The sequence below is a fragment of the Quercus lobata genome, chromosome 7, assembly GCF_001633185.2.
Source record: "Quercus lobata isolate SW786 chromosome 7, ValleyOak3.0 Primary Assembly, whole genome shotgun sequence".
NCBI classification, from domain to species: Eukaryota; Viridiplantae; Streptophyta; class Magnoliopsida; order Fagales; family Fagaceae; genus Quercus; species Quercus lobata.
The window spans coordinates 24626998-24677624 of NC_044910.1; the positions used below are offsets into that span (position 1 = coordinate 24626998).

The window sequence follows — 50627 nt, forward strand, 5'->3', positions numbered from 1 at the left end:
ATTATCTCTGTTTTACAGGCTGATTTTCATGGCCTAGCTGAATGAAATGCAAAGTCTTGTTTCTCAAATAAATAAATATATATATATATGCACTACAATTCTATATTTGTTTTTTAGCATCCTACAAAATCCAGTTGCAACTTGTGACATCTTTACCATTTATGAGTTAGAAGACAAGATACATTAGTAGATATGTTAATTAAGTAATCAAATTGTCAATTGAACACAAGACAAACCCTAACTCCTAATGCACTTACATAATTTGACAATTTTTTTCCAATCAACAGGTCAAATGTGTCATTATCCTGACTTTAATTAAAGAATATATTAATTTGTATATAATTTAAAAATGACAAAATTTAGCTACAAAATTGGTTGTAACTTAAGGCTACAACCTTACTTAATATCATTAAAATTACTGCATACTTTGAAAATCCAACCGTTAAATTGCATATTCTTTATGCTCTTAATACACATGTCAAATTTTGTAACAATCGAATATTATTTATTACATGATCTATGACCTTATATTTTATGAAATATTTTAAATTACAAAAAGTTGCAATTTAAACAATTTATTGATGACATGACTATTGATCTCTAATTTTTTCGAAATTCTGCAAACATGAAGGATATAAAAAGAAAATGTAATCTAACGATGCATTTATCAAAATTCACCCCCAATAAAAAAATATTAAATAAAATTGTAGCCTTAAAATTACGACCAATTTTGTAGTTAAATTTTGTCCATTTAAAAAAAAAAATATATATATATATATATATATAAATCAATTCGACATGCCTAGTGAGTTGGTGGCGGGTTCCGTTCTTTCTCACCCGAAGTTAGCCGGGTCAAGTCTCTTGGTTGGGAACAAACCAAACCCAAACTGAATCATGGACACCCCCAATGTTTAGTAACTTTTTTCCTATTGAGAAATATTTAATAACTTTTAAATTAGCATTATTTATCAAACAATATCTAATAATTATGAAAAATATAAGTGGAAAATTGGAAATGCTTGTCAATATTTTTTTTATGGCATGATAATTGGCACCTACTGACCTACATAATATTTTGTTTCTTGTATGGGTATAGGGTTCAATTTTCCTTTCTCTCATTGTTATAACCATCAAATTACAAAATAAAATAAAAAGAAGGTATGGCTACGAGTTCTTTCAATGCAAACTGCCTCTTGTTCCAAATGGGGGATCTGACTACTAAAGATGGATTAGTAAGCTGGGAATAAAGAGGTTGTTTTGGTGTTAATAAAAGTCACTTTTTAAGCTATAGGTTTATAAACCAAACTCGCTCTATAGCATTGGAGCATAGTGTAATTTTATCCTAGGAAAAAAAAAACCACATTAGATACAATATAAATGGGGGGAATGGGGAAACCAACGAGGAAAAAGCTCTCATTTGTTATATACACAATCAGAAATTTCCTACCCATGCACAAGCACAACACAATCTCTCTCTCTCTCTCTCTCTCTCTCTCTCTCTCTCTCTCTCTCTCTCTCAACACCAATCCCATTGAAAGCCCAAATTTACTATGGGATCATTTTAAATCCCAAAACTGTTACCATCAACTCGCTGAGTCTCTCTTGTGGACAAAGAAACATCAGTTTCAGCACCATTGGATTTTTTCAACTTTGCCACGAGAACCCACATGTTGGCAAGTTCGTTCTCCAGATAAGCTTCTCTTTGCTTTGATTCCTCAACCTTTCTTTGAAGCTCAGCCTCTCTTTGATCTTTTTCTAAAAGAACTGTTTCATATGAAAGCTCTCTCTCCCGGCTTATGGCTAGTTCTCTCTTTATATCTGAAACTGACCCACCTTGATCATTGCGCTTAATGTGACTATCTCTACGGCCATTTCTAACTGGAGTACTGCTTCTACGCTGCGTGGGCGAGTTCTTAGATGTGGCTAGCTCTGCAGCTAGTCTCTCATTATGGTTCATTAGCTTGGCAACCTCTTCTGATAATGCCTTGAGCTCAACAGCAGCTGCTGAGGCTAACCCTTTGGCATATGTACTCTCCTCCGCTAGTTTCTGGTTCCGGAGTTCGAGCTGTTCTTTTGATTCTGTTAGTTCTGACACTTTCTGCTTCAGTTCTTCAATCTCAGCTGCCTAATTAATGAATAAAAGCAAGGATTCAGTTGAAATTTTGATCTACTTGACAAATGAAACTACAAACAGCCATCAAATGATGATGAACTATTACTATATAATTTTTCATCAGTGATTATTTTTCATCAGTGAGAAGAAAATGGTATAAAAACAAAAAAACAAAAGAAGAGTCATTGCTAAATAGAAATTTCTAGCTCCAGAAACAAGCTAGTTTTGAGTAAATAAGCTTTTCAGCTTGCACCTTTTATGAGTTTCTCTGGATAAACTGTATCTAGTAAAAAAAAAATTTAATATTAACAGAAGGAAGATAAATATATAATCATTGGAGTTGCAGGTTGCAACTTCAAGGTAAAGCCACATTACATGAAAATATGACCAGGCACAATTTTTCATCCTTTCTTTCTTTTTCTTTTTTTTGGGTGGAGGTGCATTGGAAACCAGTTTGCTGCACATTGTTATTAAAAGGAGTTGTGGTAGGTTCAGTTACATATCACAGTAAAATAATTTTGTGGAAAGTGGAGTTAGAATAATATTTTAGTAGCTGGATATGGTAGAAAGTGGCCAGGTTTCTACATGGCTTTAAGAACTAAGGTAACACTACACAAGGGGAGGACAAAGAAACCTGTGCTTGTCGAAGCAACCCTTCAATTGGATCACTCAATATCGCATTCCCTTTGTCTGAGCCAAGTTCTCCATGGGAGCTCTTTGTTTCACTAAATTGCTGTGAATAACTTACTACAGGACTAAAAGTTCTCAACTCTAGTGCATTGGAGAGCTGCTGCTTTAAGGAGGCAACTGTTTCCTGCAATTCTTCGCATTCGCATATCTGAAAGAAGGTAACATGAAATCAGAACAGGACTTGAGCAATAACATGACTAATGAAACAAATAAAATTTCATGTATAATTTGGATCAAGTGGTTTTCGTACCTTTTGGTTGAGCTGCTCTTGAATTATACGATTATCTGCAGCTTTAACCTGAAAATAAAAATAACGATACAATGCTCTCATGATTTCAGAAAATGACATCATTGCATAAATCTCATCATTTCAGTTCATGACTTAATTTATTGGCAAGCACTCCAATTAGTTTTGCTAATAACCCTGAAACTAAAATATGGAAAAACAAAATGTCATAAAAATCAGAAATCAAGTGACCTATTTGCAAATGGGTACCAAACATGCTCCTAGGATATACTTTAACAAATGATAAAAATATTTTCTTGGATAAAGAACTACAAAATTTCATCACCTCAAGTTCAAAGGACTTCTCGTTCAATTGCATCATCAATTCAGTAACAGGCTGCAGCATAAAACAACATACAGCATAAGCTTGGACTTCTGACACAAGGAAAGCAGCCACAAGTAGAGGCATACTTACTTGTGATAATTCCAAATTATCCATTGTATTGTGTACAACATTAATGGAATCAGCAATTTGCTTTTCCAGCAAAGTTAATTGTTCATTCTTCGCATTGATTTCATCTTTCAACTTTCTCATCTCCAGCTACATTGAAAAGGAACTATAAGATTCAAGTTCTTAGGCACAATAACAGAAGTTGAAGAGAGATGCAAGGTAAAAAGATATTACATAAATCTGATCCTTCTGGGGGTTTCTTGCAGCCTCCTCAGACAACCGCTTCAAAGCACTTGAATGAAGTGCCACCTCTCCAGACAAAATTTTTTGCTGCTCCCTTAAAAGCTCAATCTGATCAATTGATTTTGTGCTAGTCTGACAAAATATAAAGAAAAATAAAAATTTTAAATTAAAAATATATATTAAGTACATGCAAGTTTATACCTGTGCAAAGTATCCTTGAAAAAATTGGCAACATCTTATAAAGCCCCTAAATTTAGAACGTACATGCTTCAAATCATAAACTGTGAGGAAAACACAAGCGCAAACACAGCCCAAAGCTATCCAAAAAGAGGCTAAAATGGTGTTTACAGGATCTTTATAGGAAAGAATAATCACAAACTCAGAGCAGCATGGAACTTAAGGCTTGACTAGGGACAACAAAAAATGTTGGAATGGAGATGGAGCATGAAACTTGATTGAGGGACTAACGACAAATCACAAACAATAATTACTGATCGTATATACAAGCAGGATTGAAGGATAAAAAAAAAAATCCATAATTTCCAATTTTGTACTACCTATTAATTTCAAAACGCAAGCATAGTCTCTTAATTGACTACAATATTTGACCACTGGCTGTGATGAATGCTTGGGCTAGAGGCCTAGAGCTGGCAACAACACTAGCATGCTCTTAAAGGAATATATAAAGAAATTAGAAGTTTCATAAAGGCAATAGATTGGCAATGCAGTTATGCAGAATGCGAGAGGCCTATAGCTGGAAACAACAAAGTATTTGATGAGGAACAGAAAAAAATGGAAAGAGAAGGCAGTTTTGCTAATTATCCAACAGTGAGTATGAAAAGAGAATTTTAGTAGCATTAAGTGTTCTGTTCATTTGACCATCAGAAATGTTTCAGCAACAAAGCCCTCTCTTTCGCCTGGTTTGCAAGTGACCATTTTTTTTTGGAGGGGGGGGTGTGTGTGGGGGTGGGTGAAAGCATCAACCCATATTTAATAATTTATAATAATGAAAGTGCCATGTTCATATTTTTCAAGCCAATATATTGTGGTGAACTATTTTAAAGATAAGACAAAATTGTGCACAGCATGGAGAAAGTTAAGAAGTGGCATATGTACAAAATATTTTACATGATGATAATCAATCAATTGCATACCAGAGGTGTCTCTTGTCCCAAGAAATTATCCTCATGAATTTCTCTGTCATCTCTGGCCTCAGATAACGGATCCGCTGATGGAGAGCTTTCTGTAAGTAGAGAATGGGAAAGTCTGGATTCTGTATGAAAATGATTACTTTCTGCTTGAGGTGTTGAAGGCGTACTCATAGACTTTATTCCACTTAATTTTTCACTTGAGCTTGTCAAAGCCCCCAAGCCACTATCTCGTTTCTGAAAAAAATAAATATGGTAAATTGCAGAAGCTCCAAATTTTGAAAATAAGAAATAAAGCAAGAAAAGGAGAGGGGGATGAGAAAGAAAAATCTTATACTATTTGAATATGACCAGACTAGAAGTTTCATCTGTATTTGATAGTATTAAATTACTGATTGTCCAAAATGCTTAAGTTATTAGAAGATGGTGGATTTGATCATTTAATTACATAATTTTAACACTCTCCCTCACGTGTGGACTCAAACTCCCTTTTAATAGGTGAGGCCCAACAAGTGGGATTTTAAATGGGAGGTAGAGTGGAGGAGACAAATATTGAACTTAGGATTTCTTGTTTGATACCAGGAAAGTACTGATGCAGCTACAGGGGTGCCGCACCAGCGTTCGACGTGGCCCAACGCAGGGTGCGGTGGGCGACGCCGCTGCCCATGCGTCGGTGCCACGTCGGTGCTTCTTTTTTTTTTTCGTTTCTGGATTTGCGCGGACTTGGCGCTGATTCGGGCCAATTCAGGTCGAATCGGTTCATATTGGCTGGCTGAAACTGACAGATTCAAGCCGTACTGGCCGATTCAAGCGCCGATTCAGTCCGATACCAGCCAATTCAGGTTGATACTGGTGTTGATTCAGGCCAAAATTCAAGTAAGAATTACTTTTTAAAAAAAAACCCTAAAACCATCACTGCATCCTGGCTCTCTGCTCTTTGCCTCCCTCCCTATATTCTAATTTCAATGTTTTAGTTTCAAACTTGTGAATTGTATTTAATTTATGAACATCATGTTTTAGTTATCATCTACTATTGCTCTTAAATTTGGTATATGTTTATATAATGTGAAAAAAGTATGCTTAGCAATATATAGAAAATATAAATAAAAATATTTTTAATAATTTTTAATCGCCGCACCCCGCCACACCTGCACCCGCACCCTACTTTTTCAAAAATAGCAGAGTCCCGCACCCATACCTGTACCCGCACCCAAATCCGGAAACGCACCTATGCTTCATAGTCTGATACTATGCTAAAAGCTTTTGGGAGAATCCGTACCCACACCCAAATCCGGAAACGCACCTATGCTTCATAGTCTGATACTATGCTAAAAGCTTTTGGGAGAATCCGTAATTCAATAGATAGCATGCACCTTAAAGCTTTGCATTAACATAGATGATTATTAAGCTTCCAGATAATAAGAACATCAAATGAAATAGAAAATAGATCATCAAAAACTGGCATAGAGTAAGTTTTATAGCATTTATTGATACAATGTCTTCAACTTATCATAGGAAAATATTTTGAAGCTCCGCTGTTTTGCTGGAATTAATGTAAACAATATTTCAAATGATACTTTCAAAGCGATACATAAATTTTCCTGAAATTTTTATGGTTCTTGCTGTCAAGGAGTTCAACAGAGGATTCAATGAGCTGCATTAATGGACGTGGAAAAACAACTTTCAACAACAAAACTTATTTAGAGAGAGAGAGAGGGGAGTAAATTCCACTTTATTCAGAATGATAAATCCAAGGGGACTTGAATACATAAGAGAAAAGGTAGAAAAACAATCACCACATCATTATTAACTGCGGTGTAAATCATAATCAATTTTTTTTATTAGAAGCAAATCATTATCAATTTAAAGCATGTATGTTAGTGTGTAATGTATGACTATATCAATAAAACAGTTTTTTTTCCTAATGAGTAATTACACACACCTAGTGGGTCTTGAACCCACAATCTAACCCTCAAACTTGTTCTTACAAAGAGAGAGGATGTCATTTGAGCTAATGATAATTAGTATCAATATAATCAATAATCTATTGAAGCAGACAATAAAGAGTTCAAGGAAAAATAAGATTAAATTCCAAAATATTCAAGAATTGTAGGGTCCGTTTGAGATCCACTTATTTTGCTAAAACCAAAAACTTTTTGCTGAAAGTACTGTAGATAAAGGTAAAAGTTAGCTGAAATAGTACAGTAGAACTCATAAATAATACCAAGAAGTGCAGTGGAACTCATGAATAGTAACAAAAATAAGCTAAATAGTAAAATAAGTTGGCAAAAATAATTTTTGCCAAACAAACACCTAGTTTAGTTTTGAGGTGGGGCCTTCTTGCCACCTTTCATAAGCTGATTTAGTTATTATTGAGTCTTAAGTATTACATTTCTATAGTTAGAAAGTTTTTGGTCCATTTATAATAAAGTTCTACTAAAATAGGGGTAATTTGGAGATTTCATATTTTCTGGATTGGGCTGTAATGGGCTATACCAAAGGCCCATGAGTTTTATTTTATATTTTAAGTCCTTTGTTATATTTGGTTTAGAAGTTCTTAAGTACTTTTCTTTGTTATTAGGCTTTTTAGGAATAAATATTCTGAAGTTCTAGTCCTTCTAGGAAATGATTTATCAATAGCCTATATAAAGGCCTTATTGTAGTCATTTATTGTGACCGTTGGTGGTTAGGTAGTTATTTAATTATTGGCTTGTCAATCTTGTATATTAGCTTAAGGGTATTATTATAATTATGATATATCCTTCTAATATAAATATATGCTACAGTGAAGGGACTAAAAATTTAAGCCCTAAACCAACTTTCTAATTTTTTATTTTTCTTCTCTTTCAATCTTCTCTCTCCTCATCTAACCTCTACTTTCCAAAGTTTACCACTCAACTGGTATCAGGGCAACCAATACCCTAGAAGTCTAAAAACATTTTAGGGCTCTTTTTTGGATGACAAAGGCATGCTAACATACGCACCAATACAGTCACCCAGGTCCAGCAATTACACGGATCGACTCATCTCTCTCTCTCTCTCTTATAATTATTGTGGTAATTTTTTCAAAAAATTTTGAAGCCTAGATGTGAGTTTTCTTTTTCTTTTTTCTTTTTTTGATAGGTAAGAAAAATTTGTATTAAAAAGAAGCAACTCCATCAAAGAAATAAAGGAAATATTTACAAGCAACAAAGGAAAACAAAGCAACTTATGTACAATAAAAATGTGAATCTAAAAACAATGGAATGGATTTCCAAGAAGTAAAACCCCACGCACAAGACCAATCAAACAAAGTGGTTGCAAACAACTCTAAAAGCTTATCCCCAGAAAGCACCGAATCTTCAAATATGCGATTATTTCTCTCCCTCCAAATAATCCACATCACACAATGTGGTACCAAATTCCAAACATTTGAAGAATGCTTCCCCAACCAATTCCTCCAACCGGCAAGCAAGTCAATAACCCTTTTAGGTAGAACCCAAGAAACATCAAAAGATCTAAGGGCAAAGCTCCATAACCGAAAAAACCTCACCACAGAATGTGAGTTTTTTTTTTTTTTCAAATATCAACCCCTATTTTTTGATCTGCAATTTTGGGGATCTTTTGCCTATAAAAACACTTACCTCTTAGTTGTTGGTTGCCTTAACGTGGGTTTTTGCTATGTGTTATGAATTTTGGGTTCTTGGCCTACCGCAGGAGTCTATTTTCTGACAAAACATTGCTGGTTTTCACTCTATGAATTAAGCATTGGCTGATTGGTGCATCTAGTAAGTATTCTGGCTTGGGTTTGTGCTTGTGTCGCAGCTTTTTGGATTTTTCTCTTCCATGGGATTGAGTCTAGCTGGTTTATCTTCTTGATTTGTTGGATTGTACTCTTGTTTGGTTGTATTTAATATGGCTCTAGATAAGTCTATTATGATGCTTGAGGAAAAACAATCCTTGCCTAAGGATGATGGCATGCCTAAATCAATCACCTCATTGAAGTTTTTCTACGTGAAAAATGAAAATTGAAATATTTAACAGATGATCCTCCTAATACAGGGGGATCCAACTTATGAGGATTGAACAAGTGAGGATTATGTTGTTATAAGATGATTATGGCATGGTATAGAACCCAATATTGCTATAACAATCAAAATTTTGTGAATCTTCAAAGAAAATCTGGGATTCTATTGCAAAATCTTTTCACATCAGTGTAATATTTCTCAAGTTTATAAGACATGAGTAGGGATCCGCTATCTCCAATGTTGTTTTTAGTCATGATGGAGGTCTTAAGTAGAATGTTGAAAAGAGTTGAAGGTGCTGGCTTGGTCAGGGGTTTCAAGGCTGATGGAAGACGGGGTGAAGGGGAATGTGTCTCGCATCTTCTATTTGCAGATGATACTATTCTGTTCTGTGATGCGAAAGTGGAGCAGATCCTTCATGTGCGGATGCTTCTCCTTTGTTTTCAGGCTGTGACAGGTTTGAAGGTTAATGTCCTGAAGAGTGAGATGGTTCCAATAGGAGAGGTTAATAATATTCATGCCTTGGCAGAGATTCTGGGTTGTCGGATTGGGTCCTTGCCTATGACCTATCTTGGTATGCCGTTGGGGGCTTCCCATAAGTCCCCTTCTATTTGGAATCCTATCTTGGAGAAGATTAATCGGAGGTTGGCCGGGTGGAAGAAGTTGTATTTGTCAAAAGGTGGAAGACTGACGCTGCTCAAGAGTACGCTTTCTAGCCTTCCTACTTACTATTTATCTCTTTTCACCATCCCATCGCATGTGGCTAATAAAATTGAGAAGATTCAAAGGGACTTCCTGTGGGGGGAGTCGAAGGTTCATTTCGTGGGGTGGGATAAGGTGTGTGCTCCTAAGGCAAATGGTGGTTTGGGTATTAGGAAATTAACTACTTTTAATAAAGCCTTACTAGGAAAGTGGTTATGGCGGTTTGGGGTTGAGGAGACTCGTCTTTGGAGGAGGGTTGTAGCTTTGAAGTTTGGGGAAGAGTGGGGGGGTTGGTCTTCCAAGCTGGGGAGCGGTGTTCATGGGTGTGGTTTATGGAGAAGTATCCGAAAAGGTTGGGAGGTTTTTAGCAAGTTTATCCGGTTTGAGGTAGGGGTGGGGCATAGAGTGAAGTTTTGGACAGATCAGTGGTGTGGGGACTCACCACTCCATCTATCATTCCCGGTAGTGTACGGGATTGCTACTAATAGAGAGGCTTCTGTGGCCTCGTCTCTCGAAAGATTGGGGACCTAGGCTTGGAGAAGCTGGAAGGTTCTTTTACTTAGGGATCCTAATGATTGGGAGATGGGAGATGTGGATGAATTTCTTCATACCTTGGGTTCTTATTTACCTCATTCTGAGCAAGGAGATCGCATGATTTGGAAATTGTCGAAGAAGGGGGATTTCGACATTCGCTCATTCTATGACAAGCTTCAAAGTCCCTTGCCTTTTACTTTTCCTTGGAAAGGTATTTGGAAGGTTAAGGCCCCTACGCACGTCTCTTTCTTTGTTTGGATTGCAACTTGGGAGAAGATTCTTACAGGGGACATTTTGCGGTGTAGAGGCTTTGATCTTGTTGACTGGTGTATTATGTGTCGTTGCAATGGGGAGACGGTGAATAATTTGCTTTTCCATTGTGAAAAAGCTTATAAGTTGTGGAGCTTGATTTTCAGATCTTTTGGGATTTCATGGGTCTTGCCAAGATTGGTTGCAGAAACGCTCTTCAGTTGGTGGAACTGGTTTGGAAAGCACTCTTCTAGCAATTGGAATTTAGCTTCGTTGTGCCTAATGTGGTGTATTTGGAGGGAGCGGAATTGGCAAACTTTTGAGGACAGGGACAAATCCGATGACCAGTTGCTCACTTATTTTAGTGGTTCTCTCTTTGATTGGTCTAGGGCTTGGGGACTCACCTCTAGTGATTCTCTCCTTTTGTTCCTTTGCTCTCTCCTTTGTAATTAGTTCTTTGTTGTTTTCTGTTTGTTTTCTTGTTCTCTTTTCTTTCTTCTGTTTGTTTCTTTCTCTGTATTTTCTATTCTACCTCTGTTTTCATGAGGTAGCCTATTGAATATACTTCTTTCTTACTTATCAAAAAAAAAAAAAGCAGTTTGGAAAACCATAGTCTGAGTGCTACAGTAGTCTTAAGAATTTATGGAATCAATTACTACAGTATTGACCCTTTACTACTAATTTTATAATTACAATGGAGGGACAATTTGAACCTTGGACATCTTCGTTGAATACACCCAGGAGTGTCAACCTTGTAGCAACCCTTTACTACTAATTTGGAGATACATAAACAACATTAGGAGGAATTTGTGATTGCTGTGTTACCATTTGGTTTAGACCCTAACCTTCATGATTTCAAAGGTCTTATTCTTGCTAGTGAAACCCTACCTTCAGCTGCCAATGTTTATTCTCGTTTATTACACTCATCCTTAGGCCAAGGCTCTATTGACACAACTTTAGAGTCTTCTACTTTAGTTTCTAGTGGTGGGGTCATGGTGGTAGTCATGGTGGCTTTCATGGAGGTATGGAGGCTGTAGTTCCCATGGTGGTTCTCATGGTAATGGTTGTAATGGTAGACAACGTGACAGGAAGTATTATCATTGTAGTGGTACCAATTGTACTGAATCTTATTGTTGGGTCAAATATGGCAAGCTAGATTACATGCATCAGGTGATGTATCGTACGACATTATCACATTCTATTTCTGTTCCAGCTGGACATATGACTCCTAATATTAGTTCTCGCTCACTTCACAACTTAGCAGGCTCATTCAGAAATTAAGTAATGCTCTCCCTTCTTCCTCCACTGTTACATTAACCAAATCAGGTAATGTTACCAATACAGCCCAATCTTCTAACAAACACTGTGAACAGTACCATGAAAAGTACCCAAGAAATAAAAGAAAAGAAGAAAGAAAGAAGAGAAAGGGAGGAAAAAGAACCCTAAGGCCAACGAGTCTCACTACTCAAAACACTCATTAATTTTATTAATCGACTCTAACATGTTTGAGTACAATAAGACATTTATCTAGACCCTACTCTTAACTTCTCCAGTTCTCCTTATAGAACTAGGGCTTTTACTTTGACTCGAAACTAAAACCCACATAAAAACTCATAGACTTTTTTTTTTTTTTTTTGGAGAAACTAAAAACTCATAAACTAAATAATATTTATTAATAAAAGAAAACCCATGGCTCATAGCTATGGCCCATGCCCAACAATTGTAGAATTACAAAATGCTCAACTCTAAAAAAAAGGTCATACCCAATGCACAAAGGTGCCACTTTTGCAAGGTATGGAAGAGCCCATGGTAGGCAGCCTTAACACCCCCCACCCCCTTTCAAAATAAAAACTTAGGCTTCCAAGGAGAATTTATTTCTCTAACCATGCCGTGGGTGCGCCACCAAGCATAGAAAACTCAACACTATGTTAAGTGTGATTATTTCTCTCTCTCACACCATTAACATGAGCCAAAGCAGGCCTGCATTTCAAATTACACTACTCATTTTCCTTCAAAATAATCATTTCCAACAAAAATACACATTAATCACTTTCTGAAGCATCACCCATTAGACCCCAAAAAATGTAAAAAGAAAAGACTAAATGTCCATTTGTTAAGTCCATATCAAACCACACTTTTTCAAAGTATGGCTTTTTTTAAATTACTTTTTTTAGGAACATTTTTTTCAAATAACACCATTTTCAAAAGGCTGAAAAATAAGTTGTACCAAACAAGCACAAAGGCTCACTCGCTATAGAACAATGAAGTAACAAGTGATCAATAGACTCACCATTACACTTGCAAATGTGACACCAATCCACGAAGCTGGTATTTCTTGTAATTAGGTTATCCCTAGTTGGAATCCTCCCCAAATCAATTGTCCAAATGAAGAAAGCAACTTTCTTGGGGACTTCACTACCCTAAATTAAATCTCCAAGGAAATTGTATACAACAAAAGGAATTTAGATTCTAATGATACTTTTGTAAAACCTGATTGTACTAACAAATGCCTTAATGACCAATACTGATGACACCTCCATAATAAAAATATTAGATATCATATCTTAAAATTAAGAGATATCATGGTAGGTTTGACGTCCGGTCTTTCTACCATAAGATTCAGGTTGCTCAGAGTTCTTTGTTCCCTTGGAAGGGTATTTGGAAATCTAAGGTTCCTAAGTGAGTGGCTTTCTTTTTGTGGATGGCTGCTCATGATAGGATTCTTATTTTGGATAATCTCATGCTTAGGGGACATTTTTTGGCAAATCAGTGTTGTTTGTGTCGTTGTGATGGGGAATCGGTGGACCACTTCCTTCTACATTGTCCTGTTACATATACATTATGAATTTATATGCTTCAGGTCTTCGGCATGTTTTGGGTCATGCCAGACTCAGTGGTAGGTTTACTTTTGTGCTAGCATCTATAGCTTGGGAATCATACTTCAAATGTTTGGAATTTGATCCCGGGTTTTTTGATGTAGATTTTATGGTTGGAACGGAACCGCCGCTCTTTTGAGGACACTAAGAAGATGTTGGAAGAGTTATTTGTGCTCTGCCAGCGTAGTCTTTTTGATTGGTCTCGATGCTAGGGTTTTACTAATTGTTCCTCTTTACCTGAGTTTATGCTTTCACTTAGAATTATTTCCTCTTTTTTTCTTTTTTTTCTGTTTCCTGTTGTTCATCATCATGAACAACCTATATTTTTCCTACTTTTTTCATTAATAATACTTCTTCTGATTACCTATCAAAAAAAATTTAAATTAAGATGCTTTCTACAGATTTTGAGTTACATAATTACAATTATTCTCGCAGAGGGAAGAATGAAAAGAGTGAATGATGAAAAACTCTCACTTCTAATATACATTAGTGGTATAAGAAAGGGGTGAAATTTGGATCAATTCCAAAGTTACTATATCAATCCTCCTCACTTATTTGATTAACAAACATAACTCTAAGCTTATAAGCATTTTTTTTGGTATGAAAAAACTGACATGAACCAACCTTGAAAAAAGAAGAAGAAAAATAAACATAGATCCATACAGTACATACCCGTAGCTTTAACCAGTTTAGAAGTCCATGCTTCCGGGTCTTTTTCTCCTCCTTAAGTGTATCATCAGTGGTTTCAGAATTTCCCTCAACAGAAACATACAAGTCAATGTTTTCATCATCTAAAATCAAGTCCCGCCTTTTGTGTGGTAGATATGCAAGCTGTGCAATTTATATAAGTAACCACCATCAGAACAAATAGAGTTGGGTTTTTTTTTTTTTTTTACTATCAGATCAAATAGAATTGAAAATACAAAATAAATGAACAAGATAGAAAGAATGGAAACTATCAAGCTGAATGCTAAATTGTGAGATGTATTAAGGTTATCAAAGACAGAGGCCTGATACCTATCAAAAAAAGAAGAAAAAATAGGGGGGTTAAAAACGTTTGGGAGAAGTCAGTCATACCTCCTCTTCCCCAAAAGAATGTCTTCTTCTAGGACCAGGTCGATGAGGAAATCTTGATGATTGTGACGATTTTGTGGAGACCAAAATTAATTTTGTCAACCGTTGAATTCTGCTCAATAAAGCAGCTTTTGCTTCTTCTTCTTGTTCCAATCTTGATTGCAGCTTGACTTGACCATCTTCTAGCTTTATACACCACATCACACCAAAAAGAAATGGTTCAAGTCATTTAAAATTTCCTGTTTAGTGATGGTAAATTTGCCAGTAGAACTAAACAAAACTGTCCAGTATCGTATTTTCATTTATTCTTGTTCAGGTACATGAATGATGGTGCTTTCTTTAATCATAGAACGTCTACAAAGCTAGACAAATAATGCACGAATGCACGCATCCATGCACACACATAGACTAACTTCAATTAACATTAAACTACAGATAATGGAGTCAGTAATGTATGCAAGTCAAAACTAGCAGTGAGATCAAACATCAAAGTAAAAGATTCAAGTATATAAGCGACAACCAAAAGGCTCAAGCCCTAGAATTACCCCCCAAATAAACTCCATGATACAACTCTACCTTTTGTTTTAAGAGAAAAAGGTCATCTTGTCCAGTATCTTTCAGTTGAGGAACTGTAACAATCCCCCTCTTCAAATGCTCCAACTCTTCCTTTAAAGAACGAATCTCATTTTGGTATTTTTTGATAAGCGATTTCTCATCAATAATCTGCAGGTTAAGAAATTAGGTCTTATACTTGCCAAAGAAGAGACACTGAAAAACACATGAATTTAAAAAACAAACCTTATTTTGTGCTGCTTGGATTTCAATGTGTTTCGCACGGTGTGCAAACTTCAATGTATTATGTGTCTCTTCTGAACTGCTTGACGAAGGAGTGACAGTACATATAAGCTGCAATTCCAGACAACAAATATTAAAACACTAATTTGCAAGTAGTATTTGTATATTGAGGGAACAAGCAGCCAAATTTCTATATTAAACATATACCCAGATGTATGGTATGTCTATATATATATATATGAGAAGCCTTACAGATACACGTCCATGACCACTTAGTGAAGACTGAAGAAGTCTAGTCAATTTAGAGTCTCTGTATGGTATATGAGTAGCCCTTCCATCTGTTAACTTGGATATAACCTATGACAACCACAAATCATCATATTTCCAGATAAGGATACACTACATAATTAGGAGGGAAAGTACACTAAGGACCAATAAAAAAAACTACAAAATTGAAAAAAAAAAAAAAAAAAGTAAAAATAGATATTACAGCAAGAAAAGATATTTCAGACATTATCAGATAAGAACTTACTAAAATAATTTGGTAAGAAAAACAGAAACACGCCAAGAATCAAATAAGAAAAGAGAGATTGCATCTTTTGTGTCAATGTGTGTAAATGAGAAAGAGAGGACAAGGGATCAGTTCCATTCTCTATCTATCTGTTTAAACAGCATTTGACCCAGGTAAAACTCACCAATCAAGATTGTTGTCTGGGTTTGTGGGAGCAAATAAAAAGAGAAATAGACTTGTTTTGTGCAATGGGTTTGCAATCCAAAGCATAAAAATTTGGCATCCAAGATGTATTGCTAAGCTCTTCCTTAAGTGATTCCAATATAAGACTGGAACTGAAGACCTATTTCTTGGTTAATTGTAAAACAAAACAACTTTTAAACGTCTGATGGAATTAGCTCAATAGAATCTTTGACTAACATTTATACAGTTTATAAAGGACAACAGAAGCTAAAAAATATTATAATTTTTCCTTATTAATTTCAATACTATTGCAAAATTTAAAAAGTAGGCTGATTGTAAACAATTTTGCAATTTCACACAGCAGAGTAATTGACATTCTCAAGCGAATCTTTCCTCTTAAAAATAGTAATGTTCTAAGCATTGATAAATTTTTGTGTGGATAAGTAAAAGTAATTATATTAGAGAAACATTATACAATGATACAAAGAGAGCAATTCAAGTATACAGGCTATATACCAAAAAGTTTCCCTAAAAGATGAAGAGTACAATGAATCCATAAAGTCCCACAAGCTATATTTTAAGAATTAATCAAATAAGTCTCATATTTCAGAAATTAGTTACGATCAAAAAATCTTACCAAAAATAGTTTATTTTTTCAAGACTATGTTTATGTAAATTCAATTGCAAACTTTCATTATAGTTCATATAGAAGATAATCAAAGAAAAAATATTCAAACCAATATTTATGATAATGATAACAAAATTATAAGCAAATGCATAGCATTCTGAATTCCAATAATGCTTGACCAACACAATGTTTGAAGCCTCACAGTTCCAAGAGTTAGGAGGCTCTTATTAATATAGGATCCTTCTTTTCGTCTCACACCAGTGGTTTCAGCTTTTGAGCTCTCTGAACCTGCCAGATCGATGAGGTTCTGCAGATATAAGTAAATACAAAGAAGTTACTTACATTTGCAATACAACACTAAAAAACCATTTTTTAGAGTAAAATGTTGAACTAAAGGAGGTTGAATATATTCCTACTGAAACATGAATATGAAATAAGTAGTTTAAGTAATGTTGAATAATTACCAGTTGTGACAGGTTTACAGCTTCCCCTTCATGATTTGCACCACATGGGCTGCTCTCTACTGTCTGTTTACAAGTAGTAAAAGATTTTTTTTATAAGTAGAATGAATTGTATTAAATAAAAATAAAGATTCTACAACAAAACAGGATAGCAGTTCAAGTATACAGGCAAAATACTCAACTGCTCCTATGGAGGATTCAGCAATACAATGAATCAAAATATACAAACATTTGGAGGACAACACTCACTTAGTGACATCCAAGTGGATATTAAGAAATATTAAGTTAGAGAGTATAAAAACCAAAACTGAATATGTAAACAAGTGAATGATAACTGGAAAATGAGTTGGTTTGTATGCAATAAAAAATAAAATAAAATGGATGCCATGTCTGATGTATAAGAGTATCTCATGCTTCAAATGAGGGAGGTCCATCTCTTATGATAATTGTAAAAACAAAATTTTAAAAAAAAAACCAAAAGTCATATGAGCACCTCCTCACTAGAAGGGTTAAACAAATAGCATGCACTAATGAAAAAGTCAGAAGAAAAATCTCAACCACGAAACATATATTAGTGGCATTGCTATTAAAAGTAAGTATGAAAAGGAGTTCTGAACTATGAATTAGGTGTAGAATCCAAAAGGAGAATAACAAAAACAATCTAATGATACAATGCTACCAGTATATATATATATATATATATATATATCTTAGATAAAAGACCGATGGAATAGGAATTTAGAATTATTCAGCTGATCAAGCCAAAAACTGTACAGGTACCTCAAGAAATCTAAGGAAACAAGAAGATGATTTGGTGTGCTTTCTTTATTTTTTTTTACATTCTTCCAGATGAAGCCTACATTTTTTTTATAAGTAATAAAATTATGTAAATCAGGAAAACAAATCACCCAAGTATACATGAAGTATACCAGGGTAAACAATTAGTTACAAAAATTACATAAATCTAATAAATCAACAATAGAGAAAAAAAAAAAAGAAAAAAAAAAAAGGAAAGGTTCCACGTCTGACATCCAATCCAATAATGTTCTAAAAAAGAACTTGAGATCAGGCATAGAACTTTTCATGTCTTCAAAACTCCTGCTATTCCTTTCCCTCCAAATGCACCACATCAAACAATGGGGGATAACCATCCAAATATGACCATTCCGATGATGACCAAACTGACCTTCCCAGCACTGACCTTCCCAGCAAGCTAAAAGCTCAAAAACAGATTTTGGCATCACCCAATAAACTCCAAACAAGCCCAAAAATATGAACCATAAGTCTGAAGCAATAGAGCAATGTGGCAAAAGGTGATCAACAGATTCACCATTGCATTTGCACATATAACACCAATATGTAATCCTTATCTTTCTCTTCCTTAAGTTGTCAATTGTCAAAATTTTACCCAAAGCTGTAGTCCATACAAAGAAGGCTACTCTCGGAGGGGCTTTTGATCTCCATATGATTTTCCAAGGGAAAGAATGAACACTAGTGATTGCAGTGGCACCCAGAAGTTGGTAATAAGTACTAACTAGGCTTGTCCAACAAAACCGCAGACCCGACCCACCTGGCCAAACTAACCGAATCCGAACCGGTAGCCGCCTGACCTGACTACCTGGTGGCCGGCGGCGGGTCCCTACCATCCCAAACTAATTCCAACAGGTCGAGTGGCAGGTCTTCCCTTCCAAAACCCAATCCACCTGACCCAACCATGTATATAACCCAGTTCTTAGTTTATAATCTCCACTCCATTTCAGACCCTCACCGGCTCACTCACCCTCAATTTCTCCATCCACTCGCTCTCTTTCAGTCTCGCCTCAAAGTCTCAGTCTCTAGATCTCTCTCACGATCTTGATCTCTCAACAGCCAACACCATCGCCAGCCAACACCATCGTCGATCTGAATCTTTAGATCTTCAAACCTCCACCATCGTCGATCTACAATTCTCCTTCATTGCACCATTGCCGATATGCAAGTACCACTCTCAGGTTTGATTATCAGTCATTTTCACTCTTCATTTCTTCGTTGTAGTCTCATGCAAGTTCAAATTTGCTATTATTTCTCTCTATTTCTGTCTGGGTTCTTCGGATTTGTGGGTTATTGGTATTTGGGTTTGTAGATTTGTTCTTCAGATTTGTGAAATTTGTACCAAGTTTTGTCTTTGCTTTCTATCTTTCAGTCGAGTCGGGTCCAACAACTGTCCACCCAAGCCCAATCCGACTCAACCCGTAGTTTTTCGCGGTCGGCGGCGAGTCCGCCGTCCTTCCACCCAACAGGGTCGGGTCGGTTCCAGGTTGAGCTCAAACCCGAACCAACACGACCCATCCCGTGGACACCCCTAGTACCAACCTTGAAGCCCTTTCTCTTGTATGGTTCCCAGATGAAGCTTACTTAGGAATCTTGAGGCTTTGGAGTTGAAGTTCTACCTATATTATATAACTATGTTCTTTTAATAAATTTTCATCCATTTAAATTTTTTTAAAACATTAAATAATAAACACCATTAGGGGAAACCTGGTGATGTAATTTTGATATAAACTGATAATCATAGGATCAAATGAGGAACTTAAAGGGGCAACAAATCAGTAAAGGAAGCAAAGAGGTTAACTTAGAGGTGATCAAAGATCTCAATCATAACTTGGATAAGAACAATTGAATTTAAACTTTCATATAAAAATGGTATGAATATTGTCTTAAGAGTTAAGTTTTTTTTTTCCTTTTTGGGTTAGTATTAAGAGTTTAGTTACCTAAAGAGAGAGCATTACAACTACAAGTCCCCCCATTTTCCATTTTTGGAGGTATATATGGATGAAGAAAGTGTTCCAGGACCAAATCTCAATAACTAAGAAATAAAAAATAATTAAAAAGCTGATTTTTTACCCAGATAGCAAGGTCAAGGCCTTTCAACTAAGACTAAACACACCAGAGTTCAACTACATCAAACAATAGATAGCTGCATCATATAAAGGCCAGTAAATTGGTAGACCATATGCATGATAGACAATTTTACATTTATAATTATAATCATTCCTCTATTACTGTTCTCCATGCAAGAGTGTGAGTGAGGGTGTGTGTGGGTGTTTATGTTGTGTTTGAGTGTGTGAGTGTGTGAGTGTGTGTGCATATTTGAAAAGTTTGTTTGTGTTTTCTGCGTCAAGAAAATGTGAAAAGTCAATCTAATATAAAAGCCAAGAAAAAGGTAAGAATGACCTATAAGAAACAGTACTGAAATATTGAAATGCAACAGTCAACTAAAGGACATTATGCTTCCACTAAGATAGTGAAAATATATATATATTGATAGGTACTAAGATAATGAAAAAATACCAGAGTGAATATTGTATGACTCCTGCTGCTGAGTAAATTAAAATTTGTGGAACCCACATGTCTGTGCTCTGCCATTAACAATTTAAATCATATCAAAAATCATGAAAAGAATTTCAAATTGTAACAAAAAAGGGATACAGAGTGGCCGAGTGGGACAACACTCAAAATTGACAAGACAGGCAATCTAAAAATTTCAGTTTTGCAAACAACTGTAACATAATCATAATATATAATACTATTTTTGTCTTTTTCCAATGGAAGCATTCTAAAGCATATGAGTTCACATGTGACAATAAAATATTCATTCATTTTTTTGCTACTGTAAAATATTCTTTTATAACATATCATAAATAAATTAGGGTCCAATTAACAGGTTGCCCTAGGGCATTTGTTAATGGACCATTTTAGGAAAGTTTTTATACCACTTTCATGATAAATATAAGAAGCTATCAAAAAAATCAATTGCTTTTTATTTTCCCATAAAAAGTTACTAAAAATTTTTTCTAAACCAAATCTCTCCAAGCATCCATTAACTTTTCCCAATAAATTATATAGCTCTACTTATCAAAATATATATTATCCAACTCATCCAACTCTAGTTTTAAAGACCCTATTTTCTTTTGACTTTATTGTATTATTAAAAGATAATAATAAATAAAATTAAAAAAAAAAACCATCACATCACATTTGTACCTTCTCCAGCTGCTATAAGGGAAAGTGCATGAGCAGGTGATAATACAACTTCTTCTTTTATTCCTTCAACAAAGGTACCCTACAACCAACAAACAAATAATAATAACACCAGCTCTTAACATTTAGGACACAAAGTTTTAGACAAAATAGCTAGCCATATAAAGAATCCTAAACAATGATTTTGAATTTCACCAGGGCTCCAGCATACAAAAGAGTTAGAAAGAAGAGCATGAGTTGTATCTTTGATTGTGCAATGAAATTGCCAAACAAAATTAATACTGTAGTGGCAGCGAGGTGAGTTGATATAAGAGAATCAAAGAAGAATTGTTTCTTATGCAGATAAAAATTAAAAAATTAAAAAAATAAAATTTAAAAGATTAATAAATAATAATAAAAACTGAATACTAATAGAGGTTAATAAATTTCTAGATGAAAAATCTGTCTACTTTGAGTTGATTGCCCAAGTAATTATTTTAGAACCCTAGAAATCTATAACTTTCCTGTTGACCAGAGGCAACCTTAAGCTCCAATTAGAAATTACACTTAGCATGAATTCCGTTTCAAAACATTCAATTCCATAATACTCACATGACTAATTTATTGTAGAACTGACAAAATAAGCATATGTACAGGTGACCTAATACATATTAGCAACTTCTCAAGAAGAAAATGACCATGTAGCACCCAATTGATCCTAACACCCTAAGCTGAGGTCATCTTAAATAACAGAATTACCATGACCTATTAAAATGTATAATACATCCTTAGCCAAAAACCTTGTTGGTTCCTGACTTCCTGCTGCAACCAACTTATCCCCAGTGTCACACTTGACTTTGTACAACTATTGGATTTTGTCAATCACTAAGTGACATAGGACACGCGTCTGCATCACTAAGAATAACAAACCCATTTTACCAACAAAAAAAAAAACAAACCCGACCTCAAGAGTAAGAGAAGCATCTCAACTAAGCTTTCTATATCTTGTAACGAAATTCTTGCAAATGTAATGTTCCTTTCAACTAAAATAGCAAAATTTACTCTATAGACATCCTATTGAGATTAAAACTGTTAAATTACCGATTGTCCTAAAAACTTAAGCTATTGGAATATGGTAAATTTAATCATTTAACCACATATTCCTAACACTCCCTCTCATGTGTAAGCCGAAACTACCTTTTAATAGGTGAGGCCCAACATGTGGGAATTTAAATGAGAGGTAGAGTAGTGGAGACAAGGATCGAACTCAAAATCTCATGCTCTGATACCATGTTAAATTACCGATTATCCCAAAAACTTAAGCTATCGGGATACGGTAAATTTAATCATTTAACCACATATTTCTAACAAAAACATTTGGCTGTTCTTGAAAGCAGACATGTAAGGAATGGTAAGATTGAGTTATCTCTTAAAATGTAATACTTTAACACGTTGAACCAACACCCAATTGAGGCTGTGTTATGGCAGCAAATTGGCAGGGCTGCATCCATTAGTTTTGAAGAGGTAAAGGGTTCAATGTTTGCCAACAAGGATGGAGAAAAACTTAGGTCTAATTTAGAATATTTAAGCCCTTGATCAGCTGCCATTTTAGCAGGATATTTTGCCAAGATAGCTATTTTCAGCTTATTCAAAGTATCTCATATAGTAGACAAATCATCTAGCTATGCTCTACTAGTTCAAAATCTTCTTTTCTCCTTTGTAGTCTTGAGAAAAAGCCTCAGAATTGAACTCTAATTCTGTGCTAGTCACCACTATCTTGGATGAGAAATTTTGTCAAAGCAATTGGTGAAAGAAGATTTTAGCAAAGAACTTGTAGTAGGATTGGTTTTGGCACAAAATTGACATTGGACAAATTAGGGAATTTGTTTACGTGTGCTTGTGGAGGATTTAGGGTTAAGAATATTTGTGGATCTATGGTTTAGAAACTATTGAAGAAAGGGTTATGAGATTGTGAAAGGAATTCAAAGGTGGTTTGATCAGTTTTTGATTGCCATTTGGTACTTGTATGTGGGGTTTTAGCATTTTGATAGGTAAAATAAATGGCTTAATATGGAGTTGTAAGGAAAGAGAGAATTTTGTGGTGTCTAAGGGCTGTAGGAAATACCCATGAACAGTACCACTAGAAAGAGAGGAAGAAAAGAAAGGAGAAAGGAAGAACAGAACACATAAAGGACAAAGGCCAACTACTTCAATGCTCAAAATACTCAAATATTTTCATTAATCAACTCCATCTCCTCTTTGAATACATTGGGCCCAATTATATATAAGGACACTTTCTTGTACTAGTACTATTAGGATTCTTAGCCTAACTAGAAAATTAAGAACCGAATGAAAGACTTAATTGGACTCAAAGAAAATAAAGCCTAAGATACTTAGGATCTCCTAGAATATTCTAGACTCAACTAAACAACCAAAGTACCCTTAATTCATAAGAATTTTAGATATTTAAAAATTTTCCCTTGAATATAAAATCGACCATAACTTATTAAATAAAAATCCAAATAACCCTATGACACATAATAATACCTTTAAACCACACAACTTGCACTTCAATTGGACTTCATGCGTGAGCCCCACAAAATAAGTCTTGAATAAATGAATTTATGAAATAGTAACAAATTAATCTTCCATTGCTGTACAACCAGTTTGTCTTTGTTAATATTTTTACTAAACTTACACTCCATATTCTCTATTTTAGTCTTACTTCACCTATAGCCTTTACATTCTAAAGCATGCATCCAAATTTTCAACTTGGTGTTGACTTGATGTCTAGTTTCATCCACTAAAACTATATTGTCTACAAAAAACATACACCAAGTGAATTCATCTTCAACCAATCTAGTAAACTCACCCATAACCAGTGCAAAGAGATATGGACTTTGTTGATTGAAACCAATTGTGATAGGAAACTCACTTTTGATGCTTCCACTCATTCACGCCCTACTTACATCTCCAGCATAAATATCCTAAATCACCTCAATATACTTTAGATTGAACTCCTTTCTTTTTTATAACTCATCATATAACCTTTCTAGGTATTCATTGTACTCTTTCTCTCGGTTAATAAAATCACATGGAGATTTTATGGGCTTCTCTATATTTACCCATGAGAAATTTATGTTAGAAAAGAGCTTTCATGGTAGGCTGCACTAGCATAAACTAAATTGATTCTTCGGTATTGTTGATTACCATCTTCAGTCACTCCCTCCCAAAGTAAATGACTCATAAGCTTAATTCAACAGCTTTTTGTATATTTTTGAATGTCTCCTTAGTTCTTGTATTTATGAATTAAAGTTATTTCCCCCCATTCACTAGGCATTTTGTTAATAGTGAAGATCTTATAGAAAAGATTTGTCAACCACCCTACACCCACTTCACCCAAGTACTTCCAATATCCAATGGGAATTTCATCATGTCCCACAATTTTTCCCATTTTCCTCCTCAAAGCACTGTTTACCTCTGTCATCCTAATTCTTCAAACTAACCTGCAGTTTCTATACTCTGTTGGATTGCTCAATTTGCTCCAAATTCTTGTATGGCTTTCATTAAAAACTTTATCAAAACAAATCTTCCATCTCTCTTGATCTCCTCTTCCTTTACTTACACTCTTTGATCTTCATCTTTAATACACCTGATTAAATTCAAGTCTCTCATTTTCCTTTCCCTTAGATAAATGGATGCAAAACAGTTCAGCGGTTTAACACCAAAAGAGAAACAAAGAAAGGATGGCTATGATCTTCATCTTTAATACACTTGATTAAATTCAAGTCTCTCGTTTTCCTTTTCCTTAGATAAATGGATGCAAAACAGTTCAGCGGTTTAACACCAAAAGAGAAACAAAGAAAGGATGGCTATGACAAGGGACAACCATACAAGTGTTTATCTATGTACACCTACCACAAGACCCCGGCAAGTGTTAAGGCGTCCATGTTGCAACATAAAAGAGTAACATATTTTGGTAAACAATCTTTTGTCCATACTACTTTATAGCAGTACCTAAAGCTATAGATGAAAAATACCATGTGGTTTCCATCTCTATTTTACAATGACAGATGAATTTTATCAAGCATTGTTTTGCTACATTAGTTAAGCAATAGAAGCAATCAAAAAATGACAATAACCACTTTTACTTGGTGAGTGTTATCAACAAAGGAGACAACATCAAGAAAATGGATTAGAATATGACTAACAAGTACCTGAGCATCTTCTCTAATTCTTAAATTCTGCCCTGCTGGGTTCAACAAGTCGTTAACAACCTGAAATAAAAGAAACCTTAAAGGATAGTGAAGTCACTGGAAAAATAAAAACAGAATCCAAGCTAAAGTATATCAAATATATGCATCTTAAAAAAGTATAATTCAGGCTAGGTTTTATGAATAACAAGGACCATTTAATCTAGAAAAAAAAAAAAAAGAATGTCAAGACGCTCACCTCGTTATAGATCTCCAAGTACGACACCCGAAGAAGAAACTCTCGGTTTGGAGTCTAGGGTATATATACATGTCAGAATCTTTAGTTTCTGTAATAATAAAATGTATAGGTGGAAGTTACAGAGAGGCTATATCCCCTTCATAGTACCTCTTGGATAATGCCAAAAGCATCCTTCACAGCCAGTGGTATAATTCCAGGGGACCTCTGATCACCCTGCAAGTGGTATGTATACCATATTAGCATACAAATAAAATTTGTAAATCGAAACTCATTGCTTCATTTTTCCTTATTAATATATTCTACCACAATACAGCGAATACATGTTAATGCGCAACATACACAAATTAGAAGGTTTTAACAAAAGGATGGGCAACTTGATCAAGAAAAGCATGTTGTTCGCAATTTCTAAATGCATATGCAACATGGACATGCAGAAGTATGGTGTTTGGAATGTATTTGAATTTTTTTTTTTTTTTTTTTTTTTTGGGATATGGATAAGTAAGAAAGATGTATATAGAAAAGGCTACCTTATGCAAAATGACCACAAAGCAGTCCAAAAAATTACAAGGAAGAGAAGAAAAAATAAATAAATAAAAAGAGAACAAAGAACAAAGAACTTAATTACAAACAAGGAGAGAACTCAGGAACAAGGGGAGGGAATCACTAACAAACCTTTGTATATGGCTAAAATAGAAATTCTTAGCAAATGGTATTAAAAATTTATAATGGCTTAAATCATGAGGCATGAAATTAGCTAACATTCTTTAGATACGCACATAGAGGTACTAAACACACTTAAATCCAAGGCCTGAAAGCAAAATGAGTTCATTATCTAGGAGAATATGATATCACGGATTTTTCTTTCCTCCAATGTCAACTTTATTTACATACATACTGGAACTTATATCCTTCCAGAGACACATGACCAAAATTATTGACATTTTTAAATGGGAAACTAAAAAATAATCTTATTTTAGGTGAAAGGTGAGGTTGTGGGTTTAAGACCCACTCCGTATGTGTTTAACTTGCCAATCAAAAATAAATAAATAGCCATATAACTTGACTACTTGAGAGCAAGAATTATTACTCCAGAAGTCAAATTCAATACTTTAGGCTGGCCTTGATTAGGTATAATTAATGGAAAAATAAAACTTGAATGAAGGTGCCCCAACCTCAATGAATGCTAGAATCTCATATTGTATCTACTTATCTTTTCAGACAATTTTTTTTTTTTTTTGGATAAGTAATAAGTTTTATTAATATCATAAAAGGGACACCCTATTGCAAAGGGAGTGTACAGGGGGTCAACAAAAATTACAAGAATCAAGAAAGGAAGAGAATGATTGGTTTCGTAAAGTAGCCAACCAATCTAATAAAGTTCTAAAGAAAAAAAGCTTGAGGTCTGGTATGGATCTCTCTTTATTTTCAAAACACCTGCTATTCATTTCCCTCCAAAGACACCACATTAAGCAATGGGGAACAATTAACCATATATGACCATTTCTATGACGACCAAGTCTATCTTGCCAGCAAGCTAGGAGCCCCAAAACAGACTGCGGCATAATCCAGCTTACTCCAAATAAACCCAAAACCATAGACCAGAAATCCATAGCAACCGAACAGTGAAGAAATAAATGGTCAACCGATTCACCATTACTCTTACACATATAACACCAATCCAATATCTAAACCATCCTTTTACGTAAATTGTCAATCATCAAGCATTTACCTAAAGCAGCAGTCCAAACAAAGAATGCCACTCGAAGGGATCTTCTGCTTCCAAATACTTTTCCATGGAAAATAACAATCATTAGAGCCCACTAGAAGACAATAATAATTATTAACCATGAACCCCTTATTTCTATCTGGTTTCCAACACATCTTATCCTCACCAAACCCCTTTACTGTAGCGCCATATATGGTATCCATGAAGCTCGACACAGCCTCTAATTCCCGAGCATGAACACCCCTAAAGAAACTTACATCCCAGAAAATGACTCCATTAGTGGACTTCATAGGCTCCACCACACTTGCTTCCTTATCTCGGCAAAATCTAAACAATTCAGGATAGGTGACTGCAAGAGATGTCTCCCCACACCATCGGTCTTTCCAAGACTTCACCCTTGACCCATCACCAATATCATACAGAATATAACGTGAAAAACTGGAAGAAATTAACCTATCCAGTTCATGCTATGCATATGGTTATGTTTGGAAGCATCAAGATGATAGCCAACACGTCAATGTGGGGTTGCCAATGTGGAAGAGATCAAGAAAAGGTAATGAACATAAGGAATTACTTTTCTTTTCTTCTTTTTTTTCCAAAAGAAAATTCGAATTTTGTTGTTTAGCCAACTGTGTGTATGGGTGTCTTTGGTAGTATCAAGGTAATAGCCATAAGTAATTTCTTGTCAGCAATATCATATGATACATAAGAAGAATTAGAAATGTAGGTAATGCTAGAAATGCCTTGCACATAGAATGATAGAATAGCAATTTCAAAGGTGAAACTCCACAATGCATCTTGAAATTATAAAGTTATCACAAGATATTTTGGATTTTCTACACAAACACCATTCTATATGAACATTAATAAATCACAGAGCATTTCAACATGACAAGCTAAAGCTACTAAGGAGTCAACTTTCACTCTTGTGTTATATAGAGAAGGTCATGAATCAGTTCTACAATAAGAATAACAGTGCACCAAGTCAACATTGTCTAACCTACCAGCATATCATTGAATAGCACTTGCAATTATCAACACTTTAAGAAATACAAATTTTCAAATGCATTTCAGATATCAAATGTGTAAGGAAGGAGGGGCACAAATATATCATCTCACATGCATGGTGTGGGTCTTCCCACTGCTTGTCACCCCATAAGCAAAAATTGTACCTGCGATAAAAAAGAGAGCATAGTAAACAATTAAACTGTAGTGTATGCTACACAACAGCAACAATGTAGATAACAATAAAAATGCCAACCAGAAAAGTACTGATCCATTAGCTTTTAATGCAACTCCTAATAATTTTGATTGGAGTGCTCAACTTGTCACCCTACCTAAACAGACCCCCTAACACCCACGTTAAAACCTTGGCAGGTAGTAGTAGTCCAGCGTTGACAAGGCAAAGCCTTGGGTTCCTAAGCAACAACACAACAGGTACCCAGAAGCAAACAATGTGTTGTTCAACTACATAGGTCCTCAAGCACTGCAGTTTGGATTAGCATGGCTCATTTAAAAAAAAAAAAAAAATAGATGCAAGACAAGACTAATTTAAAAGGAAACTGCATAGATCAAGAATCAACAATTATTGGATAAAGTCAGTCTCTAATTTGAATAATTTTCCAAAGACTAGTGGATCCCTCAATGCAACAAAAACTTAAATGGTCAAAGAAACTCAATATCCCTGCTTTTACCCTTGTATCAAACTATTAGCTTCTAATATTCTACTTCTGACATGTAGAAAACACAGCTACATTCACCAAGGAGCATTAGACAAGCACCAACAAACATCTTGAAATTAGCATGGTCCATAAGCCTTCCTCAGTAAATTAAAACCAATAGGCACATGTGCTTCAAAAAAAAAAAAACCAATAGGCGCACAATAAAGCTTCATAGGGAAGCAGGAATCCCTGAGAATTTTCAAGTCCTCATAGATTATAAATCTTCAAAGGACCAATGAACGACTAAGACAAAAGCCCTTGCATGGCTTCACCAAGAATAAATCATAAATGCATTAAATCACATTAGTTTGCATAATTTCTCATGGATCTCAGCATGCAAGAGTTGAACTGCCTCATTGCCATAGGACAAATAGGGGAATTTGTCTACATTTGGTTGTGGTGATATAGGGTTTTGACCTTGAGAAAGCTTATGATAAACTCGAATGGTCTTTTATTCGGGATGTTCTCCATGCAGCAAACTTCCCCTTAGAGATGATTCAGTTGATTATGAGCTGTGTCTCATCATCCACAGCTTCCATCTTAGTCAATGGTGGAGCCCTTGATCCTTTTCTTCCCTCAAGAGGAATCCGTCAAGGTGATCCTCTGTCTTCTTATCTTTTCATCCTTTGCATGGAAGTTTTAGGCAGAATTATTGAGGAAAAATGCTCTCAAAAGACTTGGACCCCTCTCAAAGCCTCTTCTAGTGGTCCAACCTTTTCTCACTTGTTTTTTGCTGATGATTTGCTTCTTTTTGCAAGAGCTAATGAGGAAAATTGTGGTAGTGTGAGAGAGGCTATTGAGGAATTTTGTTCGCTGTCTGGGCAGAGAGTTAATTTTTCTAAATCCAAAGTTTTCTTCTCCCCCAATGTTAACCAGGAGCAGAGAGGTCGTCTTAGCAATATCCTTGGGTTTCGCTCCACTTCTAATCTTGGCAGTTATTTGGGGTTTCCCCTCAGACATGCGGGATCTTCGAACCAAGATCTGAATTTTGTTTTGAGCCGTGTTGAGCAGAAGCTAGCTGGGTGGAAGTCTAACCTTTTGTCCTTTGCTGGTCGCCAAGTTCTTATCCAAGCTTCCATTAGCTCGATCCCTTCTTATATTATGCAATCTATTCTTCTCCCTTCTAGAATTCTTGACAAATTGGATAAATATAGCCGGAATTTCCTTTGGGGCTCCTCGGACTCAAAGAGGAAAATGCACTGGGTGGGGTGGGATAAAGTCACTAAATCTAAAGCTGAAGGTGGCCTTGGTCTTCAAACGGCAAAGGGTAGAAATATGGCCTATCTCTCCAAGTTAAACTGGAGATTTCATGAGGAGAGTGATGCTCTCTGGTCCCAAGTCCTAAGAAAGAAATATTTATCTCGTAGAAGACTCTCCTCTAGTAATGTGAACTCCCTTCCTAGCTCTTCTACCTAGAAGGCTCTTTATAAAGGCAGCGATATTTTCAAGGAAGGTACTAGATGGAGTTTGGGTCGAGACAGTAACATTAGCTTCTGGTTTGACAGGTGGACCTCTGAAGGTCCGATAAGGGGTCTTATCCATGGTCCTCTCACTAGGGAAGAGGAGGAACTGAGAGTTGGAGATATAGCTTCGGAATTTGGATGGAATTGGTGCAAAATTTCTATGGAGCTGCCTGCAAAGACTTATATGGAAATCAAGGCCATGCCTCATTCTCGTGTTTCAGAAGAGAAGGATAAACTCATATGGGCTGCTACCTCTAATGGGGAATTTAATCTTGCCAGTGCTTATAAGATTGCTTCAAATCAGGTGGATTTTGTCCCTGCTTTTAATGGTTGTTGGATTTGGAAATTAAACATTCTGCCTAAAATCCAGACTTTCATCTGGATGTGCTTACACAGAAGTATTGCAACTTGGGAATGTCTTGCCAAAAGGGGTATTCCGATTAACTCTTCCTGCCCCCTCTGCCACCAATCTTCAGAATCAATCCTTTATCTTCTTCGGGATTGCCCTGCAATTTCTACTGTTTGGCATAATCTAAATCCTCTTGGCCTTGCTTCTACCTTCTTCTCTCAAGACTTACAAACTTGGCTTGAATCCAACTGCAGAACCGGGTCTAAGGTCTGCTCCTTCTCTATTCCGTGGCATATTCTTTTTTCTTTTGGTATTTGGTCTATTTGGAATCACCGAAACAAGGTTATCTTCCAAAACCGTACTCCCTCTTCTTCCCTGCATCAGGAAGTCATCCAAAGCGCTATGGAATTTTTCTTTTGTGCCCAAGGTAACAGCCTTCATAAGCCGAAGTTGACCAAGTTGATTAGATGGGAAAGACCCTATAGGGGTTGGTATAAGTTGAACACGGACGGTTCTGCAGTTGGGAATCCTGGGGTTGCTGGGGGAGGCGGGGTGCTTAGGGATGATGCAGGTGTGTGGGTTAAAGGCTTTGCCAGACAAATTGGTCTTACTACCAGCTTTTTAGCAGAACTTTGGGCTCTTAGGGATGGCCTTGTCATGTGTTCAGAGCTGCATATTAATGCTCTAGAAATAGACTTGGATGCCAAAGTCATCGCTGATCTGATGAATGACTCAGGGTCTTCCTCTGCTTCCAACTCCGCTATAGTGGCTGATTGCAGGCTTTTGATCTCCCGTTTTCCTCAAGTCAAAGTGAAGCACTGCTATCGAGAATCAAACTCAGTTGCAGATGCTCTTGCCCGTCAAGGATCCAAGCTTGCCTCTGATTTTTTGTATTTCTCTTCCCCTCCCCCCTGGTTGTTTAACTGTTATGTTTCAGACCTCTATGGTCTCTTTCATTCCAGGCTTTGTCCTGGCCCAGTTGTATCTGCTCCTCTTTTTTAGTTTAATGCATTCTCCAGTTTACCAAAAAAAAAAAAAAAAAAAGATATAGGGTTTTGATAGGAAATAAGGACTCATTCTTTTATTTTGATAAGTAAGAATGTTATATATACGAATGGCTACTCTATGCATGAAGAACATACAACAAACCCAGAAAATACAAGAAGGAAAAAAAAAAAAAAAAAAAAAAAAAAAAAACCAATCCACAGATTAATTACAAAGAGAAAGAGAGCTAATGAAATAAGGGAGAGAATCACTAGTCGTGAGTCCCCAAGCCCGAGACCAATCAAAAAGAGTCCCACTAAAAGAAGCAAGCATCTGATCACCGGAACTATCCAAATCCTCAAAAGTCCGCCGATTCCGTTCCTTCCAAATACACCAAAAGATGCACAACAGAACTAAATTCCATATCTGAGACGAGTGCTTCCCCAACTAATTCCACCAGCCAAAAAGCAAATCTGGGATCGAACTAGGTACAACCCAAGACAGGCCAAAAGTTATAAAGACAAAGCTCCATAACCGATAAGCCATCTCACAATGAAGAAGTAAATGATCTACCGTCTCTCCACAATGTCGACACATAATGCACCAGTCCACAAAAACCAATCTCCTCAATCTTAGATTATCACCCGTTAGGATCTTATTCCAAGCTACACACCAAACAAAAAAGGAAACTCGCCTAGGGGCCTTTACTTTCCATATAGCTTTCCAAGGAAAGACAATTGAAGGAGAATTCCTTAATTTGTTATAATATGACCGAATATCAAAATCCTCATTAAGCTTCAACTTCCATCTCATCCGATCTCCCACATCCATTGGAGGAGTATTAGCTCCCAAAATACAAAGAAAATGCAGCCCTTCATCCATCTCCCAATCATTAAATTCTCGAATAAAACGAACATCCCAAATTCTTCTATCCTTCTCCCCCTGCCTTGACAAAGAAGCTTCAACAGATACCTCCTTATCAATGGCAATACCATACAACCTTGGGAAAGCCAAGTGAAAAGGTTGACCCCCACACCACCCATCCTGCCAAAACCTCACTCTATTCCCCAACCCAACAACAAATTGACAATTTTTGCTAAAATCCTCCCATCCCATGCGAATACCTCTCCACAAACCACACCCATGAACTCCCCTACCCAGTTTTGAGGTCCAGCCCCCCCATTCTTCCCCATATTTTGAATCTACCACCCTCCTCCATAACCGATCCTCTTCCTTCCCAAACCGCCACAACCATTTCCCCAATAAGGCCTTATTAAAAGTAGTAATTTTCCTTATCCCCAAACCACCATTGGCTATAGGCACACAAACTTTATCCCATCCTACCAAATGAGTTTTGCTATCACCCCAAAGAAAATCCCTTTGCAACTTTTCAATTCTATTAGCCACATGAGTAGGAATTGTGAATAACGATAGAAAATAGGTAGGAAGACTAGATAGTGTACTCTTGAGTAACATCAATCGACCCCCCTTAGACAAATACAACTTCTTCCACCTGGCTAATCTCCGCTCAAATTTTTCCAAAATAGGATTCCAAATTGAAGGGAATTATGTGAAGCCTCCAAAGGCATGCCAAGATAAGACATAGGCAACTTTCCAACTTTGCAGCCCAAAATTTCAGCCAGGGCATGCACATCATCAACCTCCCCTATTGGAACCATTTCACTCTTATAATAGGACTCCTAGTTTGCCTAGTAAACTAAAAACCTAATAAGGTAACTACTAATAAAAGACTAGCTTGGATTCAAAGAAAATAAAACCTAAGATACTTAGGATCTCTTAAGAAATTCTAGACTTGACTCAACTAACAAAACACCCTTTAATTCGAAGAGGTTTCAGAAATTACAGATTTTCCCTTAAACACAAATTGAACATAACTTGTTGAATAAAAACCCAATTCAACCTTAGGACACATATATGTAGACCTTTAAAACCACACGACTTTAACTTCAATTAGACTTCCCATGTGGAACCATAAAATAAATCTTGAATGGGTGAATTGCAAAGTAACAATAAATCAATCTTTCATGGTTGCAGCATCCTCCCCCAATTGCAAAAACCTCAGCCTTGAGTTTTGAAGTGTTGAAGCATAAAAGCCTTTGAAATTGAACCTTGTACCAATTCTTCAATCACCTTGGAAACATTAAGGATAACAAATTTTTCTTTTCCACCATATCATAAAATTTGTTTGGAATGATAAAAAAAATACTTGGAAGGCTTTTCAAATAATAATCCTTCTTGAATTGATCCATAGCAGTACTATCAATATCTTCCTTGGTCTTAACTTTTCCATGATTAGCCTTATACTCACCTTGCTAACGAGTGCAATGTTTTCCAACAAAGGTGGGAAAAAACTTGGGTCTAATTAGGAATATCTAAGTTCTTGATCAGCTGCCATTCTATCATGATATTTTTCCAAAATAACAACTGCCAGCTTATCCAAAGTGTCATGCATGGTAGACAAATCTTTTAGCTTTGCTTCTAGGAACACACCCTTACAAAGCTAAAGTCAATTGTTGCAAATTTTTCTAAGCTTAAAACTTTGAACTGAGTTCCTTAGTGGCGACCACCATCTTGAATGAGAAATTCAGTTGGTGGAGTAAATTCATTAAAGAACTTGTAGTAGGATTTTGGCTCTGATACCAAATTGACGTAGGACAAATTGAGGATTTGTCTATGTGTGTTTGTGGTGGGTTAAGGTTTAGGAGGATTTGTAGATTTAGGGTGTAGATTTGTAGAAGATAATGTTAAGGGAGGTTTAGGTATCAGGCAGATGAGGCAGTTTAACCAAGCTCTATTGGGTAAGCGGCTATGCCATTTTACTACAAAGAAGGACACTTTATGGAGGAAGGTTGTGGGAAGCAAATATGGTTATGATTGGGGTGGGTGGTGTTCAAAGGAGGTTAGAGGAGGGTATGGTGTTTGTTTATGGAAGTATATCTGAGCAGGTTGGAATTGGTTTACCAAGTTATTTATTTTTAAGTCAGAAAAGGAACCCATGTTTGCTTTTTGCTTGATAGGTGGTGCAGTACTGGGGTTCTAAAGGATCTCTTCCCTGCTATGTTTAGCATGGCACATGACAAGGGGAATATGATGGCTAATTATTTTTGTTGGCATGATGGTTCCATGTTTTGGGATGTCCACCTTATACAACCTTTGCATGATTGGGAGTTGGAGGAGATGATCATGTTTCTGGACCTTCTCTATTCCACTAAGATCAAAAGAGATGTTGAAGACCAGTTGTGTTGGTAGCCAAATAAGAGCGGTCTGTTTGATGTAAAATCTTTTTACAGTGCTTTATCTTGGAAGAGAATTTGGAGAGTTAAGGTTCCTCTTTTAAGTTTTTTTTACTTCGTCCACTGCATTGGGTAAGATCCTCACGATTGATTATCTTCATAGCTGGAGGGTATATGTATTTGACTGGTGTTATATGTGCAAGAAAGCTGGTGAGATGGCTGATCATTTATTTCTCCATCGTGAGTATGTTAATGAGCTTTGGTCCCTGGTTCAGTTTATTTCAAGTGCAGTGGGTTATGCCTCGAAGTATCGTTGATGTGTTGGCTTGTTGGAAGGGGAGCTTTGGTCATCACGGTACTGGTGCTGTTTTGAGTGCAGTTCCTTTGTATTTATGTGGATGCTTTGAATGGATAAATCAATCTTCCAGGGCCACATCACACATCCTCCTCTTTAACAATAAATCTTACGAAAAACTTAAAATTGCCTCATCCTATTTTGACACACCATCTCTAGGGATGGAAATTATCATGACCAATACAACAGACAAGGATCTTCAATTTTTCATCTATAATTCATATCACAACTTAGAACCATTTGTTTCAACGGTTTGAAACCGTACTTTTTCAAAGATTTTCAAAACCCCATTTTCTCTAGGTACAACCTTTTAAAACAATCCATTTTCAAAAGCTAAGAAATAAGTTGTACCAAACAAGCATTAATAATATTGAGAATGGAGAAGCAACGAAATAAATACAAAAATATGTTTGATTGTTCATTTCATCTAGTTGGAAAAGAACCATGAATGAAAATAATTGAAATATGGCTGTTGTGTGAGTTGCTTATCAAAGGTACCTCAAAATAATCAAAACTACATTTTAAACCGCATCTAGATCAGGCTGATAGCTCATAATGGATCCATATATTGATAAATCATACTTCAAAAGGTATTTCAGTATTTCACAAAGCTAACCCCACATAGTTGTTATATCTTTTGGGTTCTAGACTTCTAGTATTAGTTCAAAACTGTATTTGTGAAGGCCAGTCTGTACAATTGTAAAAAGGCCATGCTCACTCCACGACACTACTGAGAAAACAATAGCAACAATAATGATGATAACATTTAGGATAAAATATTAGAACATTTGTGACAAGCTGAAAATAATGAAAAATTTGTTACAAGGGATTTAAACAATTTACCATTGATGCCTTCCATAGCACCACTAATAACATGCTGTGCAGCAACATCATAGACATGACGAGTTGTGGTTGTAGGGCCAAAGACTCGATCTAGAAGCATGAAATAAAAATAAATAAATAAAACCCACGAACTGAGACACAGAATACTATATCAAGGATTAACTTGAATAAGAACTATATAATTATAATTGACCAAAAATAATATTTAAAAAAATACGGATAGGAAAAGAGAGAGAACATGTTGTACTAAATTATTAAAATACGGATAGGAAAATAAGTATAAAATTATGTTTTTGACTGACTACAAATGATTGTTTTTTTCCAACATATAAACTTGAAACAAAGTCAGCCCAAAAAAGCTGTAGTTCTTCAAACTCAAACTGTTGAATCATTATGTAGGAGGTAATATTACAAAGCAAAGTTTAAAATGCTATAGCTGATTAATCCAAAACTAAACAATCCTAGAATTTTCACACGTACACATTTTATTTTGCTGTTCACCACTATGATCAGAGAAAAAATAAGAAATAGAAAAATTGGAAATGTATTTCACAATTTCATGACATAAGGAAGTTTAAAACGTTTACTTATTCCCACATGCAGCATTGCATTTCTTTGGTATTTTCTTTTGCCTATATAATTTCATCCGCATTGGATGTTTCTGAAGTTAAATATGAGGCAATAAAATTATCAAGGACCATTTAAGTTTTTTCAAATGTCTACACATTAAAACCTAAGAGAATGGAATTTAGGTTATCAATTTCACCCACCGTACAAAATCTATAAATAGCAAAAAAATGTGATACTTTACCATATGCATAAGCTATTGTTGGGTTATGCTCACTCCGCACAATAGTTTCACCATCTGCATACCATGCAATTTCCTCTCCTTGACGGATTTCCCTTTGACTAGTCCATACACAGACCAAAATCAACTTAAAGCACTCATCAATGAAAATTACCAATAAAATATAGTTTGGAAAAGTGAAATGCACCTTAGTGGACGAAACCGAACTGTAACTGTGACATTTTCTTTGGATCTCTCTCCCTCCACAGGTAAGCTCTCTGAGTAGAAGTACTGAGGCTTACTTCGAGCGGATGAAGATGCAGGAGAGCTCTGACCATCAATAGATGTATCCAGATACTGTTTCGAAGATGACGTAGTTGAAGATGAAGGAGTAGCAGCTTTGGAGCTGCTCAAACCCAATTTTTTCAATTTTGATTTTTGTTTTGACGCCATTGCCACTTTAGGTCAATCTTTAACGGAACTCCCAAAAAAAGAAAATTTGAATTCAATCAGGAACAGGCCCAAATTTCAGTTCTTCCAAATATTATCATTTTTGAAGTTTGAGTTCATCATGTATTATATATATAGAGCATCATCTACTTCATTGTTTGTTTACCAAGAAAATGTAGGATAAAAATAGTATAGAATTTATCCATACCTTTTTTATTCTTAGAGTATAAGTTTTCATTGTTTAGAATCCAATAAGAGAAAATACTACATATATATATGTATAACTCAGAGTTGACCTTTTCCAATTTTTTATAAAGTTGTGACCATTAGAAATTTGAAAACACAAAACTTAAAATTCTGCTTTTTTTTTCCTCAATTTTCTCAGCACCCAAACAGAAAGTAAAGGCAAAATAATTCTGGAATCAAGCAGGAAAACAACAAGAGTCAGAAGGAGAAAAGGTGTCTGAATCAGAAGAAAAAAAAAACAAACAAATTCAAACTATAATACCTTCTTTTAAGATGTGTTAAATTACGACCAAAATTGCATTCAACAGAGCTTGATACAAGTAATTCCATAGTTAAGCTTGTAAACAGAGAGTTTGAAACATGCAAGCATCAATAAACAAGAATCCAGAATCCACTTTCCCTTTTATTTTCTTTCTTTTTCCTCCTACATTTTCTCGGGAACCAAACAGAGAGAGAGAGAAAAAAAATGAAGATTACCTTGAATAAATGGAGCGAGCATTACGTAATGGTGTAGAGAGAGTGAGGTTTTTATATACAGTATAGAAAAATAGAATACAGAGATCTTCTTCGAGCTTGGAGAGACAGATCTAAAGAGTCAGCAGCAAAGCGAGTGTGCTAATTAGGAGGAGGAGGAGGCAAATTTTTAATTGTTTTTAACTGAGTTCGCTTTTCTTGCTTGCCTTGGAAGCGATGCGCTGCCCTCAATCAAAGGGCAAAGGCTAAACGCATTTTCAATCCTACCTTTATTAGAAAGCGCATACATACATTATGTACAGAAAAACTGAGAAAAGTGCATTAGTGCAGTGCATACATAAACAATTACTACAAGATGCTGCCGCCCTCAGTGGTTGGGAATGTGTAAACTTTCCCACAACGCTTGCTTTTACTTTTACTTCTACTTTTTTCTGTTTTTTTGGAGGTAAATACCAAATACCAAATACCCAACTCTTTTTTTACAACAAATTTTATAATTATTGTAGCAGCCGTCATCAATAGTTTTGTAATTCAATTGGACACTTTCTTGCAAAAGAGTCATTTTGTAGTCATCTTTAGTGTCTGTTTACGTACGACTTATTCCAGTGCAAATATATTTTAGCATATTATTAATAAAAAGTAATAATAAGAAAATAAATATGTTCAAGTGAAATGAGTATTTAAATCTGTTTGAGGACCATTTATTTTGCTGAAATTGAAAATATTTTGTTGAAAGTATATAGGAAAAAATAAATAAAAGTTGACTTTTGAAGCAATATGACCCACTTTAGGAAGGAAAAAAAAACTAAAAAGTATAATAAGCTAACTTTTTCTCAAATGACAAAATTTAACTACAAAATTAATTATAGTCTAAAACTACAACCTTATTCAATAAAATAAGCATTAGTGCATATTTTGAAAATTTAACCGTTAAATTACATATTCTTTACACGCTTAATACACATGTCAAATTTTGTATCAATCAGATATTATTTACTATATGATCTATAAGTTTATTATTTATACATAATTTTAAATTACAAAAACTTACAATTTAAACAATTTATTAATAACATAGCTATTGATTTTTAATTTTATAAAAATTTTGTAAATATGGAGAATATAAAAATAAGATGCAATCTAATGGTAAATTTGTCAAAATTTACTTCCAATAAAAATATATTAAATAAAGTTGTAACCTAAAGTTATAACTTATTTTGTAACTAAATTTTATTATTTCTCAACGCAATCTTAGAATTCAAATCCAGTAGCCAACTATGGATATATCATACAGGCCCAAGTAGTGGTGGGTAAAAATTTTCAAAAACAATAAATTTAACTATTTAAATAATGGGTAAAATTTTTCAAAGATGAGAAAATAATAGTAAAATTTACTGGGAAAAAAATAAAATGATGGCAATTGTAACGGGCAAGCAAACTGCAGAGTCGTGATACCGAGCGGACAAAGTCACAGGAGTTGCGTGTGATGAGGTAGGAGACACGAACAAGAGGAGCAAGGCTAATAGGAGTGTGCTACGTGTCCACAAAAGGATAGAATAGTTTTTTAGCGAAAATTCATGGTCAGATTTTAGAAAAAGCAAAAGGGAGAGAGACAGCGATGGAAAAAAAATAAAATAAAAAATATCCTACGAAGAAGGTCAGAAATTTACTTTAACATCTAGCTGTTGATTTTGGACCCGGTAAAGAAGTTGATAACGGATGATGCGTACGGGTTTTGACGGTTGTCACGCTCTGTCTTTATTCTTTTATGTATTCGTGGGATCAATCATCATGAATATAGTAATGCACTCCCGTTTACACGTTTGAGATGATGATGGATCTACTTTTTTTTTCTTTTTCTTTTTTTCCCTTTCAAAAAAAAAAAAGAGAATATAGTAGATCCATCATCATCTCAAACGTGTAAACGGGAGTGCATTACTATTTTGAAGTGAGTGGGGGATCGGGTATTCTTTATTTTAATTGACTACTTTTATTTTAAAAATATAATATATATATATATATAAGAAATATAATTACTCATGGTTTTTAATATTGAACCGGTCCATCAAATGGGATTAATCCAATGTTTTTAATTTTGACCAAATCAGTCGGTTCAACCAGAGACCGGCACCAATCTAAATTGGTAAAATCACTCAAAAATGATCAAAAACAAGTTAAAAACCTAGTTGAACCGAAAATCGTGGCATAAATCGGTTCTTTGACTATACCGGTTTTTAAAATATATATTAATTATAAACCAACTATCGATTTGATTTTTTTTTTTAAATACAAAATATAAATTATATTCTAACTTAATCTAAATGTATATATATGTAAAACTTCATCTTAGAGATTTAATCCCGACTCTTGCTCTCCAATCCCATAAGAACTTTGTATTTGTGAAGTAATAATCACTCTAAGGGTGCATGGTGATACTATCAATTTGATTTTTAAAACCCACAAATTGTGAAAAACAAAGTCATGTTGAGAATCACTTGTACCACCATTAAACTAACCAATTTTCTAAATCAAAAATAAGTTTATCAATTCCATTATACAATTACTAGTGTGTAACCATGTGCATATGCACATATATAATTAAAAATAATCACAATTATACAGTTCAAATTATACATTTTTTTTAGAAGATGTTGAAATTATATATGATATTAGCTTACACATTTTTTAAACCATAAATTTCTAAAATATATAATGGCTTCTCATTATTTATTTATATATTGGATTTAGACTCTTCGGTTTTTACACTTAATAATTTACTTGCCACAAAATTTTAAAAAAATTTATAGACATGTGACACAAAATTGGACTCTAATTAAAATCCAATTGAATTTCGACTATTTGATTTTTACTCTCAATAATCCAAATCTAATTCAATTTGGATTCTAATTTAATTTTCTCTGAACTTTAATTAACTTTTATATATATTTATATATATATATATATATATATATATATATATATCAAAGCCAAACAAAGACAATTTGGCTCGCCTTAGAAACCCAAAGTCATTGCCTCACCAACGAGTGAACGACTAAATCCCATCTTCCATCGATTAGAGTCACCATTTAACCCTTGCAAAACAACTTCACATTCACACCTTATTTATGCAAAAGATGGAAAAAAGACTTGCAAATTCACTCAGAAGACAATCTAAAACACGATTATGAAGAAGACAGAAAGAAAATTGTGGGATAGAAACGGCTTTATTCATCCAAATGAGATAAAATTATGTTCATTAAAATTACTCTATTAAACTTGCCTATCTATTTTCTTTCTTTTTTCCTATTCTAACTAATGCGGCTAAACATATTGAAAAGTTACATAGAGAGTTTTTGTTGAGTAGATTAGGTGAGAAGTCCAAATTCCATTCGATCAATTGGACCAAGATTTGTGCACCTCTTCAAAATGAGGGGTTGACCATTAAAATCTGAGGTGATTTAATCAAGCTCCATTGGTGAAGTCATTGTGGAGGTTTGGTACAAATGCTCTATTTGTTTCAATGGAAAATATTTTGTAAATATAATTTTTGCGGTTTTCTATGTTTGTTAGCATCAAAACAAATGCCAAAAGAAAATTATATTTGGTCAACGAAAAATCCTATTAAAAATATAACTTTTTTTAAAAGATTATTTTCTCACAAAAAAATTCTAGAAATAACTCTATATCATGTCACGTAAAATAAATGAAATTATATAGAAACTATTGAAAACAACAATATCTTATTTTTAAGGACGCTATCAAATATAGGAAAATGATATTGTTTTTAAAAAAATACTACCAAATATAGGAAAATAATATAATTTTTTGGACAAAATTTAGTTATAAAATTGGTTGTAGCATAAATTTACAAACTAACTCAATAAAATAAATATTACTATATATTTTGAAAATCTAATCGTTGAATTGTATGTTCTTTATGCTCATAATACACATGTTAAATTTTATGTCAATCAAATATTATTTACTATATGATCTATAAGTTTATATTTTATGTATAATTTTAAACTAAAAAAATTTGCAATTTAAACAATTTATTGATAACATAGCTATTGATCTTTAATTTTTTAGAAATTTTGCAAGCATGGAGTATATAAGAAGAAGATGTAAACGAACGGTGGATTTGTCAAAATTCACTTCCAATAAAAACATATTGAGTAATGTTGTAGCCTTAGGCTACAACCAAGTTTGTAGCTAAACTTTGTCCTAATTTTTTTCAAAAAATATTACCAAACATAAAATAATGAGATAGTTTTCCAAAAATTATTTTTTGAAAATGACTCATTTGAAAAACATTAATTTCAAAACAAAAAAAGAGTTATAGATGCGATGGAGAAGGGTAATAATGGTGAAGTATGGGAGTGCATGAAGGCATGAAGCAATTAGGGCACCAATTTTTTGCACGGCCTATATGGCACTAGTTTATAAAAATTTATAAGGCTAGAGTGGGCATCTATTTCATGGTATCTTTAGTATAACCAAAGTTAAATTTTGGGTCTGACGACTATATATTGGAAGAGATTGTTAAACTATTGATTGTCCCAAAAGCTTAAACTTTTAGGAAATTGTGAATTTAATCACTTAACTATAATTCTAACACTCCCCCTCACTTGTGGGCGTAAACTTCCTCTTAATAAGTTAGGGCCCAACAAGTGGGAATTCAATATTTTAAATGGGAGGTAGAGTAAAGATAGAAATTGAATTTAGGATCTCCTGCTCTCATAATACTAAGCTTTTGGAATAATCGGTAATTTAACATAATATCAGAGTATGAAATCCTGAGTTCGATCCTCATCTCCTCCACTCTACCTCCCATTTAAATTCCCATGTGTTGGGCCTCACCAATTAAAGGTAGTTTCGACCCACATGTGAGAGGGAATGTTAGAAGTATGAGGTTAAATGATTAAATTTACCATATCCTAATAGTTTAAGTTTTTAGGAGAATTAGTAATTTAACAGAGGTATACTTGAAATTGTTTTGCATTACTTAAGGAAGCTTTTAGTAGTGGATCTTATTAAGTTTTGTAATGGCATTCGTCATTGGGATATGAATTTGTCAATATCTATTCAAGACTTGGAGTCTTTGTTTGCCTTTATGGATTTACTTTAAACAAACCTAATGAGAGGGAGTGGGGATGATATTCTTTTTTTGAAAGCCAGGTAAGGTAAGGCTTTGAGGTTAGATGTTATTATCGTTCTTCTAATATGCCATGACTTTTCCTTGAAAATGTATTTGGAGGACTAAGGTGTCAACTAGAGTCATTTCTTTTCTTGGACCACGACGGCTTTAGGGAAAATCCTAACAATTGATAATTTACAGAAGAGGCATACTACCATGATAGATTGGTGTTAAATGGGCAAATGTAGTGGGGAGATTGAAGATTGTTTAGTTCTTTATTGTCCTAAAGCTAGAGAGTTGTAGCCTATGGTATTCAACTTAATTGATGTCCTAAAGCTAGAGAGTTGTAGCCTATGGTATTCAGCTTAATTGAAGTTCAATAAGTTATGTCGAAGAGTGTTATGGATATGTTAGCTTGTTGGTAAGATTGGTTTGGTATATAAAAATTTGGAAAGTTATGCCTCATTTTTTTATATGGTTTATTTGGTGGGAACTAAATGCTTGAAGTTTTGAGTGATGTCATGAATGGACTATTCTCGATTTAAAGTTGCTATTTTTCAAATCTTTGTTTGATTGTATGTCAACATTGGGTTCATTTTACTTTTCTTCCCTATTAGATTTGATTGATCTTTTTACTTTAAGAGTTTGATTTTGATGAACCCATATAATACCGCATGTGAATTTAGATCCATTTTTCTCTTATTAAACTGGGTTATTTATCCAAAAATAAATAAATGGAATGGAATGGGACCAAAATAATTTGTTTAGATGTCCTATAAGAAAAGAAAATGAAAAAACAAAATGTAAGTAGCCTTGTTTGGGAGTACTATGAAAATAAATAAAAATGAATTATTTTATAATAATATTACCATTATATCCCCTTTTAAAAGAAAAAATAAAGAGTAAAAACACTAATAAGTAATAACAACAATAATTTTATTATTATCGTTTTTGTGTTTATATGTTGAATAAAAAAGCAAGAACAAAGTATTAAAAACAAACTAACCATGATGAAGGTTTCAATTTATGGATCATTTAGGGTAAGAGAGACGACAAGATTCAATTAAGAAATTTATAAGCAAAAAAATATTGAGATATCATTAAGGAAAGTAAGAAGCAAGTAATAGCATCCCAAGATATAGCTCATGAATGCCACCATGTCAGCCAACATAAACATGGGCTCGAAAATATGCCACTAATTCAATGTTATGGCGAAAAAATGAGTTGTCACCTTGAAATAAGTGCACATATCAACTTTGACCCTTATGGGACAGAGCGTGTTAAGCGAGGCAAAGCGATTTTGTCATCTCTATGTACAAAATATGGTATCTTCTACAAATATTGTTTATCCGAGCTGATAGTAGATGATATGGACCTTATGTAAGTTATATTTTATCACAACAACAATAATAATAATTAAACTAAAATATTGATAATTAATTGAATTAAACAGGTTTAGGAAAAAACAAGTACAAAGCATTTTTTTTTCTTCATTTATCATTTTTTTACATCTATTTATTTTTTTCAATTTAGTTACCAAACTGGTTTAAGAAATTCAAAGTAATTTTTTTTTTACTTTACTTTAAAAAGTTTCAAATATTAAATGTCCTTTCAATTAAAGTTATTCATTAAAAAAAACTATACTATTTAGATCTTTATTTCCTACAACAATCTAAAACGGAATGTCTCAAGATTTTAGATTTGACTTTACTGCCACAGAAGTTCCATGCTGCGAGAGGTCACAAAATACTCTCTCTCTCGAGTTCTTTATGGGTTTCTAGGTAACCTTTCCAGCATATTGCTCTGTCTACTCTACTCCCACCGAAGGAGAAAGCTGTCCACCAACCACTCATTGAGTCATTGTAACGAAAGGATTCCTTTTGTCTTGGATACTTTGCCTTTTGTTTTCTTTCCAATCAGTTGGAATCTAATAAACCATGTGTATCAGTGTATAGGCCTAATTAAAAATATGAAATATGAGCCAGAAGCATCTCCGTTCCTTTCTATTCTCTTTTATTTATTTTTGGGTTTGTCCACCTTTCTTACTTATTAATTGGGATGAGATTAATATGATGACCCAATTTATTTTATTTATTTATTTTTTGCTTCAACGTCCTTTATTGATGAGGTTGCACTTGCATCACATAATTAGGGGTATTAAAGCGATAATTTAGAGTTGAAACTTGAAACATCTCTTTCAATTTTAAACATTATAGTATAAATGAAACCCTTTGTAACATACTTGCAACAAAAATATATATACATATATATTTAGTCTCAAACTATTAACCCTTTTCCGCACTAATTCATTAGTTGCTGTCACAAAATTAACCATGCTTAACAACCATCCTCACCAATACTTGACCCCAAAAAAAAAAATCCTCAATATTTCAGTCCCCCAACCCCTCTCAAAATGTATAATATTTTATGAGAGAGAGATAGAGAGGTTTCTTCTTGGTCAATGACCTTAACATCCATCACCATCCATGGCCATATATGAAAAGCATGCTATTTAGAGCATCTCCAATAGGAGAGCTAAACAAAAAATCTTCTTTACTGTAGAGAGTAAATTTACAAAATAGGTCTCCAATGGACTCTCTATAACCGGAATTTTTTTTCACTCATGAACAGTAGCTTATTAAGTTTGATAGGTTACTGTTCATTCTTCAAATATTTTTTTTTTCTATTATAATAATCAGGTATTGAATAAAAAAATATTGAAAGATATGTAGTTGTTAAAAAAAGAATAAATAATGAATTAAAAAATAATATTTAAATAAGATAAAGAATGGGATAGAGAATGTGTTAAAAAATATATTTGAAAAAATAGATAGTTAAAAAATAAAAGTCACTATTAATTTTTTAAACAGTACAAAAATTTACTTAATCTATTGAAGATGCCATCTAATGGCAATCACAGTCCTGCTTCTCCACTCGTAGGTATTACATACATTCCGGTTATGTTTTTAATAAACATTTCTTATACTAATAATTTACTAAAAAGAATCACATTGGCATATCTCACTCTGCTACTTTTATATGACAAAATACTTGTTTTTTTAGTTACGACTTACGAGGACACACCCAGCCGCCGCCACCTTTAGCCAGGCATCCGTGACATGCAAAATTCAATTAAAATTTTGATCCGGTCAATTAGTTCTATTTTAATATCTAAGAAATCACAGCTTTTTTTAATAAAGTTTTAAAAACTCCAAATAAACTAAAATACTAAATAAATGAAAAACACTAATCTAAACACACCGTAAGTTCTTATGGAATTATCATCTTTGACCAATGAATACTGAATAGAGTGAATACATCATCAGAATTTGCTGGAATAGAAGCTGACTTTTTTTTCCTAGTTAAAAAAAATAAATAAATGATTGCTAGTAGTACAGCCCAATCAAACAGATAGCCTTACATCATCACAGTATTTGCCGACAGAGACTTAAAGTATTGCTTAATTCAAAGTTTATTAGGAGTGGTTGGATAAATTCAAGCATGCAATAAGCATCATTGCTCATTATGTGTGTGTGAGAGAGAGAGAGAAGAGGTTGAGTGGTGGGGGTCCTTATTACAACCTTTTAAATTATATAATAGCGACATTACAACAAAATGCCAACAACACAGTTTTTAGAATTATTACTGAGTTTTTACTTGCCTGAAGATAAATGATTACTTATTCCAGTGGACCATAGCGAGAAAACTCGTGTACCCTCACAAAACAAGTGCATAATAATCGGCAATGTTCTGAATATCATTTCCTATCCGTTTTAGTTTGTTTATTGGAAACATTTTGATATAGACTATTTCAACTTACCATTTCAAGATAGGTAAGATTAATGTATGCTCTTAGAACATATATTAAGCATCTATTTTAAAAAGGTTTTTATAGAGAATTAAAAAAGTGTCAAAACAGTTAATTATTTTTTTAATTTTTCATAAAAAATTTTCAAAAATTGTTTATTAATGTATGTCTTTAGAGCATACATTAGTAAAACCCTTTCAAGATTACTGCTAAAACTTTATATATTTATATGATATTATACCAATCAAATTATTAATTCAAAATTAAATAATGTGCATTCTTAACATAATTATTACAAGTAGGTTTCTGTTAGCTCAACTGATAAAGTCTTTAATAATTAAATAAGAGATCTGAAGTTTAATCCCTGCCTATACAAAAAAACGGATTGGTATCTTAGTTTGATGATAAAGAACTGTTATTATGAGCGAACGTCATAGGTTGAAACTCTCTTAAAAAATATATATAATTATTACAAAATATAAATATATAACATGTCATATATACATAGAAAGAAAAAAAAAATATTAATGAAGAAAAAAACCATGTCATATGTGAGCAAAGTAAACAAGAACAAAAATTATTAAAATAAAATACTAAGAAAATGCCATATGCGAGTGAAGTAATTAAAAAAAAAAAGTTTTTAAGAAAAAATAATGATTTGTTTATGTACCTTCAAAAATCACCATATAAGGTGAAATGGAGCGAAGTGAGTTAAAATTTGGAACAAAATGAAACAAAGAGAGTAATTTGTACTAAATAACTAATTGAAATAGAAAATTTTAACTGTTTCGGGTGGAACACAATACAAAATTATAAGTTATAAGATTATTCACATTGGGTATTGTAAATGTGTTGAGGAATTTTAGCATCAAACCCTTTAAAACTCACGTTACCCGGACTTGCAATTCTAAAAAAATTTGCAATTGTGTTACAGTACCATCACAAATTTGTGATGGTACTGTAGCACAATTGCAAACCGATATAATATTTTTTATTCCTTACTTTAAATATCTGCCTTTGTCTCTCTCTTCATCAATCTGTCATCTCCCTCTCTCTCTCTCTCACGATGGTGGTTTTTTTTGGTATGGGTTGTGGGTTTGACGTGGGTCTGGTGGCGGCATGGCGTGATTTGGTAGGTCTTATTATGAGTTTTAGGATTGGGTTATTCTAGGTTGTTGATGGGTTGATCAGTGGTTGATGGGTTTAGTTATGGGTTGTTCGTGGGTTTAGTTGGGTTTCGGATTTGGTGGGTTTGATTATGGTTTGTTGGTGGCAGCGTGGTCTGGTGGCGATGTGGGTTTGATGGGTTTTGGGCTCAATCGATAGTTGATGGGTTTGGTTGTGGTTTGTTGGGTTTGATGGGTTTCGGGTTTAATCGGTAGGTTGTCATGGATTTGAGTTTGAATGAGCAGTAGGTTTTGTTGGGTTGGGTTTGCTGAATTGTGGTTGATTAGTGGGTTGCTGTAGGTCGTGGTGGGTGGCGTGATTGGGTGGTCAAGATAACCAAATGCTAGCTCTTTGTGGTACTTTTAATGGTAGGTGTTGTGACTGGGAAGCTCGGTGGTTGTGGTGGTGGTGGTGGGTGGTTGAGAGAGAGAGAGAGAGTAAAAGAAACAGAGGTTAGATAGAGAAATGAGATATATTTCTATATTATTTTTATTTTATTGTTTATATTATTTTAATGTGTTGTATGAGAAAATAAAAGTTAAGATGTTGGATATGTTATAAAATGGTATGATATAATAAATAAAATAACTTTTAAGATGATAAAATAGAATAATTTGAAAATTACAGATGCGAGTGCTCTATCTATGGTAATCAACCATTGCTGATCTTCTTCTTCCTTTTTCTTTTTTTTTTTTTTTTTTTTTTTTTTTTTTTTTTTTGAGAGGAAACCATTACTGATCGAAAGTCAAAACAAGAAATACTTGATATAGACCGGCCTTATATTCAATGGTGGTTGGCATGTTTAATCCATGATTAATGCATGGCTGAAATTGTGTCAGTTTCTCATTAAACTTTTGACATTTTTTCTTTTTCTTTTAGAACAAAAGGTTCGTCTCTTTTATGTAGGTTACATTGATGACCATTGACAACCGATCCAACAGCTAAAAGCGGTTGAAGTCTTTATAAATGCCAGACTCGTCTAATTAAGAATTGAACTCCGATGGAGTTCGTACTTCGTAGTGGATATTATATGTAGAGGTCAGTTAATTTTGATCGTTGGATTGATTTTGGGCACCCATCTCAACGGTTGGGGCAACACGTGCTGTAACGTTAATGTTCAAGAAATATAATGTACATTATTATATTTTTGATAGGGAGAACACATTGTTATGATATCATATATTAATAAGATTAATAGTTATTCAGCAAAATATATATATATATATATATTAATAAGATACGTCGGTTCTAATCAATTAATAAAGTTTTATATTATTGAATAATTGACTTTCTTCTCACAAAAAAAGAAGAAGAATTAAATTCAAATATTGTCTAAAAAAAAGAAAATCTTAATTTTATGATAAATAATATAGTAGTTATCATTGAGTGACCATCATATATTGAAATCATTTCATCATGTCAATAAAAAAAAAGTTAGACCAACTCATCAAAAATTTAGTTATTGAAATCTATCCCAATCTACATTTAAATAGCCTTTAAAACACAGTTAATGCTCTCATTGAAGAGAACTTTTTTTTTTGGGTAAACATTGAAGAGAACTCTATCTTGAATGAATTGCGTAGAACTCACAACTGACTTACAACTTACAAGCGAAAAGAAACTTCTTCTATGATCATTGTGTTTCTCCAATAATGTTCTATTATGAATTGTGATGCCACATCTCAAAAGGTAAATAAAATGATCAAATGAATAAAAAATGTTTTTTTTTTAATGACTTGTAAGTTTTAACCAACTACCATATATATTTGTTATAAATTGGATAGATTTTCAATTGATTTATAGTGTTTGATTTATGATGATTATTTTTTAGCTTTATGATGTTACTTTTTATCATTATGTCAAAACATTAATTAGTTTTTCTTGCAGATGGAATTCAAATTTCAAATCTCTTATTTGACGACAATAAATTTTATCAATTGAACTAACTAAAATTTACTGACTATCATATCATAGATAGTAAATTCTAATCCATCCATTTAAGTTTGATTTACATAAAGAAACTATCAATGAAAATATAAAATCCACGCTAATTTCTTAATACAACTTAAAAAGAAAAAAAATATAACACTAATTGCCCATTTGGATCCGACTTATTGGCGTCTTCGTTTAGCACTTGCATGTTTTCTCTCTCTCTCTCTCTCTCTCTCTCTCTCTCTCTCTCTCTCTCTTTTTTTTTTTTTTTTTTTTTAAGCTGCAACTTTTGACTATTCTCCTGTGAATAGTGTACCCGTGCACTGTTCACGAGTCTCACAAACTTTACTTTTCAGTAACTTTTTCATTAAAAATTGGTTCCATGACATTATTCACATATTTAAAAATTATTTTGCTACAGTGTTTTTAGTTTTTAGCAAAAATAAGTCAGCAAAAATAAATAGCATATACATTTAGTTATGTAAAGTGTAAGGACTAGATTTGAGTTCCCAGCCCACTATGTGGATGGACTTAGGCCCAAAAAATAAATAAACAATAAATTTGTAGACAGTGTGTTGAAAAATTGGGTTTT

General features: G+C 34.1%; 1 protein-coding gene across 1 annotated transcript; it reads right to left on the bottom strand.

Moving 5' to 3' along the window:
* Positions 1-1292: 1292 nt before the first annotated feature.
* Positions 1293-38326, bottom strand: LOC115952572 (kinesin-like protein KIN-7K, chloroplastic). Its single transcript, XM_031069744.1, has 24 exons — positions 37995-38326; positions 37030-37291; positions 36846-36943; positions 36035-36124; positions 28185-28237; positions 25487-25552; positions 25340-25393; positions 25105-25164; positions 20912-20990; positions 20219-20286; positions 16892-16954; positions 16630-16734; positions 15358-15462; positions 15109-15216; positions 14887-15033; positions 14314-14496; positions 13909-14067; positions 4878-5108; positions 3715-3855; positions 3505-3630; positions 3376-3426; positions 3054-3101; positions 2748-2951; positions 1293-2125 (listed from the first exon to the last, which is right to left on the bottom strand). The coding sequence occupies exons 2-24, from the start codon at positions 37272-37274 to the stop codon at positions 1562-1564; spliced, it is 3048 nt and encodes a 1015-aa protein (XP_030925604.1). The 5' UTR covers positions 37275-37291; positions 37995-38326; the 3' UTR covers positions 1293-1561.
* Between the last annotated feature and the right edge of the window lie 12301 nt (positions 38327-50627).

Coding starts and splice junctions, on each gene's coding strand:
- LOC115952572 (XM_031069744.1), bottom strand. CDS start 37,274: ATGGCGTCAAAACAAAAATCAAAATTGAAAAAATTGGGTTTGAGCAGC. Junction 16,735..16,891: donor CTGTAAACCTGTCACAACTG/GTAATTATTCAA, acceptor TTATATCTGCAG/AACCTCATCGATCTGGCAGG. Junction 3,427..3,504: donor ATAATTTGGAATTATCACAA/GTAAGTATGCCT, acceptor TTTATGCTGCAG/CCTGTTACTGAATTGATGAT.